This window comes from Lolium perenne, chromosome 5 (assembly GCF_019359855.2).
Source record: "Lolium perenne isolate Kyuss_39 chromosome 5, Kyuss_2.0, whole genome shotgun sequence".
NCBI classification, from domain to species: domain Eukaryota; kingdom Viridiplantae; phylum Streptophyta; class Magnoliopsida; order Poales; family Poaceae; genus Lolium; species Lolium perenne.
Genome location: NC_067248.2, coordinates 124,006,010 through 124,078,098, shown reverse-complemented (window position 1 = coordinate 124,078,098; position 72,089 = coordinate 124,006,010). Strand labels below are relative to the sequence as shown.

Here is a 72,089-nt window from a genome sequence, read left to right as displayed (position 1 = left end):
AGCTCACTCGGGCGCGGCGACGGTCGGCGCGGCGGCGAAGGGCGACGGGCGCGGCCGGCTGCGGGCGACGCTTGGTGGCCGTGCGGAATCTTGGCCGCGATGGGCGGCGCGGCGGCGTGGTGCTGGGCATGTGCGACGGCTGGGATGGCAGCATGGGCGGAGGAGCCAGCCGGAGGCCATGGCGGCGGTGCTGGTTCTGGTGGCTGCGGCGATGGGCGGGCCCCGATCTGGGCCTGTCGGGCCAGTTTGGCTGTGCGGTGTCGACTTCGGATGGTGCGGGGTGTTCACGTCTGCGGACTTCGGTGGTCATCCTCGAGCCCCGTGTCGGTGTTGTCGGCGTCCCCTCTATGTGGCGTTCCGGCGGCGCCCATGGTGATCTTCGGCGGTTCTCCGTTGGCTTCGGGTTGTGCTGCCCTCTGCGTGTCGGCGACTACGGGTTGGCCAGGAGGTTGCTCAGCGGTTGGAGATGGTGGTTTGTGCCGGTCCTTGTTGGAGGGCGCGAGGTCTTGGAACTCTTCGCTGGGTGAAAGCTCTGTCTTAGCGGCTGGCCAGGACCGATGACGGTGACACCTGTGGGCGCCGCATACTTCTTGAAGGCGTCGTCGAAGCGGGTGTTTCTTGTTCTCCGCTCGGGTTCTCCGGGGGAAACCCTAGACCCCTCGCGGGATCGGGCGTGGGCGGCACGCTTGCGTCGTTTTGCCTCTTGGGGCCTCGCTTTGGATGTCCACCAGACAAAGGGACTTGTGGAGTGTTTTGGTGGTTTTTCGGCGGAGGCGGGTTCATCTTCGGCCAGGCGGGGCGCGGCCTCGGGGCCGGTGTGGTAGTTGGAGCGGTGGCTCCGGTCTTTCGCCTCCGCCTGTTGCGTTGAGGTGTGGTGTCGACCTGGCTGGTCGTCGACCCGTGTGGAGCGCAACCTCAGGGCTGGCGTGTGGTGTCGTGTTGTAAGGGTTTTCGACCTGTTTTCCTCATAAACGGGCCAACTCTTTTCTCCTATATCAAAGCTTTTGCCTCGTTTAAAAAAAAAGACCTTGCTTGCTTGCTCCGTTGGATTAATGGTGAATCGCAGCGAGAAGCACGGGATGCATGGAGGCGACATGCTATTATCTCGCAGGCGCACAGAGTAGCTCACGTCGTTGGACTTAAGAAACGTAAAGTGTTTTAGGGTTTGCGTGGGGCAATGCCTCTCCACGTATCTTGATCAACTGTGTACATACAACGTACAATAATACATGACATGTATAATACATCTAGACCTACTTTAACATCCTCCCTCAATCTGAAGATTCAGATTGGTACTAAAATGGCCTAGCATCTGTCGAGTAACTGGTTTGGTGAACACATCAGCTAGCTGATCACTGTAAGAGATGAACCTGACCTGAAGAGCTCCAGACGCCACACGCTCACGCACAAAATGGAAATCGATCTCAATGTGCTTTGTTCTTGCATGAAAAACTGGATTAGCGGTCAGATAAGTTGCCCCTAAATTATTACACCACAATATGGGGATGCGCTGCCGAGATACTCCTAATTCCTTGAGGAGAGACTCTATCCAAATAGCTTCAGCAGCACCATTTGCCAATGCTTTGTATTCCGCCTCAGTACTTGATCTTGAGACAGTAGGTTGTTTCTTCGAACTTCAAGAGATGAGATTCGGACCAACAAAGATGGCATAGCCTCCTGTGGATCGACGATCATCCACACATCCTGCCCAATCCGCATCAGTGAAGACACTAATACCAGTCGAGGTCGACTTGCGAAACAGTAAACCTGTATTCAGCGTGCCCTTAACATAACGCAAAATGCGCTTGACTGATTCCCAATGAACATCAGTCGGCTGTGACAAGAACTGGCAGACTTTGTGTACCGCAAAAGATATATCTGGTCGGGTGAGGGTCAAATACTGAAGGCCTCCAAGAACACTCCGGTATCGGTGAGAAACCTCAATACCTAAAGGAGTGCCAGACTCACGTGAAAGATGTTCCGTCACATTCAGCGGCGTAGAAGTGGGTCTACAATTCTCCATACTCACACGGTGCAAAAGATCCAATGCATACTTCCGTTGAGTGACAGTCACCCCCCCTGAATTGTAGGACGCTTCAAGACCCAGAAAATATTCCAGTGCCCCAAGATCCTTAATGGGAAAACTGGTAGAAAGGGCACGCACAAGACCATCAACCGCCCCTGGAGTAGAACAAGCAATGACAATATCATCGACGTATACCAACATGTATACCTGGACACCATCCCGAGAGAAAGTGAACAACGAAGTGTCAGCCTTCGAAGGAACAAAACCCAGATCAGCCAAGAGGGCACTCAGGCGAGCATACCAAGCACGCGGAGATTGCTTCAGACCATAGAGAGCTCGCTGTAACTTGCGCACATGGGAGGGATAGCGCTCATCCTCAAAACCGGGCGGCTGGTGCATATACACGTCCTCTGACAGAAAACCATAAAGGAAAGCATTGCTGACATCAACCTGACGGAGACTCCATCCACGAGATACTGCAAGGGAGAGAACCAGCCGCACTGTGGCTAGCTTGACGACTGGACTGAACGTATCACCATAGTCGATGCCATGCCGCTGAGTAAAGCCCCGAGCGACAAGTCTGACCTTATGTTTATCAATAGAACCATCAGGCCGATGTTTGGTCTTGAAGATCCACTTGCATCCGACAATGTTAACGCCGGGCGGTCGAGGAACCAAGACCCATGTATTGGTATGATGAAGTGCAGCCACCTCATCAGCCATGGCAGCCCGCCATGCCGTCTCGCGAAGAGCATCACGATGAGACACGGGCGCAGCAAAGAAAGCACGCCGGCCAGGGTCATAACGGACAGTACCGTCAGTGTATGTCTTCTCACGACGAGTGTTGTCGCGGGCGCGGGTGACCATGGCGTGACCTAGAGCAGCCGCAGGCGTCGTGATCGAGGGGTCAGAGGAACCCTCGACAGGAGGCGACGCAGGATGATCAACACTAGGTGTCGCCCCAGGCGGAGAGGAGGCCGCATGCGAGGAACAGGCCGGCCCATCGCATGGCGCAGCGGACGCGGACGGGCCGGGCGCGGACGTGGGCGCTACATGCGGCATCGGATCACGCTCCTCCGCATGCACGTCGATCACCGGGACGTGCGCGTCGATCACGGTGGAGGAGGAGCGCTCCGATACGATTCCCTGCACACAAGGACTACCAGGCACATTAATCGGCAAATGAGATAAGTCATATTTACGCATACAGTCACTCGTAACCGGTTCATCGGAGAGAAACGAAATGGCTTGTTTCAAAGTGGAGACATCGATGGTAACACCGGGAGTGGAATACAGAAAAAACGGACTCATCAAAAGCGACATCACGGGAAATATAAATACGGCCCGTGGAGCGATCTAGACATTTGTACCCCTTGTGCATCAGGCTATACCCCAAAAAGACGCACATTGTGGATCGAAAAGACAACTTGCGAGTATTGTACTTCCGCAAGCTAGGCCAGCAAGCACGGCCGAAGACACGGAGAAAGGTGTAGTTGCGTTGGACTTTAAGGAGTCGAAAAAGAGGTGTATCTTGCTGGAGCACAGATGTAGGCATGCGATTAATGAGATAACAAGTGGTGAGAAAAGCTTCATCCCAATACCGAAGTGGAAGGGAGGAGTGCGCAAGCAACGCAAGGCCGGTTTCCATCGGATGGCGATGCTTGCGTTCATCAATACCATTTTGTTGCGATGTGTGAGGACACAAAACGCGATGGGAGATGCCGAGACGCTGGAAGTAGCGGTGCAACTTATGATACTCGCCACCCCAATCCGACTGAACGGCTTTGATTTTGGTGTTCAACAGACGCTCCACATGCGCCTGGAAGGTGTAAAAGACATGCTCAACATCAGACTTATGCTTGAGGAGATAAATCCAACAGAAACGGGAATAATCATCAACAAAGCTAACATAATATTTATACCCTCCCGAGGATGCAATAGCTGGACCCCATACATCTGAATGAATTAACTCAAGAGGTGCAATAGAAATACGATGAGAATTGTTATAAGACAATTGTCGACTTTTGGCACACTGACAAGCATCACAAACTAAAGTCTGAGTATTGGAAGAACACACTAAATCATTTTGCCTAACAATGGTTTGAACGACATTATTGGTGGGATGACCGAGGCGATGATGCCAGTGAGGCCAAGAGGTCTTCACGCCGGAGAGCGCCCGGCGCGACGATGGAGGAAGGACGCGACCAAACGGGACGGGGTACAGTCCGTCTTTGCTTCTACCGTGGAGCAGAATTTTCTTTGTGACCTTGTCCTTTACAAGGAAAAAGAACTTATGAAACTCAACAAAAAAATTATTGTCGGAAACAAGGCGATAAACTGAGAGGAGGTGATTATGAATATGTGGAACATGAAGGATATTTTTCAGTTTCAAAGATGAACCAGGTAAAGACGAATGACCGATATGCGAAATAGACAAACCTGCACCGTTGGCCACCTGAACTTGATCCATCCCGGGGTAGAGGTCATGAACGTGAAGACGCTCAAGATCACTCGTCAGGTGATCGGAGGCACCGGAGTCGAGGTGCCAGTACTGTTCGTTGGAGGATGTCGATGCAGAGTTGCCGGTGCGCTGCTTTGGATCATAGCTGAAAGAACATTTCCCGCCCTTTTGGGTTTTGTGTGTTTGATGTCAACACTAGGTATATTTTTATGTGTGTTGATGTAGACAGGTACAAGCTATCAAGAAATATGTTGGTTCGGTGAAATAGTATGGCTGTTCTGAAGTTCTGCAGGTCATTTTGTTTCTGGCGGAAGTTTCGGCCCTAGCAGGCGGAAGTTCCGCCCTGGTTTGTTCAGCAGAAGGCTCTCAGCGCAGTCCTGTGTTCAGCTGTTCTCTCCCTGACCGGAAGTTCCGGTGGAGTTGGCCGGAAGTTCCGGTCAGCGGAACTTCCGCCCAACTTCCAGACAAGTTCCGGAATTCTGGTTTTGAGGCTCTGTGTTGTCCAGTATAGTTTTCGCCAAATTCCGGAACTTGGCCGGAACTTCCGGTCCCCGGAAGTTCCGCCCAAGTTCCGCCCCAAAGTCTTTTGATCTGGACTTCTGACAAAGGCGGAAGTTCCGGCCCTCATGGCCGGTACTTCCGGTGGAAGCCGGAACTTCCGGTGTTAGTGAATTTCGTCCCAACGGCCAGATCTGAGAGCTCCAATCATATAAATAGCTTTCTTATCCAAAGGGACAAGTTGCTCAATCATTACAAGAAAAATCTGCCAAGCTTCACCACCATTAGAGCCACCTCAAGAACACAAGATTTGCAAGATCTCCTTTCTCACCCAACCAAAGCTCTTGATCTTTGGAGATTCGAAGGAGAAGACACCGATCTACATCCTCACCGAAGCGTTTTTCATTTCCCCCTCTCTTGTTTGAGGGATCTCATGCTAGTGTTCCTATTTGGTTCCCTAGTTGATTTGTGTTGATGTGTTGTTGTTGATTGTTGTATTGTTACAGATTTGGGAGCCTCCAATTCAGTTGTGGATGTGTGCCCCAAGAACCTTGTAAAGGCCCGGTTTCCGCCTCAAGGAAATCCCTTAGTGGAAGTGGGCTAGGCCTTCGTGGCGTTGCTCACCGGAGATTTGAGTGAAGCCTTCATGGCTGTTGGTTTGGCTTTCGTAGCAACCACACTCCTCCAAACGTAGACGTACCTTCTTGCAAAGGAAGGGAACTACGAGAATCATCTCCGTGTCATCGCGTGCTCCACTCTCGGTTACCTCTATCCTATTCTATCTCTTATATTGCTTAGCTATATCTTGCTTAGTTGATTGCCTTGTCATATAGGTAAATTCACTTAGTTGCATATCTAGAGAATTTACCTTTGTGTCAAGCCTAAATTGAAAAAGAACTAAAAATTAGTTAGCACCTATTCACCCCCCTCTAGGTGCGGCATACGATCCTTTCAATTGGTATCAAAGCCTCGGCTATTATTTCGGGCTTAACCGCCTAAGAGTATGCCGGACGATGGACCTACGGAAGGGGAGGCTAGGATGGTCACCATGGATGATATCAATTCATTGAGGTCAACCATGGATGCTCAAATGGAAAGCATGAGAAAAATGATTTCCGAGCTTTTGACTCCTCCCCGTCCCGTGGCTCCCACCATAGAGGTTAATGTCACGGATGCGGTTGTAGAGGGTGATACTTCGGTATTACCCTCCGCTACCACACCCATGGATGGTGATAACTTAAACACTATCAAACTCCCCATTGCATCTCCCAATGGAACTAGTGGAAGTGAGAGCTACAATCGAGTACCTCCACCTTTTCTATCTCCCGATATACCGGTTCCCCATCCACATATAAACATCCGGGGCGGCCCACCTAAGTTTTCCGTTAATGATTACGATACTTGGCAATTTGAGTTTAGCTCTCATGTTCGCAGTGCCTCCAATGAACTTTGGAGAATCATCGTGGAAGGCTTCAAACCTTACAACCCCGACAAGTTGACTAGAAGAGAAGCGGTTGATAGTCAACTCAACAACACCGCCTTGCACATGATTCAAACTGCTGTGGGGACAAAGGAGTTGTCTCATGTTCGGCATTTCACCACCGCCAAGGATGCTTGGGATGGTTTGGCCGCGAGTTGCATTGGAAGTGAGAGCACAAGAAGGAACAAGTATAATGCTCTTCGGAATAAAGCCGAAGGATTCATGAGGCTACCGGATGAAGATCATGAAGACATGTACGGAAGACTTCTCACCGTTGCCGGCTCCTTCCGGAACGTTGGTGCCACTCACATTAATGACTCTTGGATCAAGGAAAAGTACATTGAGTGCATGATGTTGTTTGAGCCTATTGATGTCAAGACTCTCGTCGGTAGAGAATGCTATGCCTCTCTCACCTCTCAACAAGCCGTGCACGAGATGCAAGCTCTCAAGGTGCTTGAGCAAAACTCTCATGATTCCCGCTATCGTGCCATTGGGATGACAAAAGGGTCCAACCTTGCCTTGGTGGTCAACTCCCGTGAAGAAGTGATTCCTCAAGAATCTTATAGGGCATCTTGGAGCATGACCTATCCCGAAGACTTGGAACACCACTACCATGACCACATGGCGTTCCATGCAAACACCTTTTGGATTGATCCTTCCAAGGCCAAGGAAGACAACATCAAGAGAAACAACTCAAGGGGTCCCTCAAGCTCGGGCCCAAGAACAAGATCTTGCTACAATTGCAATGACAAGCGCCATTTCATTGCCGAATGTCCCTATGAGAATAGGGAGACTCATGGTGGAAGGCTCATCCCCAAGGACAAGAGCAAAGACTCAAAGGGCAAATATTCAAAGCCCCCCAACAAGAAATTCTATAACAAGAAGGGCAAAAGGCCCTCAAAGATTGTGCTAGTGGCTAATGAAGAATACTCTTCCGATGAGATTGAAAGTGCTAGTGATGATGAAGAGGAAAGCTCAAGAGAAGTGGCCGCCATTGTCACCACCAACATTCCCTCTTCCTCTCTCTTTGATTCACCCAATGAGAACCCTCAACGCAAGAATGCACATTGCTTCATGGCAAGGTCCACCTTGGACACATCTACTGTGCTATCAACCCAAGAAGAGTATACCTCCGGAGATGAAGATGTTGATGTTGAAGAAGATGCAACCTCAAATGGATTGGTTGCCCTTGCCTCCCTCTCTACTAACTCTTCATCAACAAGTGAAACTCCCAATGAGGTCATTCATGTGGAGGAATGCCTCATGGCTAAATCTTCCGAGGTATCATCTCCTAACCCCTCTATGCCTAAGCTTTCTAGTGATCTAGGGGTTGACCCCGCTAGTCTAAAAGTGAAACAAGAAATGCTAGAGTTTGATGATTTCATTAGTAACCTACAAGGTAACACTAAGAAGCATGTTTCAAGTCTCATAGTACGTATAGCTCAACCAAATGATACTCTTGAGAAAATGTGCCAAATAGAGAGAGAAGACTCTCTAGAAATATATGCTCTTAAAAATGCTCTTGAGGAATGTCAAAAAACTATAGCATCTCTTGAAGAGAGGCTATAAAATCTTGAAGAACCTCAAGATAAACTTAACAAGCTCACTAAAGCTAGAGATCTTGCTAGAGCTAAGACTAAAGTGCTTATAAAGGAAAAGGCCAAATTTGGTGTTGATCATGAGAAACTTGTGAAGGATCTAGATGAACTAGACAAGGCTCACAAAGTCTTGAAGAGTGAATACTCTCTCCTCTCCGAGTCTTATGAGCAACTTCAAATTAGGCTTGCTTCATATGACATACCTAGTACCTCTACTCCTTCATGTGATCATGCAAATATTATTGAGGAAAATGCTAGGTTGAAGGATGAACTTGCTAAGGCCTCCTCTCCCCCAAAGTAAACTTTCCTTGGATGATCTTTTGAGTAAGCAAAGGTCAAACAATGGGAAGGAGGGACTTGGTTATAATACCAAGGCTAAAAAGGCAAACAAGAAAAAGACCAAGCCCGCACATGAGAAAGCTAATGGTGAAACCTGAAAGGGCAAAACCATTAATGATGATGGTGCGGGAATAGATAACCCTCACTATGTTCTTTTTAAAGATTATTATGGTGATGTTTATGCTAAATATGTTGGTCCATATGATGGTTATGTTGCTTGGTCTATTTGGGTCCCAAAGACCCTTGTTGCTAACAAAAGAGGATCCATTGAAAAATGGGTACCTAAATCCAAGAATTGATCTCATGTAGGACTATGCCGCCGGAGGTTCAAAATGGGTACTTGATAGTGGATGTACAAGTCATATGACCGGCGGCAAGAACCTCGTCAAGGAGTTGAGGCCCAACATAAATCATATCACCGTCTCCTTTGGCGATAATTCTACATCCGAGGTATTGGGTTTTGGCAAGGTTGTGGTTGCACACAACATTACTCTTGTGGATGTCATGCTTGTCAAAACCCTTGGTTACAATTTGCTTTCCGTTTCCGCCCTTGGCAAGATGGGTTTCGCCGTCTTTATTGATAATGATATTGTGGTCCTCTTGTGGAGCAAGACTCTAAAAGTCGCATTCGTTGGGTATCGCGAACACAACTTGTATGTGGTGGACTTTTCGGGGACCACCACGACAAGTGCGATGTGCCTATTCGGAAAGGCGGACGTGGGTTGGTTGTGGCATCGCCGCCTAGCCCATGTCAACATGAGAACTTTGCAAAGTCTTCACAAGGGGAACCATATTGTGGGACTAATGGAAAATGTGTCTTTTGCCAAAGATCGTGTTTGTAGGGCTTGTGTTGAAGGCAAAATGCATGACTCTCCGCATCCAAGCAAGACCATTATCTCTTCCAAGAGGATCTTGGAGCTCCTTCATGTGGATCTCTTTGGTCCCGTTACTCATGCAAGTCTTGGTGCGAAGAAACATTGCTTGGTGATTGTCGATGACTACTCAAGATACACTTGGGTCTACTTTCTCAAGACGAAAGATGAGACTCAAAAAATATTCATTGACTTTGCTACCGAGGTGCAACGCCAACACAACCTCCTCATTATGGCAATAAGAAGTGACAACGGCTCCGAGTTCAAGAACTACACACTCAATGATTTTCTTAGTGATGAGGGGATTCGCCATCAATATTCCGCTGCTTACACCCCTCAACAAAATGGTGTTGCGGAGAGGAAGAACCGGACTCTTATGGATATGGCAAGGTCTATGATGGCGGAGTATAAATCCCGCTATAACTTTTGGGCCGAAGCCAACTCCACCGCTTGTCACTCCTCCAACCGGCTCTATCTCCGCAAGGGCTTGAACAAGACTCCATATGAAATACTCACCGGGAACAAGCCTAATATCTCATACTTCAAGGTGTTCGGGTGTAAGTGTTTCTACAAATCAAAGGGGTTCATTTATCTAAATTTGCTCCTAAAGCTTTGGAGGGTATATTTGTTGGTTACGGTGCCGAGTCTTACACTTATAGAATCTTTGATATAGCCTCCGGGATTATCATTGAATCTTGTAGTGTGAGGTTCGAAGAAAATGATGGCTCCCAAGTGGGGCAAGTTGATGTATGTGCAGGTGATGAAATACCTCAAGATGCCATAGTAAGAATGGGTGTGGGATTTTTCCGCCCCATTGAGGGACACGGTATGGCGTCTCGGGAAGGACTATGCTCTACCACGGTGGAGCCCTCATCTTCTCAACATCAACAAACTCCATCAAGTGAAGCAAACGATGCACCAACCCAAGAACAAGAACAAAACTCTCCCTCTTGTGTGCAAGATCAAGGATAAGATCAAGGACAAGATCAAGGACAAGATCAAGGACAAGATCAAGGTCAAGATCAACCAAGAATTCATGATGGCTCCGACAAGTATCCATTGGATATTTGCTCCGCACCAAATGATGTCCAAGATCAAGTACATGAGGTTGAACACTCTCAAGAAATTGAAGTTGCTCAAGTTGAAGGTCAAGACGGGGACCCAAAAGATCAAGTTGATCAAGTGATACCTCCAAGGCCAAGAAGAACCAAGGAGGAGATTGAGGCCCGTCGTCTAGCAAGAAGAGAAAGGAACCTTGAGCTTCGTGATCACACTCATGATAAGGTTCTTGGTGATATAAGGGCAAAGGTTTCCACAAGAAGGCAATTGGCTAATTTTAGCAACCATCATGCTTATATCTCCTTAGTGGAACCCAAGAAAGTGTTTGAAGCCCTTGAAGATTCGGATTGGTTGGAAGCTATGCACGAAGAACTCAACAACTTCAAGCGCAACAAAGTGTGGACCTTAGTAGAGAAGCCAAAGGGGTGCCGCAATGTTATTGGCACTAAATGGATATTCAAGAACAAGCAAGATGAGTTTGGAAATGCTGTGAGGAACAAGGAAAGATTGGTGGCTCAAGGGTTCTCACAAGTTGAGGGAATTGACTTTGGAGAAACCTATGCTCCCGTGGCTCGCCTTGAGTCCATCCGTACCCTTCTTGCTTATGCATCACATCATAACTTTAAGTTACAACAAATGGATGTGAAAAGTGCATTTCTTAATGGTCCTTTGCATGAAGAGGTTTATGTTAAGCAACCCCCGGGGTTCGAGGATCTCAACTTCCATAACCATGTCTACAAGCTTGATAAAGCTCTTTATGGTCTCAAACAAGCTCCTAGGGCTTGGTATGAGCACCTTAAAGAATTATTGGTAGACCGTGGGTTTGATGCTGGGCTAATCGATCCCACTCTTTTTACTAAGTGGGTCAATGGGGAGCTTTTCGTTTGCCAATTATATGTTGATGATATTATCTTTGGCTCTACTAACAAAGCTTTCAATGATGAATTCTCAAAGCTTATGGCCGATAGGTTTGAGATGTCTATGATGGGAGAGATGAAGTTCTTCCTTGGTTTTGAGATCAAGCAATTGAGAGGAGGAACCTTCATCAACCAAGCAAAATATCTCCAAGACATGCTCAAGAGGTTCAAGATGACCGAGATGAAAGGTGTTGCCACTCCTATGGTTACCAAATGTCATCTTGCACTTGATCCCAATGGTAAAGAGGTGGATCAAAAGGTATATCGCTCCATGATTGGATCCTTGCTTTACCTTTGTGCATCTAGACCGGACATAGTGTTGAGTGTTGGTGTGTGTGCAAGGTATCAAGCTTCTCCTAAGGAGAGCCACATGATAGCTCTCAAGAGAATCTTTCGATATTTGGTTGATACCCCAAGATATGGTATTTGGTACCCCAAAGGCTCAAGCTTTATTCTCAATGGATACACCGATGCGGATTGGGCGGGAGACAAGGATGATAGGAAATCAACCTCCGGGGCTTGCCAATTTCTTGGTAGGTCCTTGGTGTGTTGGTCTTCTAAGAAGCAAATTTGTATATCTCTCTCCACCGCCGAAGCCGAATATGTTGCCGCCGCAAGTGGATGCACTCAATTGTTATGGATGAGGCAAACTTTAAAGGAATACGGTGTCATTTGTGACAAAGTGCCTCTATTATGTGACAATGAAAGTGCCATCAAGATTGCCTATAATCCGGTGCAACATTCAAGAACGAAGCATATTGAGATCCGGAATCATTTCATTAGGGATCATGTTGCCCGTGGTGATATTGAGCTTATCTATGTTCCTACCAAAGATCAACTTGCCGATATATTCACGAAGCCTCTTGATGAAGCAAGGTTCACTTATTTGAGGAATGAGCTAAATATCATTGATTCAAGGAGTATAGCTTGACCATCTTGCAAACACACCTTCGTCTCAAAACTTTATTTGGTTTAGATGTGGGCATGGAAATAGGGGGAGTGCGGTTTAAATTATTGAGCTATCCCTCCCCCCATAATGCCAACATTAAAGATTTCATTCTCGTTATATCATATGTTGATATGTGAGCTTAAATGATGAGTATTGGTTTGGACCCAAGATATATCTTCGCGGTGCCATACCATAACACTCATATATGGTGGCCTAGGCCACCACACTCTTCTTCGTGAAGAGTTGGAGTTATTTGGATCTTCATTGGATTTTATTGACATCTCCTTATTTATGGGAAATCACTCATTTTTGGCCTTCATTTGCATTATTTGCAAAAATGAGTGATCATGTACCATCTCACAGTTTGGCGTATCTGTCCTAAGCCTATCTCATCTAAGCCATTTTCCTCACCTTCTCCGAGTGCACCTTGTTCCTGTCAAAAACCTGTTCCTGGCACAGTTTTCATGTTTCACCAGAAGTTCCGGTCGTTCCGACCGGTACTTCCGGCTGGAGTGTATCCGCCAGTTCCTGCCGCTGTTCCTGACTAGTTAAGGTGGTTTCTGAGGGACCGGAAGTTCCGGCTCCAACGAGCGGAACTTCCGCCCTTAAGATTCCACTATATAACCGGTCCGGAACAGGGAGCAGTTCCTGCTGTAGGGATTCGTTGCATAGAAAACAAAAAAATTCCTACCGCGAACACGCAATCCAAGCCAAGATGCAATCTAGAAGACGGTAGCAACGAGGGGATTATCGAGTCTCACCCTTGAAGAGATTCCAAAGCCTACAAGATGAGGCTCTTGTTGCTGCGGTAGACGTTCACTTGCCACTTGCAAAAGCGCGTAGAAGATCTTGATCACGGCGCCACGAACGGGCAACACCTCCGTACTCGGTCACACGTTCGGTTGTTGATGAAGACGACGTCCACCTCCCCGTTCCAGCGGGCAGCGGAAGTAGTAGCTCCTCTTGAATCCGACAGCACGACGGCGTGGTGTCGGTGGTGGTGGAGAATCCCGGCGGAGCTTCGCTAAGCGTGCGGGGAAGAAGGAGTAGTGGGGTGGCTAGGGTTTGGGGAGAGGGGGGCGCCGGCCATCTAGGTGGTGTGATACGTCTCCGACGTATCGATAATTTCTTATGTTCCATGCCACATTATTGATGATATCTACATGTTTTATGCACACTTTATGTCATATTCGTGCATTTTCTGGAACTAACCTATTAACAAGATGCCGAAGTGCCAGTTCCTGTTTTCTGCTGTTTTTGGTTTCAGAAATCCTAGTAACGAAATATTCTCGGAATCGGAAGAAATCAACGCCCAAGTTCCTATTTTCACCGGAAGCATCCAGAACACACGAGAACCGCCAGAGAAGGGGGACAGGGCCACCAAACCACACCCCGGCGCGGCCAGGGGGGGGGGCCGCGCCCCCCCATAGTGTGGGCCCCCCAGAAGCCCTCCTGCGCCGCCTCTTCGCCTATTTAAAGCCCCTGGATCGAAAACCCTGATGCGTTCGACGAAAACCACAAAAACCTTCCAGAGCCGCCGCCATCGCGAGGCCAAGATCTGGGGGACAGGAGTCTCTGTTCCGGCACGCTGCCGGAGCGGGGAAGTGCCCCCGGAAGGCTTCTCCATCGACACCGCTGCCATCTCCACCGCCATCTTCATCACCGCTGCTGCTCCCATGAGGAGGGAGTAGTTCTCCATCGAGGCTCGGGGCTGTACCGATAGCTATGTGGTTCATCTCTCTCCCATGTACCTCAATACAATGATCTCATGAGCTGCTTTACATGATTGAGATTCATATGAGTTTGTATCACAATTTATCTATGTGCTACTCTAGCAAAGTTATTAAAGTAGTCTATTCCTCCTGCACGTGTGTAAAGGTGACAGTGTGTGCACCGTGTTAGTACTTGGTTTATGCTATGATTATGATCTCTTGTAGATTATGAAGTTAACTATTGCTATGATGGTATTGATGTGATCTATTCCTCCTACATATGCATGAAGGTGACAGTGTGCATGCTATGTTAATACTTGGTTTAGTCTTTTGATCTATCTTACACTAAAGGTTACTAAAATATGAGCATTATTGTGGAGCTTGTTAACTCCGGCATGAGGGTTCGTGTAATCCTACGCAATGTGTTCATCATCCAACAAGAGTGTAGAGTATGCATTTATCTATTCTGTTATGTGATCAATGTTGAGAGTGTCCACTAGTGAAAGTGTAATCCCTAGGCCTTGTTCCTAAATACTGCGTTACTACTGCTTGTTTACTGTTTTACTGTGTTACTACTGCTGCAATACTGATGTCTACGTTCCCCCTCCTTTCCTGTAGACAGTGTTGGGCCTCCAAGAGCAGAGGTTTGTAGAACAGCAGCAAGTTTTCCCTTAAGTGGATACCCAAGGTTTATCGAACTCAGGGAGGAAGAGGTCAAAGATATCCCTCTCATGCAACCCTGCAACCACAAAGCAAGAAGTCTCTTGTGTCCCCAACACACCAAATAGGTGCACTAGTTCGGCGAAGAGATAGTGAAATACAGGTGGTATGAATATATATGAGCAGTAGCAACGATGCCAGAAAATAGCTTGCTGGCGTGTAGTTGATGGTGGTAGTATTGCAGCAGTAATAACACAGTAAAACAGTAAACAAGTAGCGATAGCAGTATTTAGGAACAAGGCCTAGGGATTACACTTTCACTAGTGGACACTCTCAACATTGATCACATAACAGAATAGATAAATGCATACTCTACACTTTTGTTGGATGATGAACACATTGCGTAGGATTACACGAACCCTCAATGCCGGAGTTAACAAGCTCCACAATAATGCTCATATTTTAGTAACCTTTAGTGTAAGATAGATCAAAAGACTAAACCAAGTACTAGCATAGCATGCACACTGTCACCTTCATGCATATGTAGGAGGAATAGATCACATCAATATTATCATAGCAATAGTTAACTTCGCAATCTACAAGAGATCATGATCATAGCATAAACCAAGTACTAACACGGTGCACACACTGTCACCTTTACACACGTGCAGGAGGAATAGAACTACTTTAATAACTTTGCTAGAGTAGCACATAGATAAATTGTGATACAAACTCATATGAATCTCAATCATGTAAAGCAGCTCATGAGATCATTGTATTGAGGTACATGGGAGAGAGATGAACCACATAGCTACCGGTACAGCCCCGAGCCTCGATGGAGAACTACTCCCTCCTCATGGGAGCAGCAGCGGTGATGAAGATGGCGGTGGAGATGGCAGCGGTGTCGATGGAGAAGCCTTCCGGGGGCACTTCCCCGCTCCGGCAGCGTGCCGGAACAGAGACTCCTGTCCCCCAGATCTTGGCCTCGCGATGGCGGCGGCTCTGGAAGGTTTCTGTGGTTTTCGTCAATCGTATCAGGGTTTTCGATCCAGGGGCATTATATAGGCGAAGAGGCGGCGCCAGAGGGTCGAAGGGGTGCCCACACCATAGGGTGGCGCGGGCCCCCCCTGGCCGCGCCGGCCTAGGGTTTGGGTGGCCTGTGCCCCCTCCCTGGTGACTCTCGGGTGTTCTGGATGCTTCCGGGTAAAATAGGAACCTGGGCGTTGATTTCGTCCGATTCCGAGAATATTTCGTTACTAGGATTTCTGAAACCAAAAACAGCAGAAAACAGGAACTGGCACTTCGGCATCTTGTTAATAGGTTAGTTCCAGAAAATGCACGAATATGACATAAAGTGTGCATAAAACATGTAGATAACATCAATAATGTGGCATGGAACATAAGAAATTATCGATACGTCGGAGACGTATCAGCATCCCCAAGCTTAGTTCTGCTCGTCCCGAGCAGGTAAAACGATAACACAGATAATTTCTGGAGTGACATGCCATCATAACTTTGATCATACTATTTGTAAAGCATATGTAGTGAATGCAGCGATCAAAACAATGTATATGACATGAGTAAACAAGTGAATCATAAAGCAAAGACTTTTCATGAATAGCACTTCAAGACAAGCATAAATAAGTCTTGCATAAGAGTTAACTCATAAAGCAATAATTCAAAGTAAAGGTATTGAAGCAACACAAAAGAAGATTAAGTTTCAGCGGTTGCTTTCAACTTGTAACATGTATATCTCATGGATATTGTCAACATAGAGTAATATAATAAGTGCAATAAGCAAGTATGTAAGAATCAATGCACAGTTCACACAAATGTTTGCTTCTTGAGGTAGAGAGAGATAGGTGAACTGACTCAACAATAAAAGTAAAAGAATGGTCCTTCAAAGAGGAAAGCATCGATTGCTATATTTGTGCTAGAGCTTTTATTTTGAAAACATGAAACAATTTTGTCAACGGTAGTAATAAAGCATATGTATCATGTAAATTATATCTTACAAGTTGCAAGCCTCATGCATAGTATACTAATAGTGCCCGCACCTTGTCCTAATTAGCTTGGACTACCGGATCATCACAATGCACATGTTTTGACCAAGTGTCACAAAGGGGTACCTCTATGCCGCCTGTACAAAGGTCTAAGGAGAAAGCTCGCATTGGATTTCTCGCTATTGATTATTCTTCAACTTAGACATCCATACCGGGACAACATAGACAACAGATAATGGACTCCTCTTTTATGCATAAGCATGTAACAACAAGTAATAATTCTTCTCATATGAGATTGAGGATATATGTCCAAAACTGAAACTTCCACCATGGATCATGGCTTTAGTTAGCGGCCCAATGTTCTTCTCTAACAATATGCATGCTTAACCATAAGGTGGTAGATCGCTCTTACTTCAGACAAGACGAACATGCATAGCAGCTCACATGAAATTCAACAAAGAATAGTTGATGGCGTCCCCAGTGAACATGGTTATCGCACAACAAGCAACTTAATAAGAGATAAAGTGCATAAGTACATATTCAATACCACAATAGTTTTTAAGCTATTTGTCCCATGAGCTATATATTGCAAAGGTGAATGATGGAATTTTAAAGGTAGCACTCAAGCAATTTACTTTGGAATGGCGGAGAAATACCATGTAGTAGGTAGGTATGGTGGACACAAATGGCATAGTGGTTGGCTCAAGGATTTTGGATGCATGAGAAGTATTCCCTCTCGATACAAGGTTTAGGCTAGCAAGGCTCATTTGAAACAAACACAAGGATGAACCGGTGCAGCAAAACTCACATAAAAGACATATTGTAAACATTATAAGACTCTACACCGTCTTCCGTGTTGTTCAAACTCAATACTAGAAATTATCTAGACCTTAGAGAGACCAAATATGCAAACCAAATTATAGCATGCTCTATGTATTTCTTCATTAATGGGTGCAAAGCATATGATGCAAGAGCTTAAACATGAGCACAACAATTGCCAAGTATCACATTACCCAAGACATTTATAGCAATTACTACATGTATCATTTTCCAATTCCAACCATATAACAATTTAACGAAGAAGAAACTTCGCCATGAATACTATGAGTAGAACCTAAGGACATACTTGTCCATATGCAACAACGGAGCGTGTCTCTCTCCCATACAATGAATGCTAGGATCCATTTTATTCAAACAAAACAAAAAAACAAAAACAAACCGACGCTCCAAGCAAAGCACATAAGATGTGACCGAATAAAAATATAGTTTCAAGAGAGGAACCTGATAATGTTGTCGATGAAGAAGGGGATGCCTTGGGCATCCCCAAGCTTAGACGCTTGAGTCTTCTTGATATATGCAGGGGTGAACCACCGGGGCATCCCCAAGCTTAGAGCTTTCACTCTCCTTGATCATGTTGCATCATACTCCTCTCTTGATCCTTGAAAACTTCCTCCACACCAAACTCGAAACAACTCATTAGAGGGTTAGTGCACAATAAAAATTAACATATTCAGAGGTGACACAATCATTCTTAACACTTCTGGACATTGCATAATGCTACTGGACATTAGTGGATCAAAGAAATTCATCCAACATAGCAAAAGAGGCAATGCGAAATAAAAGGCATAATCTGTCAAAACAGAACAGTTCGTATTGATGAATTTTAAAATGGCACCAGACTTGCTCAAATGAAAATGCTCAAATTGAATGAAAGTTGCGTACATATCTGAGGATCATGCACGTAAATTGGCTTAATTGTCTGAGCTACCTACAGGGAGGTGGACCCAGATTCGTGACAGCAAAGAAATCTGGAACTGCGCAGTAATCCAAATCTAGTACTTACTTTTCTATCAACGGCTTAACTTGGCACAATAAAACACAAAACTAAGATAAGGAGAGGTTGCTACAGTAGTAAACAACTTCCAAGACACAAAATAAAAACAAAGTACTGTAGCAAAATAACACATGGGTTATCTCCCAAGAAGTTCTTTTCTTTATAGCCATTAAGATGGGCTCAGCAGTTTTGATGATGCACTCGCAAGAAATAGTATTTGAAGCAAAAGAGGGCATCAAGAGGCAAATACAAAACACATTTAAGTCTAACATGCTTCCTATGCATAGGAATCTTGTAAATAAACAAGTTCATGAAGAGCAAAGTAACAAGCATAGGAAGATAAAACAAGTATAGCTTGAAAAATTTCAGCACATAGAGAGGTGTTTTAGTAACATGAAAATTTCTACAACCATATTTTCCTCTCTCATAATAACTTTCAGTAGCAACATGAGCAAACTCAACAATATAACCATCACATAAAGCATTCTTATCATGAGTCTCATGCATAAAATTATTACTCTCCACATAGGCATAATCAATTTTATTAGTAATAGTGGGAGCAAATTCAACAAAGTAGCTATCATTATTATTCTCATCAAGTGTTGGAGGCATAGTATAATCACAACAAAATTTACTCTCCATAGTAGGTGGTACCAAAAGACCAATATCATTATAATCATCATAAATAGGAGGCAAAGTATCATCAAAGAAAATTTTCTCCTCAATGCTTGGGGGACTAAAAAGATCATGCTCATCAAAACCAGCTTCCCCAAGCTTAGAACTTTCCATATCATTAGCAACAATGGTATTCAAAATGTTCATACTAACATGTTCCATGGGTTTTTTAATTTTCGGATTAAACCATTCATGTCTTGACTCAGGAAATAGAATAAAAAGCTCACAGATGTTTTCCATTATGCCTTACTAGTGTAAACAAGAAACAAAAAGTTGCAATTGCAGGATCTAAAGGAAATAGCTTCGAGTACTTACAATGGCGGAAAATAGCTTGGTAGCCGAGGTCCGGAGTGTGAGTACCTTTTACCTTTCCTCCCCGGCAACGGCGCCAGAAAAGTGCTTGATGTCTACGTTCCCCCTCCTTTCCTGTAGACAGTGTTGGGCCTCCAAGAGCAGAGGTTTGTAGAACAGCAGCAAGTTTTCCCTTAAGTGGATACCCAAGGTTTATCGAACTCAGGGAGGAAGAGGTCAAAGATATCCCTCTCATGCAACCCTGCAACCACAAAGCAAGAAGTCTCTTGTGTCCCCAACACACCAAATAGGTGCACTAGTTCGGCGAAGAGATAGTGAAATACAGGTGGTATGAATATATATGAGCAGTAGCAACGATGCCAGAAAATAGCTTGCTGGCGTGTAGTTGATGGTGGTAGTATTGCAGCAGTAATAACACAGTAAAACAGTAAACAAGTAGCGATAGCAGTATTTAGGAACAAGGCCTAGGGATTACACTTTCACTAGTGGACACTCTCAACATTGATCACATAACATAATAGATAAATGCATACTCTACACTTTTGTTGGATGATGAACACATTGCGTAGGATTACACGAACCCTCAATGCCGGAGTTAACAAGCTCCACAATAATGCTCATATTTTAGTAACCTTTAGTGTAAGATAGATCAAAAGACTAAACCAAGTACTAGCATAGCATGCACACTGTCACCTTCATGCATATGTAGGAGGAATAGATCACATCAATATTATCATAGCAATAGTTAACTTCGCAATCTACAAGAGATCATGATCATAGCATAAACCAAGTACTAACACGGTGCACACACTGTCACCTTTACACACGTGCAGGAGGAATAGAACTACTTTAATAACTTTGCTAGAGTAGCACATAGATAAATTGTGATACAAACTCATATGAATCTCAATCATGTAAAGCAGCTCATGAGATCATTGTATTGAGGTACATGGGAGAGAGATGAACCACATAGCTACCGGTACAGCCCCGAGCCTCGATGGAGAACTACTCCCTCCTCATGGGAGCAGCAGCGGTGATGAAGATGGCGGTGGAGATGGCAGCGGTGTCGATGGAGAAGCCTTCCGGGGGCACTTCCCCGCTCCGGCAGCGTGCCGGAACAGAGACTCCTGTCCCCCAGATCTTGGCCTCGCGATGGCGGCGGCTCTGGAAGGTTTCTGTGGTTTTCGTCAATCGTATCAGGGTTTTCGATCCAGGGGCATTATATAGGCGAAGAGGCGGCGCCAGAGGGTCGAAGGGGTGCCCACACCATAGGGTGGCGCGGCCCCCCCTGGCCGCGCCGGCCTAGGGTTTGGGTGGCCTGTGCCCCCTCCCTGGTGACTCTCGGGTGTTCTGGATGCTTCCGGGTAAAATAGGAACCTGGGCGTTGATTTCGTCCAATTCCGAGAATATTTCGTTACTAGGATTTCTGAAACCAAAAACAGCAGAAAACAGGAACTGGCACTTCGGCATCTTGTTAATAGGTTAGTTCCAGAAAATGCACGAATATGACATAAAGTGTGCATAAAACATGTAGATAACATCAATAATGTGGCATGGAACATAAGAAATTATCGATACGTCGGAGACGTATCAAATACCACCACCATCAACTACACGCCCGCAAGCTATTTTCTGGCACCGTTGCTACTGCTCATATATATTCATACCACCTGTATTTCACTATCTCTTCGCCGAACTAGTGCACCTATTAGGTGTGTTGGGGACACAAGAGACTTCTTGCTTTGTGGTTGCAGGGTTGCATGAGAGGGATATCTTTGACCTCTTCCTCCCTGAGTTCGATAAACCTTGGGTATCCACTTAAGGGAAAACTTGCTGCTTTTCTACAAACCTCTGCTCTTGGAGGCCCAACACTGTCTACAGGAAAAGGAGGGGGAAGTAGACATCAAGCTATTTTCTGGCACCGTTGCCGGGGAGGAAAGGTAAAAGGTACTCACACTCCGGACCTCGGCTACCAAGCTATTTTCCGTTGTCGTAAGTACTCAAAGCTATTTCCTTTAGATCCTGCAATTGCATCTTTTTGTTTCTTGTTTACACTAGTTTGGCATAATGGACAACAATGAGCTTTTTATTCTATTTCCTGAGTTAAGACATGGATGGTTTGATCCGAAAATTAAAAAACCCATGGAACATGTTAGTATGAACACTTTGAATACCATTGTTGCTAATGATATGGAAAATTCTAAGCTTGGGGAAGCTGGTTTTGATGAGCATGATCTTTTTAGTCCCCCAAGCATTGAGGAGAAAATTTTCTTTGATGATACTTTGCCTCCTATTTATGATGATTATAATGATAGTGGTCTTTTGGTACCACCTGTTATGGAGGATAAATTTGATTATGATTACAATATGCCTCCTATATTTGATGATGAGAATGATAATGATAGCTACTTTGTTGAATTTGCTCCCGCTAGTACTAATAAAATTGATTATGCCTATGTGGAGAGTAATAATTTTATGCATGAGACTCATGATAAGAATGTTTTATGTGATGGTTATATTGTTGAGTTTGCTCATGATGCTACTGGACATTATTATGAGAGAGGAAAATATGGTTGTAGAAATTTTCATGTTACTAAAATGCCTCTCTATGTGCTGAAATTTTTGAAGCTATACTTGTTTTATCTTCCTATGCTTGTTAGTTTGCTCTTCATGAACTTGTTTATTTACAAGATTCCTTTGCATAGGAAGCATGTTAGACTTAAATGTGTTTTGAATTTGCCTCTTGATGCTCTCTTTTGCTTCAAATACTATTTCTTGCGAGTGCATCATTAAAACTGCTGAGCCCATCTTAATGGCTATAAAGAAAAGAACTTCTTGGGAGATAACCCATGTGTTATTTTGCTACAGTACTTTGTTTTATATTTGTGTCTTGGAAGTTGTTTACTACTGTAGCAACCTCTCCTTATCTTAGTTTTGTGTTTTGTTGTGCCAAGTGAAGCCTCTAATCGAAGGTTGATACTAGATTTGGATTTCTGCGCAGAAACAGATTTCTATCTGTCACGAATCTGGGATTTTCTCTCTGTAGAAAAATCATAAAAATATGCCAATTTACGTGCGTGTTCCTCAGATATGTACGCAACTTTCATTAGTTTTGAGTTTTCTGATCTGAGCAACGGAAGTATTTATTAGAAATTCGTCTTTACGGACTGTTCTGTTTTGACAGATTCTGCCTTTTATTTCGCATTGCCTCTTTCGCTGTGTTGGGTGGATTTCTTTGTTCCATTACCTTCCAGTAGCTTTGAGCAATGTCCATAAGTGTTAAGAATGATTGTGTCACCTCTGAACATGTGAGTTTTTGATTATGTACTAACCCCTCTAATGAAGTTTCTGAGAATTTTGGTGTGAAGGAAGTTTTCAAGGGTCAAGAGAGGAGGATGATATACTATGATCAAGAAGAGTGAAAGCTCTAAGCTTGGGGATGCCCCGGTGGTTCACCCCTGCATATATCAAGAAGACTCAAGCGTCTAAGCTTGGGGATGCCCAAGGCATCCCCTTCTTCATCGACAACATTATCAGGTTCCTCCCCTGAAACTATATTTTTATTCGGTCACATCTTATGTGCTTTACTTGGAGCGTCTGTATGCTTTTATTTTTGTTTGTGTTTGAATAAATTGGATTACATCATGCTTGTGTGGGAGAGAGACACGCTCCGCTGTTGCATATGAACACATGTGTTCTTAGCTTTTAGTATTCATGGCGAAGTTTCTCCTTCGTTAAATTGTTATATGGTTGGAATTGGAAAATGATACATGTAGTAATTGCTATTAATGTCTTGGGTAATGTGATACTTGGCAATTGTTGTGCTCATGATTAAGCTCTTGCATCATATGCTTTGCACCCATTAATGAAGAAATACATAGAGCATGCTAAAATTTGGTTTGCATATTTGGTTTCTCTAAGGTCTAGATAATTTCTAGTATTGAGTTTGAACAACAAGGAAGACGGCGTAGAGTCTTATAATGTTTTCAATATGTCTTTTATGTGAGTTTTGCTGCACCGGTTCATCCTTGTGTTTGTTTCAAATAAGCCTTGCTAGCCTAAACCTTGTATCGAGAGGGAATACTTCTCATGCATCCAAACACTTGAGCCAACCACTATGCCATTTGTGTCCACCATACCTACCTACTACATGGTATTTTCCGCCATTCCAAAGTAAATTGCTTGAGTGCTACCTTTAAAATTCCATCATTCACCTTTGCAATATATAGCTCATGGGACAAATAGCTTAAAAACTATTGTGGTATTGAATATGTAATTATGCACTTTATCTCTTATTAAGTTGCTTGTTGTGCGATAACCATGTTCACTGGGGACGCCATCAACTATTCATTGTTGAATTTCATGTGAGTTGCTATGCATGTCCGTCTTGTCTGAAGTAAGAGAGATCTACCACCTTATGGTTAAGCATGCATATTGTTAGAGAAGAACATTGGGCCGCTAACTAAAGCCATGATCCATGGTGGAAGTTTCAGTTTTGGACATATATCCTCAATCTCAAATGAGAAAATTATTAATTGTTGTTACATGCTTATGCATAAAAGAGGAGTCCATTATCTGTTGTCTATGTTGTCCCGGTATGGATGTCTAAGTTGAAGAATAATCAATAGCGAGAAATCCAATGCGAGCTTTCTCCTTAGACCTTTGTACAGGCGGCATAGAGGTACCCCTTTGTGACACTTGGTAAAAACATGTGCATTGTGATGATCCGGTAGTCCAAGCTAATTAGGACAAGGTGCGGGCACTATTAGTATACTATGCATGAGGCTTGCAACTTGTAAGATATAATTTACATGATACATATGCTTTATTACTACCGTTGACAAAATTGTTTCATGTTTTCCAAATCAAAGCTCTAGCACAAATATAGCAATCGATGCTTTTCCTCTATGGAGGACCATTCTTTTACCTTTATGTTGAGTCAGTTCACCTATTTCTCTCCACCTCAAGAAGCAAACACTTGTGTGAACTGTGCATTGATTCCTACATATTTGCATATTGCACTTGTTATATTACTCTATGTTGACAAGTTGAAAGCAACCGCTGAAACATAATCTTCCTTTGTGTTGCTTCAATGTCTTTACTATGAATTTATTGCTTTATGAGTTAACTCTTATGCAAGACTTATTGATGCTTGTCTTGAAGTGCTATTCATGAAAAGTCTTTGCTTTATGGTTCACTTGTTTATTCATGTCATATACATTGTTTTGATCGCTGCATTCACTACATATGCTTTACAAATAGTATGATCAAGGTTATGATGGCATGTCACTCCAGAAATTATCTGTGTTATCGTTTTACCTGCTCGGGACGAGCAGAACTAAGCTTGGGGATGCTGATACGTCTCCGACGTATCGATAATTTCTTATGTTCCATGCCACATTATTGATGATATCTACATGTTTTATGCACACTTTATGTCATATTCGTGCATTTTCTGGAACTAACCTATTAACAAGATGCCGAAGTGCCGCCTCTGTTTTCTGCTGTTTTTGGTTTCAGAAATCCTAGTAACGAAATATTCTCGGAATCGGACGAAATCAACGCCCAAGTTCCTATTTTCACCGGAAGCATCCAGAACACACGAGAACCGCCAGAGAAGGGGGACAGGGCCACCAAACCACACCCCGGCGCGGCCAGGGGGGGGGCGCCCCCCCATAGTGTGGGCCCCCCAGAAGCCCTCCTGCGCCGCCTCTTCGCCTATTTAAAGCCCCTGGATTGAAAACCCTGATGCGTTCGATGAAAACCACAAAAACCTTCCAGAGCCGCCACCATCGCGAGGCCAAGATCTGGGGGACAGGAGTCTCTGTTCCGGCACGCTGCCGGAGCGGGGAAGTGCCCCCGGAAGGCTTCTCCATCGACACCGCTGCCATCTCCACCGCCATCTTCATCACCGCTGCTGCTCCCATGAGGAGGGAGTAGTTCTCCATCGAGGCTCGGGGCTGTACCGATAGCTATGTGGTTCATCTCTCTCCCATGTACCTCAATACAATGATCTCATGAGCTGCTTTACATGATTGAGATTCATATGAGTTTGTATCACAATTTATCTATGTGCTACTCTAGCAAAGTTATTAAAGTAGTCTATTCCTCCTGCACGTGTGTAAAGGTGACAGTGTGTGCACCGTGTTAGTACTTGGTTTATGCTATGATTATGATCTCTTGTAGATTATGAAGTTAACTATTGCTATGATGGTATTGATGTGATCTATTCCTCCTACATATGCATGAAGGTGACAGTGTGCATGCTATGTTAGTACTTGGTTTAGTCTTTTGATCTATCTTACACTAAAGGTTACTAAAATATGAGCATTATTGTGGAGCTTGTTAACTCCGGCATTGAGGGTTCGTGTAATCCTACGCAATGTGTTCATCATCCAACAAGAGTGTAGAGTATGCATTTATCTATTATGTTATGTGATCAATGTTGAGAGTGTCCACTAGTGAAAGTGTAATCCCTAGGCCTTGTTCCTAAATACTGCGTTACTACTGCTTGTTTAATCGTTTCTACCGTGTTACTACTGCTGCAATACCACCACCATCAACTACACGCCCGCAAGCTATTTTCTGGCACCGTTGCTACTGCTCATATATATTCATACCACCTGTATTTCACTATCTCTTCGCCGAACTAGTGCACCTATTAGGTGTGTTGGGGACACAAGAGACTTCTTGCTTTGTGGTTGCAGGGTTGCATGAGAGGGATATCTTTGACCTCTTCCTCCCTGAGTTCGATAAACCTTTGGTATCCACTTAAGGGAAAACTTGCTGCTGTTCTACAAACCTCTGCTCTTGGAGGCCCAACACTGTCTACAGGAAAAGGAGGGGGAAGTAGACATCATGGTGCGGCCACCTTGTGTTGTTGGGGTGGCCGGCCCCCTCCCCTTGGCCCTCATTATATAGGTGGAACACCCAAGAGTTGGTCTACAAGTCTTCGAATAAGACCCCAAACCAAAACCTTCCATATCACATGAAACCTACCCAAGCTAGGACTCCCACTAGAGGTGAGATTCCCACCCTTCCTTGGGAGGGGGTGGCCGGCCCCCTTAGGGGAGTCCACTTGGGACTCCTCCCCCTTTAGGGTTGGCCGGCCATGGGACTCCGCCTTCCAAAGTGGTTTCTTCCAGACTTTTCTAGAACCTTCTAGAACCTTCCATAGAACCTTCCGGATCATTTTAAATCTTATAAAATGACTTCCTATATATGGATCCTATTCTCCGGACCATTCCGGAACTCCTCGTGATGTCCGGGATCTCATCCGGGACTCCGAACAAATATTCGAACTCCATTCCATATTCAAGTTCTACCATTTCAACATCCAACCTTAAGTGTGTCACCCTACGGTTCGTGAACTATGCGGACATGGTTGAGTACTCTCTCCGACCAATAACCAATAGCGGGATCTGGAGATCCATAATGGCTCCCACATATTCAACGATGACTTTAGTGATCGAATGAACCATTCACATACGATACCAATTCCCTTTGTCACGCGATATTTTACTTGTCCGAGGTTTGATCATCGGTATCACTCTATACCTTGTTCAACCTCGTCTCCTGACAAGTACTCTTTACTCGTACCGTGGTATGTGGTCTCTTATGAACTCATTCATATGCTTGCAAGACATTAGACGACATTCCACCGAGAGGGCCCAGAGTATATCTATCCGTCATCAGGATGGACAAATCCCACTGTTGATCCATATGCCTCAACTCATACTTTCCGGATACTTAATCCCACCTTTATAACCACCCATTTACGCAGTGGAGTTTGATGTAATCAAAGTACCTTTCCGGTATAAGTGATTTACATGATCTCATGGTCATAAGGACTAGGTAACTATATATCGAAAGATTATAGCAAATAACTTAATGACGTGATCTTATGCTACGCTTAATTGGGTGTGTCCATTACATCATTCATACAATGATATAACCTTGTTATTAATAACATCCAATGTTCATGATTATGAAACTAATCATCCATTAATCAACAAGCTAGTTAAGAGGCATACTAGGGACTCTTTGTTGTTTACATATCACACATGTATTAATGTTTCGGTTAATACAATTATAGCATGGTATATAAACATTTATCATAAACATAAAGATATATAATAACCACTTTATTATTGCCTCTAGGGCATATCTCCCTCAGTCTCCCACTTGCACTAGAGTCAATAATCTGGATTACATTGTAATATACCTAACACCCATGGCATTCTGGTGTTGGTCATGCTTTGCCCTAGGGAGAGCTTTAGTCAACGGATCTGCTACATTCAGATCAGTGTGTACTTTGCAAATCTTTACTTCTCCATCTTCGATGTACTCGCGAATTGAATGGTAACGCAGCTTGATATGCTTCAGCCTCTTGTGTGACCTTGGTTCTTGTGCATTGGCGATGGCACCCATATTGTCACAGTATATGACTAGTGGGTCCAATGCACTAGGAACCACACCGAGCTCTACAATGAACCTCTTCATCCATACCGCTTCTAATGAAGCCTCTGAAGCCGCTATGTACTCTGATTCTGTTGAAGACTTCGCCACCGTGCACTGCTTCGAGCTTGCCCACCATCGCAAAGACACCATTCAATATAAACACGTACCCAGATTGTGACTTAGAGTCATCAGGATCAGTGTTCCAACTTGCATCGGTGTAACCGCTTACAACGAGCTCTTGGTCACCTCCATAACAAAGAAACATATCCTTAGTTCTTTTCAAGTACTTCAGGATATTCTTGACCGGTGTCCAGTGTTCCATTCCTGGATCACTTTGATATCTGCTAGTCAAACTAACAACATGTGCTATATCCGGTCTAGTACATAGCATGGCATACATGATAGATCCTACTGCCGAGGCATAGGGGATATTACTCATCCTTTCTCTTTCTTCTGCCGTAGCCGGTCCTTGAGTCTTACTCAAGACCTTGCCTGGTAACATAGGTAAGAAACCTTTCTTACTTTCGTCCATTCTAAACTTCTTTAGAATCTTGTCCAGGTATGTACTTTGTGATAGCCCTATTAGGCGTCTTGATCTATCTCTATAAATCTTGATGCCTAATATATATGATGCTTCACCAAGGTCTTTCATTGAAAAACTATTATTCAAATAACCTTTTACACTGCTTAATAGTTCTATATCATTCCCAATCAATAATATGTCATCTACATATAATATCAGGAATGCTACAGAGCTCCCACTCACTTTCTAGTAAATACAAGCCTCTCCATGACACTGTATAAACCCGAAGTCTTTGATCACCTTATCAAAGTGTCGGTTCCAACTTCTTGATGCTTGCTTCAGTCCATAGATTGAACGCTGAAGTTTGCATACTTTGTCAGCATTTTTAGGATCGACAAAATCTTTGGGTTGTACTATATACAACTCTTCCTCAATGTCTCCATTAAGGAACGCCGTTTTGACATCCATCTGCCAAATCTCATAATCGAAAAATGCAGCTATTGCTAACAAAATCCTCACAGATTTTAGCTTCGCTACAGGTGAGAAAGTCTCATCGTAGTCAACTCCTTGAATTTGTCGGAAACCCTTTGCGACAAGTCGAGCTTTATAGACAGTAATATTACCATCAGCATCTATTTTTCTCTTGAAGATCCATTTATTCTCGACAGCCTTGCGGCTATCAGGTAAGTCTACCAAAGTCCATACTTTGTTATCATACATGGATCCCATCTCAGATTTCATGGCTTCTTGCCATTTGTTGGAATCTGGGCTCATCATCGCTTCTTCATACGTCGCAGGGTCCTCATCATTGTTATCCACAATCATGACATTTAGACAAGGATCATACCAATCAGGAGTGGCACGTTCCCTTGTCGATCTGCGAGGTTCAGTAGCTTCCTCGTTCGAAGTTTCATGATCATTATCATTAGCTTCCTCTGTTGCCGGTGTAGGCGGTACAGGTACAACTTCCGGTACTGCGCTACTCTGATCAACGAGTATAGATTCATCAATCTCATCCAGTTCTACTTTTCTTCCAGTCACTTCTTTAGTGAGAAATTCTTTCTCAAGAAAGGTTCCGTTCTTAGCAACAAAGATTTTGCCTTCGGATCTGTGATAGAAAGTGTACCCTATAGTTTCCTTAGGGTATCCTATGAAGACGCATTTCTCCGCTTTGGGTTCTAGCTTGTCCGGTTGTAACTTCTTTACATAGGCTTCGCAACCCCAAACTTTAAGGAACGACAGCTTAGGTTTCTTATTAAACCATAATTCATACGGTGTCGTTTCTACGGATTTTGATGGTGCTCTATTTAAAGTGAATGCGGCTGTCTCTAATGCATAACTCCAAAATGATAACGGCAAATCAGTAAGAGACATCATAGAACGAACCATATCTAAGAGAGTTCGATTACGACGTTCGGACACACCGTTTCGTTGTGGTGTTCCCGGCAGTGTCAATTGTGAAAATATTCCGCATTTCTTTAAATGCATGCCAAACTCATAACTCAGATATTCACCTCCACGATCAGATCGTAGAAATTAAATCTTCTTGTTACGTTGATTTTTTACTTCACTTTGGAATTCCTTAAACTTCTCGAAAGTTTCGGATTTATGTTTCATGAAATAGATATACCCATATCTACTCAGATCATCTGTGAGGGTTAGAACATAACGATAACCACCGCGCGATGCTACACTCATTGGTCCGCACACATCGGTATGTATGATTTCCAATAAGTCAGTAGCTCGCTCCATCATACCAGAAAATGGAGTCTTAGTCATTTTTCCCATTAGACATGCTTCGCATCTATCAAGTGACTCAAAGTCAAGTGATTCAAGTAATCCATCGGTATGGAGTTTCTTCATGCGTTTCACTCCAATATGACCAAGATGACAATGCCACATATAAGTAGAATTATCATTCAATTTAATTCGCTTAGCATCAATGTTATGTATATGCGTATCACTACTATCGAGATCTAACAGAAATAAGCCATTCTTTTCAGGTGCTCGACCATAAAATATATTATTCATAAAAATAGAACAACCATTATTCTCAGACTTGAATGAATAACCGTCTTGCATTAAACAAGATCCAGATATAATGTTCATGCTCAACGCGGGTACAAAATAACAATTATTTAGGTTTAAAACTAATCCCGAAGGTAGATGTAGAGGAAGTGTGCCGACAGCGATCACATCGACTTTGGATCCGTTTCCAACGCGCATCGTCACTTCATCTTTCAGTAGTCTTCGTTTATTCTTTAGTTCCTGTTTCGAGTTACACATATGAGCAACCGAACCAGTATCAAATACCCAGGTACTAGAACGAGAACCAGTGAGATAAACATCTATAACATGTATATCAGATATACCTTCTTTCTTCTTCTTGACAAGGCCGCTCTTCAGATCAGCCAGATACTTGGAGCAATTACGCTTCCAATGTCCCTTCTCCTTGCAGTAATATCACTCAGCATCAGGCTTAGGGCCGTTCTTAGGTTTCATAGGAGGCGTGGCAGCTTTCTTGCCACCCTTCTTGAATTTTCCCTTAGACTTGCCCTGTTTCTTGAAACTAGTGGTCTTGTTGACCATCAACACTTGGTGCTCTTTCTTGATCTCAATCTCAGCAGCTTTTAGCATGCCAAAGAGTTCAGGTAACTCCTTGTTCATGTTCTGCATATTGTAGTTCATCACAAAGTTCTTGTAACTTGGTGGCAGTGATTGAAGGACACGATTAATCCCCAGTCTATTAGGAATCACTATTTCCAAGTCACTGAGTTTCTTCGCATGCCCGGTCATAACGAGCATGTGCTCACTAACGGAGATGCCTTCTTCCATCATACAGCTGAAGAAGTGTTTCGATGCTTCATAGCATTCCATGGCCGCATGAGTCTCAAATATAGCTTTCAGCTCATTGACCAACTCATGAGGATCGTGGTGCTCAAAACGTTTTTGAAGATCGGCTTCCAGACTGCACAGGAGGGCACACTGAACTTGAGAGTACCGAGTTTTCCGAGTTGCATAAACATTCTTTACTTCCTCGGTTTCAGTTTCTGCAGGAGGGTCACCTAGCGGTGCATCAAGCACAAATTGCAGATTTCCGCCAGCGAGGAAGATCCTCACATGACGGAACCAGTCGGTGAAGTTGCTACCGTTGCTCTTAAGTTTTTCTTTCTCTAGGAACTGGTTAAAATTGATTGGGGACGCCATCTCTACAACATATATTTGTAAAAGTTTAGACTAAGTTTATGACAAAATGAGTTCAAATTTTAATTCAACATAATTAAAAATCTAGGTGAACTCCCACTCAAAACAATATCCCTCGCATTGTCTTAGTGATCACACGAACCAAATCCACCACACCTAAGTCCGATCATCACGAGACAAGGTGTAATTTCAATGGCGAACACTCAAAGTGTTCATCATATCAACCATATGATTCATGCTCTACCTTTCGATATCACGTGTTCCGAGACCATGTCTGTACATGCTAGGCTCGTCAAGGCCACCTTAGTATCCGCATGTGCAAAACTGTCTTGCACCCGTTGTATGCACTTGTTGATTCTATCACACCCGATCATCACGAGATGCTTCGAAACGACAAGTCTTGGCAACGGTGCTACTAAGGATGAACACTTTATTATCTTGAGATTTTATTGAGGGATCATCTTATAATGCTACCGTCGCGATCTAAGCAAAATAAGATGCATAAAGGGATTAACATCACATGCAGTTCATATGTGATATGATATGGCCCTTTTGTCTTTGCGCCTTTGATCTTCATCTCCAAAGCACGGACATGATCTCCATCATCTTCGGGCATGATCTCCATCATCGTCGGCATAGCGTCAAGGTCAATGGCGCCGTCTTCATGATTGTCCTCCATGTAGCAACTATTACAACTACTTTGAAATACTACTCAACATGAAATTTAAAGACAACCATAAGGCTCCTGCCGGTTGCCACAATACAATAATGATCATCTCATACATATTCATCATCACATTATGGCCATATCACATCACCAAACCCTGCAAAAACAAGTTAGACGTCTCTAATTTGGTTTGCATATTTTACGTGGTTTAGGGTTTTTGAGAGAGATCTAATCTACCTACGAACATGAACCACAACGTTGATACTAATGTTGTCAATAGAAGAGTAAATTGAATCTTCACTATAGTAGGAGAGACAGACACCCGCAAAGCCTCTTATGCAATACAAGTTGCATGTCGAACGAGGAACAAGTCTCATGAACGCGGTCATGTAAAGTTAGTCCGAGCCGCTTCATCCCACTATGCCACAAAGATGCAAAGTACTCAAACTAAAGACAACGAGAGCATCAACGCCCACAAAAACATTGTGTTCTACTCGTGCAACCATCTATGCATAGACACGGCTCTGATACCACTATAGGGATTCGTTGCATAGAAAACAAAAAATTTCCTACCGCGAACACGCAATCCAAGCCAAGATGCAATCTAGAAGACGGTAGCAACGAGGGGATTATCGAGTCTCACCCTTGAAGAGATTCCAAAGCCTACAAGATGAGGCTCTTGTTGCTGCGGTAGACGTTCACTTGCCGCTTGCAAAAGCGCGTAGAAGATCTTGATCACGGCGCCACGAACGGGCAACACCTCCGTACTCGGTCACACGTTCGGTTGTTGATGAAGACGACGTCCACCTCCCCGTTCCAGTGGGCAGCGGAAGTAGTAGCTCCTCTTGAATCCGACAGCACGACGGCGTGGTGTCGGTGGTGGTGGAGAATCCCGGTGGAGCTTCGCTAAGCGTGCGGGGAAGAAGGAGTAGTGGGGTGGCTAGGGTTTGGGGAGAGGGGGGCGCCGGCCATCTAGGTGGTGCGGCCACCTTGTGTTGTTGGGGTGGCCGGCCCCCTCCCCTTGGCCCTCATTATATAGGTGGAACACCCAAGAGTTGGTCTACAAGTCTTCGAATAAGACCCCAAACCAAAACCTTCCATATCACATGAAACCTACCCAAGCTAGGACTCCCACTAGAGGTGAGATTCCCACCCTTCCTTGGGAGGGGGTGGCCGGCCCCCTTAGGGGAGTCCACTTGGGACTCCTCCCCCTTTAGGGTTGGCCGGCCATGGTGGTGGAGTCCCTTTGGGACTCCGCCTTCCAAAGTGGTTTCTTCCGGACTTTTCTAGAACCTTCTAGAACCTTCCATAGAACCTTCCGGATCATTTTAAATCTTATAAAATGACTTCCTATATATGAATCTTATTCTCCGGACCATTCCAGAACTCCTCGTGATGTCCGGGATCTCATCCGGGACTCCGAACAAATATTCGAATTCCATTCCATATTCAAGTTCTACCATTTCAACATCCAACCTTAAGTGTGTCACCCTACGGTTCGTGAACTATGCGGACATGGTTGAGTACTCTCTCTGACCAATAACCAATAGCGGGATCTGGAGATCCATAATGGCTCCCACATATTCAACGATGACTTTAGTGATCGAATGAACCATTCACATACGATACCAATTCCCTTTGTCACGCGATATTTTACTTGTCCGAGGTTTGATCATCGGTATCACTCTATACCTTGTTCAACCTCGTCTCCTGACAAGTACTCTTTACTCGTACCGTGGTATGTGGTCTCTTATGAACTCATTCATATGCTTGCAAGACATTAGATGACATTCCACCGAGAGGGCCCAGAGTATATCTATCCGTCATCGGGATGGACAAATCCCACTGTTGATCCATATGCCTCAACTCATACTTTCCGGATACTTAATCCCACCTTTATAACCACCCATTTACGCAGTGGAGTTTGATGTAATCAAAGTACCTTTCCGGTATAAGTGATTTACATGATCTCATGGTCATAAGGACTAGGTAACTATGTATCGAAAGCTTATAGCAAATAACTTAATGACGTGATCTTATGCTACGCTTAATTGGGTGTGTCCATTACATCATTCATACAATGATATAACCTTGTTATTAATAACATCCAATGTTCATGATTATGAAACTAATCATCCATTAATCAACAAGCTAGTTAAGAGGCACACTAGGGACTCTTTGTTGTTTACATATCACACATGTATTAATGTTTCGGTTAATACAATTATAGCATGGTATATAAACATTTATCATAAACATAAAGATATATAATAACCACTTTATTATTGCCTCTAGGGCATATCTCCTTCACCTGCCTCCTTCACTTTTCCCCTTCCAAGATCTATTTCGAGTTCTTCTCTCCCTGTGGCGGCTGCTCCTCCCTCAGGACGGATCTCCCTCCTCCGGCGACCCCCGCCGGATCGACTCCGTGGATCGGCATCTCCTCCCTCTTCTCCTCCATGGCTCCTCCCGGTTTGTGCCCTCTCCCTCTCTATGTGTGGGTAGACCTCACTAGATGAACTATAGGGTATACTCTAGGCAATGCTATGGTAGAACATCTCTAGATGCCTTTCCCCTACTAGATCGTGCATAGGATGTCGTGGTAATGTGGTTCACCAAGCCATTGCCACAGATCTGGTGAGAAACTGCCGCTGTTTTCGAACAGCCGGAAGTTCCGGCCCTTCACGCCGGAACTTCCGCCCCGGGGCGGAACTTCCGCCGGTTCTCACCGGAACTTCCGGCCTGGCGAATTTTTCTGCTGTTACCCAATATCTTGTGCAGGCTCTGGTTTTGGACTCCTTGCTTGTGTGCACTCATTCATCATTCCTATCATATTGATTCCTTTCCAGGTGGTTCCAAGAAGAGAGGCAAGGATCATGTGGATGAGATTGAGGAAGAACTTGAGCAAACTAGACCATCCAAGCTCACCGCTCGTCAGCAAGCAGCTCAGAGGCACAAGTCACCCGCTGTTCGAGGCAAAGAACATCCATGTATCCGTGAAGAACATGCAATATCTTGAGTACAAGGAGCTCCGTGACATGAACCCTTACCTCACCCCTCGGAGCAATAGGGTTTCGGATAAGCGGTTCCACAACAAGACCCAAGAGGAGATATTCTATGAGGTCTATGTTCCATTCAAGAAGGGGGTAGCCCCTCAACATGCCATTGACACCGGAAAGATGGCCGCATCCAAGTACTTTGATGAAGCCTATGCTATGTGTGGAGAGTTTGGGCTCTATCCCATTATGGAGCTCAACAAGGATTATGATATCGGGTTGATTCAACAATTTTATGCCACCGTCCACTTTGAGCAAGATGAAGCTAGAACATTTCGGTGGATGACTCATGAGAGGCTCCTTGAGTCGAACTTGGCAAAGTTTGGAGCCGCCCTTGGATACCCTCGCTACCCGGGCGTAGATGCAAATGGTTGGAGGTGCCATGATAGTTCATGGGCTCAAACAAGGGAAGTCTTGGAGAACCTCTACATCCCAGGTTGGGGTGTACCGGGCAAGAGTGCAGATCTTCTCCCTATTTGGGACATTATGCTTAGAGTCTACCGGGAAACCATTGGACCAAAGGGTGGCAACCTTGATGAGCTACATCTATATGAAGTGGATCTAATGGCAAACTCATTTGCTAAGAAGGGCACCGGTGAGAAGCTTGATGTGATGGACTACATCTACCATGAGATGTGGTCATGTGTGATGGAGAAGAAGCTTCCCTCCTATGCTCCGTACATTATGAAGCTCATTGAGGACACTTGGGTTGATACTTGTGAGACTACACTCCTTCACTCCATTCCTCTCAATATCACATCCCATGAAGTGAAGTCATTGAGGACCAAGCGCCACAACTCTCCTCTTGAAGATGTTACCCCCATGGATGAGAAGCCACCTAGCTGGGCTTCTAAGCTTGCATGCCGCATGAGACAGATTTTTTGCCTCACCTCTGCAGTCAACCACCGTCAGTATCAGCAGCATGCAGAAGCCAAGAAGTCTAGGGTTCGTCAGAAGAGCATCATGAGGGCCCTTGAGGTGGAAGTGTCTCCTCCCGGATCCGAGGAGAATATCACTCCGGAGGCTGAGTGGGTTTCTCGGCATGGTGTTCCTCTTCCTCCGGATGGCCTTGAGATCGAGTCTCCTCATCACACTCCTCCCTACCCCGGCGCTTCATCGAACCTCCCTCCCGGCTGGGCTAACGCCGACCCTTGGGACGTGTAGTTTCTCCTATCCCTTTTTGGTGCTTTGGTGCCAAAGGGGGAGAGTGAGACCTTATTAGGTTGCTCTCCGTTGGGTATTTGCATGGGGGAGTCACAAGCTCGTGTTGGCTTTGATTTTTATTGCTTGTGATTCTATTTATCCTTGTGGTATCGAACTATGTTCTTAGCTATTTGGTTTGTAAACTCTATCTATGTGTTTGGAACATTATCTTTGTGTATGGTAAACTCCGTATGTGAGTCTTCCATGGTTATCTATGTGTGCATGATCTTATTATCCATATGCTTATCACTATGTTGTTTTGCTTACCCATAGAAGACGGATGCAAGATATAGGGAGAGCTTCTTATGTACCATTGCTCATATCTAGGGGGAGCTCCTCTATATCTCTCACATTGTTGGTTTACATTATTCATTCCTTGCAAATACTTGTGTTGTCATCAAACACCAAAAAGGGGGAGATTGAAAGAACATTTCCCGCCCTTTTGGGTTTTGTGTGTTTGATGTCAACACTAGGTATATTTTTATGTGTGTTGATGTAGACAGGTACAAGCTATCAAGAAATATGTTGGTTCAGTGAAATAGTATGGCTGTTCGGAAGTTCTGCAGGTCATTTTGTTTCTGGCGGAAGTTCCGGCCCTAGCAGGCGGAAGTTCCGCCCTGGTTTGTTCAGCAGAAGGCTCTCAGCGCAGTCCTGTGTTCAGCTATTCTCTCCCTGACCGGAAGTTCCGGTGGAGTTGGCCGGAAGTTCCGGTCAGCGGAACTTCCGCCCAACTTCCGGACAAGTTCCGGAATTCTGGTCTTGAGGCTCTGTGTTGTCCAGTATGGTTTTCGCCAAATTCCGGAACTTGGCCGGAACTTGGCCGGAACTTCCGGTCCCCGGAAGTTCCGCCCAAGTTCTGCCCCAAAGTCTTTTGATCTGGACTTCTGACAAAGGCGGAAGTTCCGGCCCTCATGGCCGGTACTTCCGGTGGAAGCCGGAACTTCCGGCCATCCTGGCCGAAACTTCCGGTGTTAGTGAATTTCGTCCCAACGGCCAGATCTGAGAGCTCCAATCATATAAATAGCTTTCTTCTCCAAAGGGACAAGTTGCTCAATCATTACAAGAAAAATCTGCCAAGCTTCACCACCATTAGAGCCACCTCAAGAACACAAGATTTGCAAGATCTCCTTCCTCCCCCAACCAAAGCTCTTGATCTTTGGAGATTCAAAGGAGAAGACACCGATCTACATCCTCACCGAAGCATTTTTCATTTCCCCCTCTCTTGTTTGAGGGATCTCATGCTAGTGTTCCTATTTGGTTCCCTAGTTGATTTGTGTTGATGTGTTGTTGTTGATTGTTGTATTGTTACAGATTTGGGAGCCTCCAATTCAGTTGTGGATGTGTGCCCCAAGAACCTTGTAAAGGCCCGGTTTCCGCCTCGAGGAAATCCCTTAGTGGAAGTGGGCTAGGCCTTCGTGGCGTTGCTCAAGCCTTCGTGGCTGTTGGTTTGGCTTTCGTAGCAACCACACTCCTCCAAACGTAGACGTACCTTCTTGCAAAGGAAGGGAACTACGGGAATCATCTCCGTGTCATCGCGTGCTCCACTCTCGGTTACCTCTATCCTATTCTATCTCTTATATTGCTTAGCTATATCTTGCTTAGTTGATTGCCTTGTCATATAGGTAAATTCACTTAGTTGCATATCTAGAGAATTTACCTTTGTGTCAAGCCTAAATTGAAAAAGAACTAAAAATTGGTTAGCACCTATTCACCCCCCCTCTAGGTGCGGCATACAATCCTTTCAATAGAGCCGACGACATTCACTCATGTCATGCCCCCAGATTTCACAAATCTGGCACTGGGGGCACCACCTGCGACGTCCTCCTCCATTGTGGCCATTGTTGCCGCCATTGCCGTCGTTGCGTCGACGGTCTTGGCCACCTCCACCGTGACCTCCAGACCCTTGTCCGTGGCTTCCTTGGACAGGGCCATGCTGTCCCTGCGAGCCACCACCCGCGGGATGACCACCGCTAGGGCGAGACGAGTCGCCCGCACGCCCGGAGTTGTTGAAGTAGGGGCGAGACGCGACGTTAGCCGAGGAGGTCCAGTCCTCGGGATCTGCCTGCTGCTGCTTCTGAAGGCCCTCATAGTTGAGTACGATCTTGTAGAACATGGCCAGCGTGACATGCGTGGCCGCGAAGTCCATAGACGCCGCTATCGGGTTGAACGCAGTTCCCAACCCGGTAAGCATGTAGTCGATGATCTCGTCATCGCAGAGAGGGGAACCAGCGGCAGCCATGGCGTCGGCGAGGGCCTTCACCTTCTGCATGTACTCGCTGGCGGACTTATCTCCCTTCTTCATGAAGGAGATATGCCCTAGAGGCAATAATAAAGTGGTTATTATTTATATCTTTATGTTTATGATAAATGTTTATATATCATGCTAGAATTGTATTAACCGAAACATTAGTACATGTGTGATATGTAGACAAACAAGAAGTCCCTAGTATGCCTCTTAAACTAGCTTGTTGATTAATGGATGATTAGTTTCATAATCATGAACATTGGATGTTATTAATAACAAGGTTATGTCATTGTGTGAATGATATAATGGACACACCCAATTAAGCGTAGCATAAGATCTCGTCATTAAGTTATTTGCTATAAGCTTTCGATACATAGTTACCTAGTCCTTATGACCATGAGATCATGTAAATCACTTATACCGGAAAGGTACTTTGATTACACCAAACACCACTGCGTAAATGGGTGGCTATAAAGGTGGGATTAAGTATCCGGAAAGTATGAGTTGAGGCATATGGATCAACAGTGGGATTTGTCCATCCCGATGACGGATAGATATACTCTGGGCCCTCTCGGTGGAATGTCGTCTAATGTCTTGCAAGCATATGAATGAGTTCATAAGAGACCACATACCACGGCATTTGAGTAAAGAGTACTTGTCAGAGACGAGGTTGAACAAGGTATAGAGTGATACCGAAGATCAAACCTCGGACAAGTAAAATATCGCGAGACAAAGGGAATTGGTAATATATGTGTATGGTTCATTCGATCACTAAAGTCATCGTTGAATATGTGGGAGCCATTATGGATCTCCAGATCCCGCTATTGGTTATTGGTCGGAGTGAGTACTCAACCATGTCCGCATAGTTCTCGAACCGTAGGGTGACACACTTAAAGTTGGATGTTGAAATGGTAGCACTTGAATTATGGAATGGAGTTCGAATATTTGTTCGGAGTCCCGGATGAGATCCCGGACATCACGAGGAGTTCCGGAATGGTCCGGAGAATAAGATTCATATATAGGATGTCATTTTATGTGAAATAAAATGTCGCGGAAGGTTCTATGGAAGGTTCTAGAAGGTTCTAGAAAAGTCCGGAAGAAACCACCAAGGAAGGTGGAGTCCACAAGGGACTCCACCTCCATGGCCGGCCAGCCCTAGATGGGGTGGAGTCCCAAGTGGACTCCACCATAGGGGGCCGGCCACCCCCCACATGGGAGGTGGGAATCCCACCTTTGGGTGGGAGTCCTAGTTGGGCTAGGTTTCCCCCTCCTATGGAAGGTTTTGGTTTCGGGTCTTATTCGAAGACTTGGACACCAACACTTGGGATCCACCTATATAATGAGGGGCCAAGGGAGGGGGCCGGCCACCCCAAGACCATAAGCTGGCCGCCCCCCATAGAGTGGCCGGCCACCCCCTCCCAAACCCTAGCCAAGCTCCTCCACTCCATATTGCCCGCATTGCTTAGCGAAGCTCCGCCGGACTTCTACACCGCCACCGACACCACGCCGTCGTGCTGTCGGATTCAAGAGGAGCTACTACTTCCGCTGCCCGCTGGAACGGGGAGGTGGACGTCGTCTTCATCAACAACCGAACGTGTGACCGAGTACGGAGGTGCTGCCCGTTCGTGGCGCCGGAACCGATCGTGATCAAGATCTTCTACGCGCTTTTGCAAGCGGCAAGTGATCGTCTACCGCAGCAACAAGAGCCTCATCTTGTAGGCTTTGGAATCTCTTCAAGGGTGAGACTCGATACCCCCTCGTTGCTACCGTCTTCTAGATTGCATCTTGGCTTGGATTGCGTGTTCGCCGTAGGAAAATTTTTGTTTTCTATGCAACGTTATCCTACACTTCAGTCCTTGGATCTCGCGCCGAAGAGCACGGATGCCGGCGCGGTTTTTGGCGGAGAACATTGCGTGGACGGCGGTCCAATCCGCAGCAGAAGTTGCGCAGCCGATGAGCTGGGCCTAGACTTCCTCTTGCATCGACCCGAGGAGGTGGCCGAGGACACGTTGGTCCAAGGTCCACCACTGCGAGTACGCTGGATTGTCGACGTCGCGCGCGGCATCGCTGGTGCCTTCCCGGATGGTGCGCGGCGGTGCTGGAGCCGAGCCGTCGAGGAAGCGGAAGCCGTGGAGACGTGCACCGGCGAGGTTGGGAAGAGCGAGCGCCTTCCACAACATGAAGTTGCTGCCATTCAGACGAACGACGATGGCCGGAAGAACCGGGACTGCCGCCGTATCGGACGGTGGCGCGATGACAGGGCCCGCCACGGTGGTGGACAAGCTAGCGCTGGAGGCGGTCGTCAGCGCAAGGCTAGAGGAAACCTGCTGAGCCATCGCAGCGGTGGCGGCGAGGGAGATTGCAGCGACGGCGACGGACTGGGCGCGGCGGCTAGCTAGGGTTTTCCTAGCGGCGGCGGCGAAGGAGCCAGATGGCTCTGATACCAACTTAAGAAACGTAAAGTGTTTTAGGGTGTGCGTGGGGCAATGCCTCTCCACATATCTCTTTATATAGATCAGCTGTGTACACTAGCGGATCTTGGCAAAAAATATTGGGCGGGCCAGCCCAAAGAAAACCCCATTTTTTCTCCTTTAATGGCCTACTTTAGCACTCATCCTTCATTGTTTTGGGCTGGGCAGGGCGGGCCATGGCCCGGTTTTGCTTCAACATAGGTCCGCCCCTGGCTGTGTACATACAACGTACAATAATACATGACAGGTATAATACATCTAGACCTACTTTAACGGTTGGATCGTCGGCACTTGGACGAAGGCGTCGAGAAGAAGTGCTTGCGTCCTCGACGTACTTATTCTTGCAAATCCTATTGTTCCGCTCCATCAAAGTTGACCTAAGCACCAAGACCAAGAGGGAACCCAAGTTTCAAGTACCGGATACCGGTTTTACTGGTGACCACCGAAACATTTTTCATCTAGACAAAATTTGCCGAAATTAATTTGCTTGAAAAATCTCTGACGGTATTTTGACTGGAATTTCTGGTATTTCTGAAAACCGGAAATATCGGTGCCTCGAATAGGCCTTCGCCCCGCTATATTAATATAGAAACCATACGATACAACGAGCATGCTGGGTGTCGCAGCACAACCAAGACCAAAAGAAAAGATAGAGGAAGAAAAAAAACTAATGCCGACACTAGCAGATCGATGAAAACGATGACAACCCGCAACCGATGCACCCTCCGGAGAAGTCCCACCATGCTCCGAGCACACATAAGCGCCACATATATACGAAACAACACCTTCAACAAGCAAGCGAAGATGACGCCGCTGCTGCCCGTACTAGTCCTAGGGTTTCCCCCGGTACATGGAGGAAGTGGGTAAGTGGTACACCCGACGCCCTTCTAGAAGGAATGTGAACACTCGTAGGCGTCAACGCGTTGGCGTTGGATGAACCGACAAGGATTTCTCTTGACCCCCAAGACAACCACACCGGACGATTCATAGTGCTCCACCCAACCTGTTGCACACTAACACGTGCAACCATGGTCTTGGAGCCATCCTTGCCATCTCACTGTTGTCACCGTCGCAAGTCCTAGAAGGAGAGAAAGGGGACAACAAGGTCAGGGTAGCAGCATCACACCCGCATGGGAGGGAACAACCTCCACCGCCTTCGCGGTAGCCGACCGAACGTGTCAGCAAAGATACACCAGAACCTATTGGCCCGGATAGGCCCACACTGGCCCGCAAAGTTCCCGCCACCACGTTACAGTAGGCCGATTGCCAATGTCGCCACCACCCATCCCCGCCGGCACACCGCTACCACCTCCAGGGAGCACGACCATCGTGCCTGAGGTGGCCCGCCTAGACCCAAATTGGACCCAAAGGGCCCAGATCTAGGCCAGGAAGGTGCCGCTAGCTGCGCACAAGCGATCAGTTAGCCGCCCCAAGCAACCACGGCACCCCACTGCCAAGAAGTCACGCCGTCACCTCAAAGACCATCTGGCTACGTCAGACTGTCACCTAGCCGAAGGACACTGTTGCGGGCCACCATGCGCTGCGCCACTGCTCCACTGCTCCACGTACGTTGGGAAGGTCCGGCCACCGCTGCCGGCACCACACGGGAAGATAAAACACGTATTAGGGTTTTGTGGGGTCGTAGCCTCCACCTCTTATCTTTATATATACTTGGCATGTACAATACATATTACATACGTATAGGGTACAAACTACAGTTGGGCATGGGCAGGCCCGGCCCGAAAATCCCAGGCCGGGTCAGGCTTGCACTTCGGGCCGGGCTCGGGCCTAATATTTGAGCCCAAACATCAGTCTAGGCCGGGTTTAGGCTAGAATTACAGGCCCGACAGTCAGGCCGGGCCGGGCTGACTTTTTACCACCGGGGCCCAGCCTGAACTTTGCATAGGTGTAGTACAAACACCGTACCCTAACCGACCACCACTAAAGGAGACCGTCCACATTGGTAGGGGCAAAAGAGGTGCGATCCAAACCACTCAATACTTTGAATCAAATGCTCCTTTTTGTTTTGTCTATTGTCTTATTTTTTGTCACTCTTGAATGTTGTAAAACTACTTTGCAACGATGAAATATCATGTAGACTTGAAACGCTTGGTGCCACGCTACAGCACGGCCACCAAGGCGATCTGAAATCTCTGCTGGATGGGGATGCAAGGAAGGCGTTCGACAGAATGCCTACGAGCAATGTGACTTGCATGCGGGCGCGTTTTGGGAGGCTGCGGCTGCTTCCAAGGTATTACTAGCACATGGCCCAGATTTATCATCCAGAACGTGACATGCTATGTTTTTTTTTTTTCGAAAAGAATCATGTAGTGTGCCATGTATGTGAGGGAGTTCCGATGACTGCTCTCTTGTTTATTGCGCTTATCAGCTTGTTAACATCAATAGCATCAGGTTCTTTCGCTCTTTTATTTGCAAAATGAAGGACGATGCATTTATTTATGCCATGATGTTCTCATGCACCTTGTTTGTGTAACTCACCTTCTCTTCCATGAAGAAACGGAATTGCTTCACACACGACGTTCTACGTCCGATAACTGTACGACATTTCCTTGCAGCCCTTGCCTTCCCCCGAGCGCGCCATCACCCTGCTGCTTCCGTGCGTTCCCGAGCATGGCCATCGCGTCAGGACGTCGCCGGATTCCAAACACCAGTGGGTCGATATGGGTTCAAGGCGACATCTACGCCATGGAGATGCAGCCCGTAGATGAGAAGGCGCTCATGCGCCACATCTTCTCCTGGTCTGGCCGCCGCAACTAGCAACCATGGCTCGTCTCACCGTCCGGCCATCGCATTGGTCTTCCTCACGGAGCAGTCGCTGCCATAGCCGCCGTCGAACCAGCGCATCTTCTCCATCATCCCGCAGTGCTCCTCCCCGCTAGATTCTTCATCTCTTCCTTGTCCTTCCTTTAGCCCTTAGGCGCCATGGCGGGCCGTGATTTGAGGATTACGATAATGGTTGCAGTCGCTAGAAAATAGGAGATGAATCGGGAAGTTGGGAAAGAATCGTGCACAAAATTAGTTTTTTCCCGACTTGTGGACCCTAGCTTGGTGCTAAAAGGGTGAGTCCCCACCTCAACGCTGCACACGCTCTGACTACCGACGTCGTACCAAAATCGTACGGAAATAGTCGTACGCATAGCAGCTCTCATGAAGAAATTGGCGTGCTCTATTGATTATAATCTTCTAAGTTTGTTTCTTATATCTTCAAGCGGATCGATACAGTGGATATATGTACTATATGATGTAGCGGGCAGGGAGTTTGCGAATACAAACACAACAATTGGACAAGAACAATGGCGCAGAGCTTGATTTAATTCTGGTTCTAATTTGTTAGTGGGACCCAAAGTGACAACAACATGATCTACATAATCAGTTGTTGGTTGACTCTTAGCTTGTGTGAAGTCTGTTAGAATAGCAACTAGTATTCACAGTGGGCCAAAGGCCAGTACATGTACAAGGGTACAATATGCAGGGAAACCCCTCACACTATGGGAATATACAGTATAGGGGACTATACACCACTAACACCCCCCGCAAACTCATGGTGGATCAACAACACTGAGTTTGGAGAGAAAGAAACCATGCTGTGCTCTGGTCTGGGCCTTCGTGAAGAAATCAGCAAGTTGTAGCTCAGAAGGCACATAATGAGGGGCCACAACATGTTCGTGCACAGCATGGCGCACGTAGAAGGCATCAACACCTATGTGTTTGGTGAGCTCGTGCTTCACCGGGTCACGCGCAATGCTGATGGCACCTGTACTGTCCGATAAGAGAGGAGTCGGGGCATCAGCAGAGACACCAAAGTCTACAAGTAACCGGCGTAACCAAGTCACCTCAGCCGTCAAGAGAGCCATCGCTCGCAACTTAGCCTCAACACTCGAACGAGAGACTGCAACCTGCTTCTTGGTCTTCCAAGCAAGGAGAGAGCCACCAAGAAAGACACAGTAGGCAGAAAGAGACTTGCGATCCTCTGGATCACTAGCCCAGGTAGCATCTGAGTAGGTCTGGAGCTGTAAGGAGCTGGAGCGAGGAAAGAAAAGGCGACGGGAGACAGTGCCACGAAGATAGCGAAGGACACGAAGAAAATGACTATAGTGGACACTAGTGGGAGCAGCCATGAACTGACTCAGAATGTGGACTGAGTAGGAGATGTCAGGACGTGTGACAGCAAGGTAGACAAGACTCCCAACCAAGTGACGATAGCGAGTCGGGTCCGGAAGAGGATCACCATCAGTGGAACGGAGGCGGACATTGAGCTCCATAGGAGTCTCGACAATGCGCTCATCACCAAGAGCGGCACGAGTGAGAAGGTCCTGAATATACTTCTCCCGGGAGATATAGAAGCCATCTGAGGTAGAGGAAACCTTAAGCCCAAGAAAGTAGCGGAGAGGACCAAGATCAGTCATGAGAAACTGATCGCGAAGACGGGCCTTGACAAAGGCAATGTACTCAGGGTCGTCGCCTGTGATGATCATGGCATCAACATAAAGAATAAGGAGAGTCCGACCACGAGAGGATGTGTGGACAAAGAGCGCAGGGTCATGTGCGCTAGGGACGAAACCAGCAGCGGTGACCACACAGGCAAAACGCTGAAACCAGGTGCGAGGGGCTTGCTTAAGGCCATAGAGAGAGCGCCGGAGGCGACAGACCATGCCATCGGGAACAGAGTAGCCAGGATGTGGCTGCATGTATACCTCCTCAGTCAACTCACCATTAAGAAAAGCATTCTGCACATCAAGCCGATGACGGACTGACGGTGGCGAAGCAACAGCAAGAAGAGTACGAACAGTGGTCATGTGAGCCACTGGAGCAAAGGTCTCGTCATAGTCACGGCCATGCTCCTGCTGAAAGCCGCGAGTGACAAGTCGAGCCTTGTAGCGCTCAAGAGAACCATCGGAGCGAGTCTTGATTTTGTAGACCCACTTGCAGGTGATGGGACGAACAGAGGAAGGAGGAGTGACAACATCCCAAGTGCCAGTACGCCCAAGAGCAGAAATCTCCTGAGTCATCGCTAGCTGCCATTCGGGATGAGCAAGGGCATCCCGATAAGAGGTCGGCTCAAGGGCAGCAGAAAGACCGTAGTGAGTGGGAGAATAGCTATCAGGAGGAGGACGAGGACGAGCACGAAGATGATGAGTCGGCTCGGACGGAGAGGGCATCGCATCAGATGTAGAGGGCATGTCAGGAGAAGCAGCATCATCCTCACGGGGACGACGGGAGTAGTGAAAAGGATAGGGAGGGACGACCGTAGTCGAGGAAGGTGACATGGGAGAGGAAGGTGTGGAGGGTGGGGACGGTGGTGAGGGAGGAGAGGGAGGTCTGGTGGGTGGAGGAGGAGAAGGTGGTGAGATACTCTGCGGAGCAGGGACCGGAGGCACATGAGGAGGGTGAGTCAGGGAACATGAGAAAAGAGATATCATCCACCGAGAAGGAAGAGGAGGAGGGACGCGGGTAGAAAGGACGGGACTCATCAAAAGTGACATCCCGAGATATGCGCATCCGACGACCAATAGGATCCCAACACTTATATCCTTTGTGCTTAGGGCTGTAGCTAAGGAAGACACACTCAACAGATTGAGCACTCAGCTTGGTGCGTTCGCGTGGAGCAAGAAGAACATAGCACACGCAACCAAAAAGACGAAGGGTCGAGTAATCAGGAGTGTGACCAGTGAGACGCTCAAGAGGAATACCACCCTGTGAAGGGCTGAAGGTTGATGAGATAGGTGGAAATAGTCACAGCCTCGGCCCAGAAGTGAGGAGGAAGAGAGGCAGCGATCATCATCGCACGAGCCATCTCAAGCAGGTGGCGATGCTTGCGCTCAGCCACGCCATTTTGGCCATGGGCGCCAGGGCAGGAGAACTGGGCAAGAGTGCCCTGCTCAGCAAGAAAACCACGCAACAGCTGGGAGATATACTCACTAGCAGAATCAGCCCGAAAGACACATATAGGCGTGGAAAACTGAGTGTGGACCATGACAGCAAAACGCTTGTATATCGAGAGAACCTCGCTGCGAGAAGTCATGAAATAAATCCAAGTGTGGCGAGAGAAGTCATCGATAAAAAGAACATAGTAGCGGTGGCCTCCCTTGGAAGCAAAAGGAGCCGGACCCCATACGTCAGAATGGACCAAATCAAACGGACGCTGAGATACAGACGCACTAGTAGGATAAGGTAACTGATTCTGTTTACCAAGCCTACAACCCTGACAACCCTGAAGCGAGACATCTCCTGAGACAGGCTCCAGAAGGCCTCGACGAAGTAAAGATGACAAGCGAGAACCACAAAGATGACCAAGACGATGGTGCCACTGCTGAAAAGAGGAGGTGGTGGAAGCAGCAAGCACACATGGAGCGGTCGATGAAGTGGTGGAAGAAGGAACATGAAGCCAGTCAAGCTCCCAAAGTCCCTGGGAGTCACGGCACCGAGGGCCAGCCCCAACCAGGGCCCGAGTGTGAGTGTCCTGAACAGAACAAGAATCAACATCAAGAATGACCCGACAACCAGAATCAGTGAGTTGAGCAGCGGAAAACAAATTCATCGTAAGACGGGAAACATGAGAAACATCAGGAACGGAAAAGGAGGAAGTAGAAAGAGTGCCACGACTAGCAACATGGAGGGAAGTACCATCGGCAGTAAGAACACTGACAGGGAGAGGAAGAGGTCGAAGAGAAGAAAGAGAGGAAGAATCAGGAGACATGTGAAAAGAAGCTCCTGAATCCAGAACCCACGAAGATGTACCTGACGGTGGAGAGGAAACAGCCGCGGAGGCAGCAGTACCCATCGAAGCAGAGCCGGAGGAGGCAAGGAGACGCTGTAGTCTCACTATATCCTGCTCAGTGAAGCCGGTGGTGACAGGCGCTGAAGGTGGAGCACGAGGAGGCACACCCCGCTGCTTCTGGTAGCAGTCAGACTCAAGGTGACCAGACCTCCGACAGTGAGTGCAGAAACGAGGAGGGCGAGAGCGACCCCCACCGCGAGAAGAGCGAGCTCCTCCAGAAGCAGCATGCACTGGTATAGGAAGAAGTGGCGGTGCAGGAGCAGTGAGAACTCGAGCAGCAAGAACAGAGGGTGTCCCAAGCAGTCCAACACCGCGCAGACGAGTCTCCTCAGCATGAAGCTCAGTCAACACCTCTGAGATAGGAACACGGCCTCGAGCAAACAACTGAGCACGACGGGGCTCAAACTCTGGACGAAGTCGAGACAGGAACTCATGGATCCTCTGAAAGTCCATATCTGAGCGTACTGTCCGGCAACACTGGCAAATACCACAGACAGCACTGCGAAGGGAGTCAAGCTGGCGCCAGATCGCCGCACTCTGGGTGTAGAACTCATCAACAGTAGAGTCACCCTGCTGAAGATCATGCTCCTGACGCAACACAGACAAGTACAGAGAATCCCCAAAAGGCTGATAGCGCTGACGAAGGTGAGACCACATCTCGGCAACAGTGGCGAGGCCCATAAACTCAGAAGCAAACTGTGGCTGAACACTCTAGGAAAGAACAGCAGCCCTGGCATCCTCATCACACCACTGGGTAAAGGTAGCCAGACTGTCACGGTAAGTGCCAAGAGCCTCCGAATAAGCAAGTACCTGCTCCTCATATGCCTCATCAGCACTAGCCTCGGCAGACTTGGCTGCATCCCTATCATCCTGAGTGGCATCCTCAGCAAGAGCCGGCGGCACGGACGGCGGAGTAGGAGGCACAGGAGCAGCGGGGTGCGGCGGACAAGAGACCTCGCCAGTAAGAACACCCCACAGCCGAAGACCACGCATATGAATGCGCATAAAGGCTGCAAATTCTCCATAGTTGGTACCATAAAAAATCACCAGGCACCGAGGAATACTGACATACCCAGCCGAAGACGAAGCCATTTTTTTTCTTGAGATCTAGATCTCAGCCAGCAGAAACTGCCGTGGCAGAGCCGGCCAGCCGCAGGGCCGACTGAGGAGGGCCGGCCAGGGGTTGTGGCGGCCGGGGCGACGCCGGCCGGCGGCGGAGATGGCCGGGGCGAGGCCGGCCAAACTCAGACGGGGGCGAGGCCGGCCAAACTCAGACGGGGGCGGGCCGGGCGGGGCCAGCCGGGGCAAGAACGGCCGGCGGCGGAGGCAGCCGGGGTGAGAGCGGCCTGCAGCGGGAGCGGCCGGGGAGGAAGCGGCCGGCGGCGGGGGCGGTTGGGGCGGAGCTGGCCGGCGGCAAGAGATGGCCGGCGGGCGGCGGAGATGGCCAGAAATCCCGCAGTTTTAGCTCGATTTGGAGCTCTAAAATCGACGAAAAAGACCAAATTTCTGGGAAGAAAGCTCAATCCCGACGAGAACGGGAGAGAAAAGAGAGAGTGGAGTTGCACCGGCCGGAAGGATCATCGGCGGCGGCACGGATCGAGCACGAAGTTGCAGCGTGCAAGGAGCTAAACCTAGAGCTCTGATACCATGTTAGAATAGCAACTAGTATTCACAGTGGGCCAAAGGCCAGTACATGTACAAGGGTACAATATGCAGGGAAACCCCTCACACTATGGGAATATACAGGGAATATAGGGGACTATACACCACTAACAAAGTCTTTATTCTTCATGCAAAATGATCAGTAATATAGAAATAAGAGCAACCTGTGTGTTATTTGCCTAAATACAAAGCATGGCCAGTCGCCATCGACATGATGATAGCAGTAGCACTCTTGACATGGCTAAAACACAAACTACAAGAAAGGGTCCACCCTTCACAATACATGGTTTGCGGTGCTATGTATTATTTTGACAACTGGGATTTTATTAGGTCATCAAGATGGTACAAAAACACACCCTGCGACAAGGACGATCGATCTATGCACAGTCTGACTTATTGCAAAAAATCTATCGCAAAGAAAACTATTTACGAAATTGTACACTGTTGGATTCCTATTCCAAAGATGTTCCAAATGGGATAACTTTTATGGTGCATATCTCATAGTGTCGACCAAACTGATGGTCAAAATTAGAGTGAAATAGCAAACAAAGAAAGTATTATTAGCAAACATGGAATAATGGATGTGGCATATGATGGTCATGTGCATCGCTACCCTGCTGTTTACCTGTTCTTCATGAGTTAACTTACCCAGCATCTGGCAACGTTTTGTAAAGCTTATCGGTTCAAAGAAGACTTGACCATCTGAGTAGGCGCCAAGTCGACATATGGCTGCGTCAGGTTTGTTGTTTATAGCTACTAGCCTATTACTTATCTCATTGAGAATTTAGTTTATTATGATGATGTAAACCAACAATAAAAATCCTATCCTATAAGTAAATAACTATTGGGGATTGTTATTGATAAGATTGTGAGATGGCATCAGCTAGGAATTTAGTCTTAAGCCGATAAGTTAGACAAAATACTACTTATATGCTATCCCTATCAACTGTTTCTTGCTTAGTAGTATTGAAAATGGTCACCCATTAGTAAATTGTTTACTTCGTAGTCTCTCCTCTGATTTAATTCTCACATTCTCTCTCTCGTTTCTCTGGCAGGAGACGATTTAAGATCTCACCTATATGAAGGTACCAGTTCTGAATTTTGAATCCTCAAGTCTCCTATCTGCTTTTTCCCCTCATTTGAAAAAACCTTGAGAAATTATCTGTCACATTTGTGCGGAAATCATCTCAACCGTGCCTCCACTACATAGCAGTGCTTCTTCAGGTAAATACCAAAAAATCCTTGATATAATTCTCTCTAGATCTTATTTCGGTGGATCTTGATATTTTTGCCTACCTACCATGTGGTCTTCAAACCACCTTCTTCTGGGACCTTGTTATTATTTGTTTGTGTTTCCTACTAATCGAAAATGCAACCAGACGGAGGAGGCCAAAGATCTGGCAACATGTTCAGAGATTGCAGCACCTACCATATACATGGGATAAAATTAAGCTATTATGCTTGATATATCTAATAGCACTTTCACTATTTTAGTATTATTACTGACGACTGTTTTTTTGCAGCATTTACCTATTCGGTTCTTGTTTGGATCCCATTTTGTTCATCTTGGTTTAATGACATTTAAGTTGAAATTCCCTGCTCATCCCAATGAACTGAATCAGTTGCAGTGTTACTCTGAATATTTTTCTATTGTCTTTCATGATTGTCCAAAAGAAAACTTGGGCCTTGTGCGTCACAAATGATGCGCTGTTTCAGGGCACCACGGCATCAAACTGCAAATGGATTGTCGATCTAGTAGTATTACACCAAGGGACCTGGAGTGCATGCTATGTGATAAAACGATAGAGCCTAAGGCGTTGCCGCTGTCACTTTTGGAAGAAATCACAGATGGTTTCTCTGATGAGCAGAGAATTGGCAGTGGTGGGTTTGCGGTGGTTTATAAGGTATAGTAACTCCGAGCTGCCCTTATCTTTATTACACTTCATCTAACAACTGAAACTATTCCTGACAAGGCATCTGCTCACTGTAGGGAAAGCTTGAAAATAGGATGGTGGCTGTGAAGAGGATGTCCAATACGTATATGCATGAGAAGGAGTTCCATCGAGAAGTGGAATGTCTCATGATGGTGAAACACAAAAATATCGTACAGTTTCTTGGATATTGTGCTGACACACAAGGGACTATGGCAAGGCATGAAGGAAAATTCGTCATGGCGGATGTACAACAAAGGTTGCTCTGCTTCGAGTATCTTTCTAAAGGGAGTCTTGATGAGTATATCACTGGTAGGATCACGTGGCACATAACTTTCCACTTAAACCCCCCATTTCAAAAAAAAAATCCACTTGTCTCAAAGTACATGGAAAGTACTAAATTACATTTATCGTTTCCCCTGCGTAGATACATCCAGCGGACTTCAGTGGAGAGACCGCTACCATATTATTAAAGGAATTTGTCAAGGATTACACTATCTTCATCAGAAAAATATTATCCACTTAGATCTAAAGCCAGCAAATATATTGTTGGATGATAATTTGGTGGCAAAAATTGCTGATTTTGGTCTATCTAGGTACTTTGATGAAAGGCAAACCCGGGTTCTTACGGATAAAATAGCTGGAACTTTGTAAGTTTGCTAATCCTCTTAGAAGCTGAATCTTTTTTTCCACTATGATTTATCTTAAACGTTAACCACACATGGATATTTATTTATGTAGGGGATATTTGGCACCAGAATTTTGTAACAAAGAAATCACATACAAGTTTGATATCTACAGTCTTGGTGTAATAATCATAGAGATACTCACCGGAAAGAAGGGGTATCATGATATTGACAAGGTAAGAACTATTCAGGTATTATTTTGAAATAAAAGGTTGCTTTTTTTGAGCCATACTTACTTCTCTTTGTAGATGTATCATAATAATCACTTCATAACCCACCACGGACTATATATTTTGACTGAAATACTTAGACATACTACGACATTATAAATATGAAAAATTGGTCGGAGGCTTAAACCCACAACTATAAACACATTTTAACAAGAGGGGATTCAACCATATATATGGAAAAAAAACGTACATGTGGAACTACATTCGAAGTATTGTCATCGCCAATAGTTAGCATCTCAAAATCCTACAGATTAGCACGTTAAACATATAAATCATGATTGTAGCTGCAAGTTTATTTCAATGTGGCTCATATTTGAAAAACATTGTTCAGTATGTCATTTTTATAAAACTATGGTGCATGAACAAATCTACCATTATTTTTTCATGTTGCAAAAAGATAATTATTGACAACACAACGAACGGCAGAAAGAAAAAACTGCCTACACAAGGATAAAACAATATTTCTTTTCGACTTTCCAAGTGTTAAGATAAGACCTAGATTTGCAAACATTAAAAAGGGTGAGCATGCCCGTTACAGAGACACTACTACCAGCACCAAAAAAAATAAAATGGAAATAGAAGTCATCAAATGCAAGGATGAGTAATGTTTTTTTAAAAAAAGCTTCTATACATATTTATTTTGATGAATGAGAAAATGCGAATTTAAATGTCCCTATATGTGAAGCTTATTTGGGTAGGAGAGTAGTTTAATCTCATTACCCATGTCCTAGTTATCTCCTTTCTGAGTTTGGATGCATATTTCTTCTTAATTGTATCGATACCGAGTTCCTGCTGATATCAGCTACGAAACTAGGCATGCACGCTCATTAAATTGTTGTGTATTTTTTATTATTAGTTCTAAGACTTAATTGATGTGGTTTTACAGAAGCTTTAACACCATGTTTAGGCCTAGTATATAGTACTACATACTTTAGTTTAAAATTTTAATATATAGTGCTTTTTATAATTCACAAATTCAATTTGTAGGTAGTTGAAAGTTGGAGTAACATGTTGGAGAAATCGCATAGCAAGGTACAACATGAACAAGTAAGAGTATGTGCTGAGATAGGAATAGAATGCACCAATTTCAACCCAGCGAAGAGACCGGATACAGAGCACATAATCAGTAGACTCGATGAAGCAGAAAATTTTGACAAATATGTTGAAACTGGCAAGATTACTTCACACGAGGTAAGATCACTCCCGCCAAATTCTCCCAAAAAACTTAATTTTGAGAGCTCGTGTGCATCTCCATTTGAACTTCTATTGCTTCTAGCAAGCAGGTGTGCTTTTTTCATACACAATATTTTGTTTGTTTATGTGGTTAATTCAAAGTTGCATATGGGAGCACTCATTCAAAAGGTGAAAAAAGTTTCAATTTTTGAAATGTGGAATAATAGAAGAAGAGTCACACACACGCACACTAGCGCACACACGCATGCTCACGCGCAAGCACCCTCACGTGCACGCACACACACATCACAAACATGCACATATGTAAAAAAAACTATTATTGGAATCACTGTTAGTCCAGAAGCATGTGCTCTCGGGAGCTATAGTATATGTCGTGGGGACTGTGAACAAAGAAATCATATTATATATATGAATGCACATTACAAATGGCACTGCATCATTCCTCTTTTCTAATTAAATACTTTGGATAATTATCAACAGATTAATCCGGACACATTGAGTGGCACCATGCATGTCCTTTGGTTGATCTATCAACGACTTAATCCAGACATCAGGCCATGCATCCAATATTGTAGTATTTTCCCCAGAGGATCCAAGTTGAAAACAATCGAGTTGGTTAGCTTGTGGATAGCTCAAGGGTTTGTAAAGGCTAGTGTAACAGAGGACATGGAAGATGTAGCTGAGAGGTATATTCGAGAGTTAGTGTCATGCTCATTCCTACAACCACAGAAAACTTGGGATGGTTCTTATTACTTTACAATTCACGATGTGCTGCATGATTTATTAACCAAGGTCGCCCGAAATTGCTTCAGAATTGAGAATGCAAAGAGCCATATAGTGAAAGGTTGGGAAGGAGATGTGCCTCTAGATGTCAATCATCTTTTTGTTCAGAATTATGATGGAGAATTGATTACTGAGAAGATCCTTGGATTGAAAAATTTACTCACTCTCATTGTTAATGTTGTTGAAGAGGATACACGAGTTGAGGAAGAAGTCATTGAGAGTATATTCAAGGAACTACCGGAGTTGAGGGTATTGGCCATTGCTTTCAGCAAGGAGCATCGTGGAATCGAGAAACTTTACGAGTTCTCGATCCCAGAATCTATTTGTCAGCTAAAGCACCTACGCTATTTTGCTTTCAGGACATCAGCGTCATGCATGTTAATTTTACCAAGAGAATTAAACACACTTCACCATATCCAGCTTCTAGATTTTGGCGATGGCGAAGTTCTGGAATTTTCCTTTCCTGACCTTATCAACTTGCGTCACATATTCTGCTGGTGCGTGAAATTTACTAACATAGATAGCCTGATATTACTCCGAACAATTCCAGCCTTCAAAATAAATGAAGGTTGTGACATAGAGCAGTTGAGAGACCTAAACAAGCTCCGCGGTAGTCTGGAAATCCTTGGCCTTCCAATTGTTAAAAGAGAGGAAGCTCTTGGAGCCAATCTATCTGCCAAGGAATGGCTAACAGAACTAGTACTGTCTTGGGATTATTATTTTCATGTTCATACATCGTGGAGTTCAGAAGCTGAAGCCCAGGTACTTGAGGGGCTGCGCCCTCCCGTGGGGCTTCAGAGACTAGATATATGTGACTACAGTGGTTCGAGGTACCCAGATTGGATGGCGGGTAACAAGGACGGTGGCCCAAAGGACCTAAAGACACTTTCGTTTGTGACATCCAGTCAACCGGGACCCGACCTTGCTGCGGCTTTCCCTCGTCTTCGTGAGCTCAGCTTTGTTAAATGCATGTGGGACGCCTTACCAGGCAATATGGAGCACCTCACATCCCTCGAGAAACTGGATATAGATTCATGCAAGAATATCCGTTTTCTCCCAACACTGCCGAAATCTCTTGGGATGTTTACACTCATTCGCTGCAATGATGAGTTAGAAGAGTCTTGTAAAACAGTAGGACATCCAAACTGGCAAAAGATTGAGCACATCCCCACAAAATATATTGGTGATCCATTACGTAAGATTGCATTCCCCGTTGCTACCTTGTCTTTTCCATTCTGTACGTGTAAACATCTCCCTCCTTGATTGATGTTTGCTACTACCTCTGCTTATGTGTGTTAATCCATTTGCTACTAATTCATTCACGTTTCAGGAAGGCGGTGAAGGATGTATCGCCTCGGTCACTTGAGGCATCGCAAGAGAGCTGCTTCAAATTCTTGGCTGCTGCTTTCTGCCAGTTTGGTAGACATGCATCAAACTTCCTACCATCTGATGCAAGGGGAAGCAAACGGGCATACAAGTACTGCCATTCAGGCATAACAAATAGGGGATGCTACCATTCAGCACAACACAGTGCATAATGGCATAACAAATAGTATGTGTTCTCTCTTAAATTAAATCCAAAAAATTGGGTGTACTAGTAAAGAAGATACATGAGTACTTAGATGAGGACAGAAAAATCAAGCACATGTAAAGGTGAGGGCATCTAATTTGGCAAAGCTCTACCCAGAGTACGGAGAACACTAAAAGAGTACTCGTGCTAATCGATTTTGTTTACTCCCTCCGTCCATAAAAGAATGTCAGAGGGATTTATCTATATACTAAAAAATGGCTAGATATATCTAAATTTAGAAAAACTTCCGGCATCCTTTAATGGACAGAGGTAGTACTATTTTCTCACACGTGGTGCAGCTGTAGCTTGGGCAGTTTCACCTTCGAAATATCTTTGCCAAACTAGCCTCTTTCCATTTCTATAGAAGCTCTCTCAAACCAAAAATATAAGATTGAAATGCGTCCGAGTGTTACCACAGAGCGGTGGCGCCTAAGCCGATCTGCTTCCTAGTCAAAATCTGTTAGTTATACTCCTCGAGCACTTTGCCATGGCTAGCTCAGTTAGTTGTTGGGCAACCAACCAAATGTAAAATCTTTGCTTGGCTAGCTCTGCAATTTCGGCTGTGGACTTCGGATCACAAATGGAGGCATGGTCTGCAAGATGCAGCGTAAACTTGTTACACTGCTTGCAAGATCAGGACACAACTAGTCATGTATTGCTGGGCTGTGTTTATGCACGTCACACTACAGGAATCGACGTAGACGCCGACGGCCGGCTGCCCTCGGCGTAGCCACGCCTGGCCCTCGGCGTAGGCTACGCCGACGGCAGCCCTCGGCATATCGCCTCGGCGTTCAGGTCCCTCGGCACCTGGCACACTGCCGTCGGCGTAGGCCCGGCCGTCGGCGTACGCTTCCTATGCCGACGGTGCGGCTTCACCCTCGGCGCCGCTTCCCTCGGCGTCTCGCCACGGTGCGCCGTCGCCGTTAACTGAGCACCCCAGACGCCGACGGCATTGCCCTCGGCATAGGGCAGCCATCTGCGCGTCGTGGAGCGACGTGGCGCGTCGCGCGGCTGCCACCTGCGCCGTCTACGCCGACGGCCAACCCTCGGCGTCTGCATGGGCCATGCAGGGACACGCGGCACGCTGTGAGCGGCTGCCAGGCGGACATACAGATCCTGGATTTTACCAAGTGCTAGCCCATATATGCGGAAATCGTCAACGCCGGGTACATGCAAGGTTAGCCAAACCTTACATCACACTTGTAAATATATGTTAGGGACAGATGCAAGTTTTCCAACAATTCTGACGCTCCGATGATCTGTATCTTGGGAAACCCTAGGGCGGGGACCCCGCAGATCTACCCCTAGGGTTAGGGTTAGGGTTAGAGTTAGGGTTAGCAATGTATGTGGAAACCCTAGGGTTAGGGTTAGGGTTAGAGTTAGGGTTAGGGTTAGGGTTAGAGCTAGGGTTAGAGTTAGGGTTAGGGAAACCGTAGGGCGGGGACCCCGCACATCTACCCATATGTACATCGATAGCAAATGTTGGGCCTAGTGGCTCCGGTTGACCCATATGTACATCTACCAATTCTTAAAAAATAGAACCATTTTTTGCATAATTCATACTAGTAAATAAATAATACAAACATAATATAAAGTAATATAAGAGAGGAAAAAATAAAAAATAAATCATATGCCGAGGGTGGCCGTCGGCATAAGAGGGGCATGCCCTATGCCGAGGGTGGCCCTCGGCGTATGGACTGACGCCGTAACAGCGCCCTGACGACTCCTGCTCGAGGGGTGGCGACGCCGACGCTACGCCGAGGGCTAGGTAGACGCTGAGGGCAGCCCTCGGCGTAGCCACATTTACGCCGACGGCATGGGTACGCCGACGGTCCACGTTCGGCGGTGCCCTGGCGAGGTCGTACGCCGACGGCCCCGACATTTGGCCGTCGGCGTACACTTTGGCCCTCGGCGTCTACTGCCATTCCTGCAGTGTCAAGTGTGGCTTGGTTTTTTCAGAGGCTTTATATCACTGTTCCTATTTCGACAAATGACGACACCTTGCAAAGCTGGTGGTTGACGGTGAGGAAGTTGTTCAGAACAAAGGATCGTCGAGGGTTTGATGGCCTCATGGTTCTACTTTGTTGGCTGTTTGGAAGCAGAGGAATGCCCAAGTTTTTCAGAGAATCAGTGAACAGTTCTCAGTTCCTGGGTTGATTGAGCAAATTGTCGCTGATTGGAAACAGTGGGAGATAGGAAATAACAGTATCACAAACGTAGTCCACTAGTATTGTTTAGGGTGTGAGTGTGGGTGTTCTCTATAGGTTGTTGTTAGGGCATCTCCAACGGGGCGACGCATTTTTATGTCCGTTTGCGTTGCATATGGGCACAAAAAGTGGTCACATGTCCGCATAAGTCAGCCCCTTCTCCAACGGTAGAGACGCATTTTTTGACCACAAGGACCTGTCATACAGTAATTAGTGAGAAAAGAGAGGAAAAGATTCCATTTGTGTGGCTAGAAATGGTCAGCATATAGGTCTTCCCTGCATTAAAGAAGGAGAGAGAAGAGGTCATGCAGCCCGAACGGACGCAAACGAACGCACGGACGCACAGACGCATTTGCGTGACGCTGCGGACGTGTTTCCCCGTTGGAGATGCCCTTAGCAACTCTCTGTCATGCTTGTACCAAAAATTATATCCCTTTTATTCCATCTTATGAAAGTTGTCTTAAATCAACATTTGGATGTATCTAGTATATAGATACATCCAAATTTAGACAAATCTCATACTCTCAAAAGAAAAAAGTTATACTTCCTCTGACCCATCATAATAAATCTCAGGATTTTGTATGAAGTTGTGCTAACTTTGTACTAAATGGAATAGGACTTTATGTAGCGAATTAGTCTAGTTACCTCCAAACTATTCCATGCTTTCCCAAGTAAATCCAGACGCTCGCTTGCAACCAAATGTTTCAAAACAATCTAGTAGAAAAAAAATGGTACATGTAGCCAATGATGTATTTAACAAACGGTGTATTTGGAGTTCTTTTGTGCATAAACGAACTCTCAAATAGAGGTAGACGAGGGCACGAAGCCTCTGCTATCATGGGAGCCATTGGTGACGGCCACCAGAGCCTGGCCAACTAGAACGGACAGAGAAGGGGACTCCGCCAACTAGAAAATGCAGGTGCAGGTTTACATGTGCACGCTATAAGACGCATAACGAGTGAAAAAAACAGAAAGCTAGCAAGCTACCATACACAACTGGAGATGTTGCGATGCCACTTTATAATATACAGAATCTTACATTGTCTCATTCACAAGAAGGAAGCAAACCTATCATTTGCAAGATTTTGCGTTATATACACAGGTTTGTGCACCGACCAAAGAAGTGCACATGCTCCAGGTCAGCTGGCAATAATGCCTACAAAATGGAGATCCCAATCTGCATAACTGCAGAAGCTCTGGACAAACATCACTTTCCCACTTCAGCATAAGGCCCAGATACTGAAAATAATTTGAGGTGACTAGGAACACCTGTTTACTGGTCAACATTCCATTATGAACTTGAAGGAATAAAGCATATAAGAGTCTTCACGAGAAAACGATGGGTGGTAACTAGATCTTCATACACAAAAAGTACTGCCATGGTCTGATGAATGATAGTATATCAGGCAGTGTACGTGGCACACAAAATGGTTGCTTTGCTTCCATCAGTCCCGTGACTTGTGAGAACGAGGTCGGTTTGTGAACACCCGGCCATTGCTTCTGACAAAGTGTGTGATGCCAATACAAAGACCAGCCCACAGAAGTGACAGCAATAAATGACGAGAATCATTTCGAGCTGCAAAGAGGTACAAGTAGAGTTATTACTTATATGTATGCATTTTCCATGAATAAAAGTGGAATTTTTTTTAAGGCAAAAGCTTTGCATTATCCATTAATTAAGAAGAAGGTGCCCAGTTAATTAGTGGAAAACCGGGCGAAAACCATACAACAACTCCGATGAGGCCACGCCCACTCTCGCCACAACCCGTGAACCACAAGGATCAATCTCAAAACCGGGCGTAAGACCAAAAAGCCTCCCACCAATGCCGGAGAGAAGACGATTTTTGTTACAATCAACTAGGAGTACATAAGATAGCTAATATAATGAATGTGATAGGGACATGGTGTTTTGGCTCATAGGTGCAAATGCACCTATTATGAATAATGCATTTAAATTTCTTTTGAAATGTCAAGAAATTATGGAAAAAATTATAGGTGTATATCTTGATATGCTATGTTTACACACAAGATTTTGTGAGAAAAGAACAATTTTTATGGGCTGTGCAAAAAAGACAAAACAACATCCCGTAAAAGGCTATTTTGCAGGACCGAAAATTGTCTTTTTTACACAAGTCACAAAAAATGTCATTTTTTCGCGAAATTTTGTGATTTTTTTTCATATTTTTTCGAAATTTTGAAATATGTTTTTTAAACAATGGGTGCATACCTATGAGCCAAAAGTGATATCCGATGTGATAGCATCTACTGGAGCTGTCGATATTTTGATACACAGTTGGCACATGCATCAGTCTAGGTTTTATGTATTATGAGTCTGTATTCTATTCACCAGTCATAATCAAGGATAGGTATAATAATCAAATGTCTAAAAGCTTCAAAATCCTCTAGAAAAAATAGGCTTCTATTAATCCTCTGAAACATGAAAATAACTGAAAGAAACTTTTCCAAACTGGATTTAGGCAGATTGCAAACGAAATCTAAACATGCCCATGTTTATAAAGTGCAAACAAAATAGTACCAAGGTAGCAAATCGAGACGTCACATTTTGAACGAACAAGCCTAAAGGGACCAAGACTAGTGCTAAGCTTTGGTTTTTGATACTTCCTGTTCTCCACTGTGAAATTTTACAGTCAAACCTTGTGCCCCCAGCATTGCACCCCAGATGAGTTTTCTTAAGTAAACATTGATGAGTTGATACAAAAACAACATTAAAAGTTGCTGGTTGACAGATTGCAAGTAAATCTTCGAGAGTGCTAATTGACATAATTTGACAAAAACACCCAACATTTGTTTGTTTCAGGCTTTCAATGGATTCAGAAATCTTACCTTGTCTTAGTGACATCATCATGAACAGAAGAGCTCCAGAAACCAGCGCAAAAGCAATACGGACGGACTGTAAAAGGGGAATCACACAAGTGAGAGATTTATTCTATTGTGAAAAGATCCTAAACCCATTTCTGTAACCAGCCTAGCTGTCTCCCATGTATAAAAAAGTGAGCACCAAGTGTCTTCATTCAAGCATGCCTAGTAAACAACACACCCACAAAGCCCATGTGCATATCAGGTAAATGCATGGATATTCCAGAACTGACCAATACTAGAAGACTATAAATAGGAATTTACACTTCTCCAGTGAACAAGTTCAGAATTGTAGCAGCAAGCTATAGCAAAATTGTACCCACCGCATAACTCTCTACGAATCCTGCTTTGGTCGGAGCTGCCATGTCCCGACTAACAGATGTGATGTAACGTCCTTGAAGAAGATCCATGGCATCCTATACAAGACAACAAATAAATAGATATATAAATAACAATGAGGTACCAGCAGGCACAGCACCCTAGTTAGTTTTTTTTTGTTGGAATAAGAATGTTCAAATGTTGCCTGGATAATGTATGTTAGATTTTGGAAACTTCAGCAACACCATTTTTTTATTGAGGATGCTCCTTCTGGTCAACAAGCCCCTCATAAAACATATCAGTTTATTTTAAAAACATTTCCTATGTTGTCTGGCAAATTGTATGACATGTCATCAGTTCATCCAGCATGAACGCAAAATCTTCACCACTTGAATCAACTATACTCAGTAACAAATAACAACTAACACCATGTAAGTTGCCACTTCACATAAAATAATTTCAGCACTTTCTGGTTTTGCCCCTACATCAAGATTTGCAATCCTACTATTCAAGCATATAAAATGGTAATCAAATGTTACCAAGGTGCTATTGAGATTTGATGTTTGGGGCACCATCAAGATGATGAATCAAAAGAGTTTCAATTGTGAAGTTACTTGGGCACTGAAAAAGCCACATACTCATGAGTATCACATGCATGCAGAGTCAGCTGTATACCTGCTTTGTCCCATCAGCAAAGTTGTTCAAGTAGTATCTAGCAAGTGAATACTGGAGATCATTTAAAATTCCCTGGGCACTTCGCTTCCCGTACCTTATAGACAAAAAAGAAAATGTCAAATATGGAGAACATGAATATACTATCACCACTGTGTTTCAGCACAAGTATCCAAATATGCAATAAAAATGAGCATAAATTAAGCAGCCGCAATTTAGGATAGTTTGAAAACGGAAGCATATCTCTTAACCAGTTTCATGCAAATCTGCTAATGTTTTATCCAAGGCCCTTTTTCACTAATAGGTATTGACGTTAACAAAGAGACACTACCCAAATGGTATTCTATTGCCACAACGATGGAGGGTTTGTACCATGGACGAGTATAGAGTTTTCTCAAACAAGACCTGTATGGTGTTTTGCTGCAAGGGTGGTTCAGCCGTGAACATAATCAAGGTGGTGAAATTACTAATATTCCTTTTAAATGCAAAACGGAAAGTACTAAGATTAGCAATAGGTGTAAATGTAATGCACTTAACAATAAGAAAATGTAAATTTCCTTCTATAGGGGATTACCGAACAAAATCTCCCTTCAATGCGGGAGTTCCGGAGTACTGAATGCTTATGGCATCTCCATGATTGGCCCACACTGGAACAAGATCAACAACATTGTTGATACACCGAAACACATACAAATGACTAGACGAGAAGTGCCCAGGTTAGTAAATATAAACATAATACTCACAAACTTTGTAGCTTGCATCAAAATCTGGATACTTGGTTATTGTATCATTATCACTGAAAATCCCAATTCGTTGAAGTTGGCTTTCCAGAATTCTTCTCCCAATCATGCTCTGTTTTGTCATAGCACAAATTATCAGAACAGTTCAGATATACAGGTGAAGAACTGAAAGTTAGACATAGGGAAGAGAAATAGAACTTATGTGAAAGCACTAGTAATGGGCAAAGTCCATCACAGAAGGATCGATCAAGATAAAAGTAAATATAATGGCTAGTTATCCCTGAGCCGGCCAGTAGTGACTCTGCCCTTTAGTTAGCTGCACCAAAGGATAAGGGAGTGATTGTCTAACAACTATGTAGCCTTGGAGATGAGAACTATTAATGATAGGAATGGCCTCCTTATATAGAATGGCTCTCAATAATAAATCTCAATACAACCTACCTAGCTAATAGATAATACTCTATATCAAACATTTAATTTGTATCCTGCATTACTAATTAAACTACTTAGGAGAATAGATAACTTCACTGGAAAGAACCATCCTAGGGAAGACTAGCAAGAATACAATCACCATAAGAAACATATTATTGTCTCCTTGTTAGGTTTACCTATTGTTTTAGTTTGTGCTTTTACATTTCAAGAATTTCATTGTTTGAGAGTGAGCCTAGGAAGGATTTTCTGACAAGTAAAAAACTAGGATTGTATCTACCTAGATAAAGGGTGTTGGTGCACCATGCACTTAGCTAACGCTAGACTACTAGGAATTGAATTGTCCAAAATCAAATTTTGTCAGTTCTTCGCAACGCCTGGTTTTGGCTAGAAGGTTTTAAAAGGTCTCCTATCAACATGGTCACACCCCACCCCCTCCTGTCATCATCACACTGGAAACAAGTTGTTCGATGAACTAAAGCCCATGTGACTAATGCAGGAGTCATGACAAATAGTGAATACAAATATTATTGGATATCAAAAAAATATTGTTAAAATTGAGATCCATATGATATAGACCTAAAACTGTATTTGGAAGTTTGACCCATGTACCTGAGTTACATTGGTACGATCTAAACAGTCAATACAATTTGATCTGACAGTGCCATCCTGCTCCTGAATTTTGTCGCCTTTCTCATTCAATAGGAGGTACCTTTACCAAAAAAATTATCATCAACACCATCCATAGATATAACAATCTCTAAAAATAAAGCATGAGTGAATATAGTACATAAAAGTACATAAATGATCATAGTACGTAAATGTACATAAAGCATAAGTGATTCCGTAAGACAGAGAAATCTCAAACAGCTATACAAGGCAGTTACCAAGAGTATTTTGTTCAAGAAAACGCAAAGGGAATCTTTGCGTTTCATTTCATTGAAAAGGTAGAGTTTGGTTTACACGCCTCCTAGGAGGTACACATTATTACAGCAAGGAGGAACCAATGAAGCATATGCACTGATGCTTCCAAATCTCCAACCAATACTCTAACCTTAGAAGTGCAGTAAAAAAATATTATTGTTTGCTAAGAAGAGCACATGATTGTGGGTATATGATGGTAGAGCTTTTTATATTGTAAAACCAAGAATCAAGCAGCACAAACATGTAAAGTCACTTTTATAGCAAGCGGTGTGAACTGATTAACAGCTACACTAGGCTAGAAAGTACAAAGTGCACACAGCGAAATTAGTAGTGCGTCAATGATCCCTGCCTTGAATATAAGTTGTGCAATCTTGGAAATCCTCAAAGAGCAAGCAGATCATATCAACCCTATATATTTATGTTATAATATTTTTGCGATTTTCATGGGATGGGGATCGATGCATCTCTCAATGGCAGGGCCGTCAGTCTCCAAATCCCACCGAAAATCCAGACCATAGTCCCAGACTACGGCCTGCATCTGACCACAATTAAGGTCTCATGAGGTTGTCCCAGAAATAAGTGTATGTGAGACCATGTGTCAGTCCACACCGAAGGAAACACAAGGTTTTCCATTCATGCCTAAGTCTATCTACTAAAGAAGGATCGAGTTGCACTGTACAAAGTAACGATTGATTGACTAAAAAATGTGTTTTGCTATTCCTCAGTTTTGTGTTCCTCTTTCTCCATTTGATTGCCTCAATGGCCGATGACTGGAGGCCCCCACCTCGACGACCTGATCCCCGAAGGTCAAAGCCATGATGCCAGTCGCCAATTCGACATCAGAAACGAAATCATGTCATGACCCTTATCATCAATTCTCCACTATTCCTAGGTGGATACTTGATAGAGAATTCTTACTAAATCCATACTCGATCTGCCTATTCATTAATTAATGAGTTCATTGATGAATATTTCGTTCTCTCATTGGCTAATTGCATCCATGTTCTATCAGCCATTGTGGAGACTGTAGTAATCCCTTCGTCCATAAAAGGATGTCTCAACTTTGTCAAAATTTGGACCTATCTATATACTAAAAGGATGTCTCAACTTTGTCAAAATTTGGATGTATCTATATACTAAACCGGGTATAGATACATCCAAATTTAGACAAAGTTGAGACATCATTTTATGGACAGAAGGAGTAGCATAATTTCTGATGATAATTATTGGTTAATAATTTTCTCCATGCTCATTGCTTTGCAGTCAAATTGTTGGAGAAGATAGTTGGCTAGTTGCTCAAATTACCACACATGTTAGTACATTTCTAAATATGTTTGAAATATAGCACATATTGCAGTTATATAATCAAGTGAAAATATGCATTAGTCTGCTCAATGGTTAAGAGATTGCATGGTTGCAGAAAAGGAAGTGAAAGATATGCAGCCGAAGAAAGTAAAATCAAACTTAAATGTACAAACATGATAGTAGTACGTCATGGAAAACTCAATATTTTATATTCTGGCAACATACCCGTGTTTCTTCAGATAATCCTTAATTTGCTCATAGAGCTGAGAAAGGCGCTCGAAGTGAATATGACCACAAATACGATGGAAGTCAAAATGCACATATCTGCAGGAGACAATTTAGATACACACTTAGCTACTAAACGGTATATAATAACTCCACAGTGGGTACAAACAGCAAAAGAAAGCATTACCTTAAATCATCGTTGAGAATAGGTTCAATGGATTTCGCATATCTTTCACGGAGTCGCCCTTCACCACCACCCTAAATATGCCATATAAGAATTAAGAAAGGTATAGGATGAACATTACATGGAAAACAAAATAAAGTTAACAAGCCAGTATGGCAGTATCATTAGGGAAGAATATGGAAGTGCTCTGTCCTAAAGAGAAATCCGTCACTAAAGAAAACTAGCAAAGCTCTACATAGCATAAGCTAAAGGAACAATTTAATTCCATGTCACCAAATAAAAATAATACAATATGCCAAAGAAATAAATTGCATGGAAGTATACAAATGATTATGGGAAATCGTCAATCCTTAAAATGAATAATTTAAATCTGATTTTTTTTCAATAAGACAGCTTAAACGGGAGCAGAACACACATGTGATGCTACTTTCTGAAGCGAATACCTCTTAGTTTGGACACAGCACTAAATTGAGTTAGAAGTCCAAGAACACAGTACTTACTGTGTTGACAAGATCAACAGCCAAGACAGCTCCATATTTCTTTTTTAAGTCATTAAAGTGCCTCTCAAGTACATGTGGCTGGAAAACAGATAAAGAAGACCAAGAAAGATTAAGAAGAAAGAAAAAGATAGCATCACAGAAAAACAAGTTTATGGAAAGACATATTGGTGTACATCCTCAAGGTCATCAAAATTTCAAAACGAAAGAACAAGTTGAGAGAGTTTACCGCTTCCTCTTGTCTAACAACATCAAAGCTAGGTTTGTATGTCAAATCAACAATCTGCTCCCACAAGAATGGCATAGAACCTCGTACCTACAAAACATATAGTTTTGTCAAGATATTTGAAGGTGCTCAAAGAATTTATTTTAACAACGCAAAACCAGCTAACTAAGACTATTAGCACATATATTTAAATAAAGGAAATGATGAAATCATTTGTATGTCTGAAGAAGCTTACTTGTACATAGGATGCTGTATACCCTTTTGATTGCAATATCTGCTCTGACTCGACGAAGTTTGCGGCATAACCCTCTGGATCAGCTCCTCGTCTCCACATACGAGTACCTTCAGTTCAAAAATTAATCTCATGAATTATTATTCGATCATGGGGATTGAGTTTCTGAAGAACAATAAATCAAGATATAAAGTTATAGAAAAAAATTATTTACATATATTAAGATGTGTATCAGTAGTATTGATTGAAGGAAACTTGTGAACAATCTTATTTTGATGCCTCGTAAACCTCACCTATCCTACCCGTGCACCTACGTGCAATCAGGGTCACATCTACCTTCTCTGACCCAACTTCTGCATGGATATTCTGAAAACCTGATATTTAGTTAAGTTGCAGCAGCTCACATTATCAAGAAGGATTCACCGAGTTTCAAAAAAAAATCATCTTATATATCTAGTATGGACAAGGTGTATATGCCATGATAAGACAAGGATACTGCCTTGAATGACTGGCAACAAGTACTGGTCCAGCTGTTAATAGAAAAAAAAGCAGGAATTAAACACTTCGCAGATATTGGTTCTAACTCCTTTAAACTGGAAAATCAAGTTAATGGTAAAATTGTTCGTACTTTGTTCTCAATTAGAGGTTCCAACAAGTAGCTATTCCATAGAAATCTCGGTTCTGCCTGAAAAGAATAATGTTCATTCATCTGAGCTACAATAGTTTTATACTGATAACTGAAGGTGCAACAGGAAAAAGTTAGCAAAGATGAGCCCATGCTGGTACTACATACATAATTAAAGGAATAGCAACAAAAGCCTCACATATTACAAGAAACAACGGAAAAATGACCAGGCCTTCCATATGTAAGCAATCTCTAGAACCAGAAATGAGAAAGAATCTCTAACCTGTCTCCAAAGAGGACGTGATTTGAACTCGTCATCTATGTCACATAGCCTCTGTGAACTGGAATATCCGGGGCAGAGATATGAAGCCAATTACAGTGAGAACATGAGAACACAAAGTAAATAAAGCATGTAAGATGTCTGTACTGGCTGCATTCAAAATTTTAATGACTCGGCTGTAAGATAGAGTGTAGCTGGCAATGTTTTGTAAGCAAGATACTCACTTAAGTGTTAAGTTGATATCATAGGAGAAGTAGAGGCCCATGGTCCTCTCTGCAGCATCCAGCAGTTCCGATATATCAGATTCCATTTTTTTCTGCTCACAGTTCACCAGGGTGTTTAAATGGATTATAGGTGAAAAGATATAACTAGGAGCAAACAAGCATTTTTATACCTGCTCCGAAGAAGTGTTTGGCGAGTTATTGCAGGCAAGAACTTTCAATCCTGTCACTTTAAAAATTGCATGTCCCAAGTAGGATCCCACACAATCACGGTCGGTGATCACCAGAAAGTACGACCCAACTGCAAGTTTGAGCACTCCTATCACACCATACACCGTTCGGACCTTAGGATTCGTGGAGGGGCTACGTGGTGGCAACTCTTCAACTAAATTCATTGATCCATTAGCCCGGCTAACGGACAAATAAAAGTCAGCAAGACCATCAATTGGTTCAAATATATAACGATCTGCAAACTCCCAGAGTCTCAGTCTTGTGTGGAGTTTACAGGACGGGTTCGCGTCATTTGCCCCAGCCATGATGGGATGCCCTGAAATAGAGAATAAATACCAGCAGTGGTAAGCCTAGTGAACAACCATATGGGATACAGCGAGGGATACAAGTAAAAGTTTAATACATGCCAACAGTCTACATTGTGATACACACCACCCACAATTATTCATTTGTCTCAATTAAGATACTCCTGATGTTTAGTCTGTTAGTCGTTTCACTAAAATTGAACTAAAAGCAAAATATGTTTTCTAATGCAGGATTGATATATTAGGATAAGACGCTGATGATTATTTACTTCCTTGGGTTTTTATTCTACGCTCTTCCCTTTCCTTCACCTTTTTCTCTGCAGTTACATCTCCATCTAAATCTCTTCCCAGTTTTTTTTAATGAACATGACTACCAACATAGCCAGAGGCTTTATATGTTATTAACTGAAATTTCCACACCTTGTAACATGTTCAGTTTAAATTTGATGGTGAAACGGGAATCTGGGAATCTAATGATACCATTTCTACCTAACCAAGCTGAACAATTTCTTTACTAACTAGCTATCAAAGTAGAGAAGTTTGATTGTGTACTTTCTAAGCACCATGCCAGGACTATAGTGCTAATCATCATAACAAGCCTGTTGGAACCATGAAACACAGACAGGAGCAGCAAGCTTCCAACTAAAATTGATATGCTGAACCTTGAGCATGGACAGCTGTAAGATGGCTGAACAAGCGGCATGCCAGATGCCGGGGCAGCAGAGCTTTGGAGGTGATGGGGAAACCACAATTCTGCTGCAGAGGAAGAGATCTACTGCCCTGCACCCGGCTACATAAACGACGATCCGCACAGGGCAGAAGGCAGGAAAGAACGCAGCATGTAGTCATTGGTATACTAGACACGCATGCAGCTAGTAATGGAGATCTCGGGCCATGAGGAATCTGGCTGTCTGCGTGGCCCTATAGGTAAATTTTGGATTTTGGATCAGGATCAGGGTAAGCTGGCAATCAGAAGGTAGCTAGCAAACGATAGCATCAATAGTGCTGTAACAGAACTTGCATAACAAATATACTGTGGAATGAGAAAATTAATCTCTGTTCTGCATCCTGAGCTGCTCGTCTGAAAAAAACCTTGCTTATCCTACATCCACTGAAACCATAAATACACGCGGCTCGTGACTGATCGCGACTCCTAGCCCAGACGCGCGCACGCAGAAACTATTCAGAGCTTCTGATGGAATTAAAGCAGTGCGGCATCCGCGCCGCCCGGTCCAGTTCCAGCTCGTCGGACCCCAAATTGATCCGAGCAAGCTGAGCTAAGGTTTGGTGGGATCCAGCCGGCGTACCTCGGGATCGATTGGTCGGGCGGCTCTGCCCCCTGGATGGCGCGGCGAAGGGTAGGCCGGCGCAGACGATCGGCCGAGCGCGGTCGCCTGAGCTGAGCTGGGGCGGAGCTAGGCAGCCGACGTCGACGGAGTCCTCGAGTTCTGACCTGTGAGGGAGGCAAAGAGGAGATTTGGAGTTGGAGAGGGGCAGCCTGGCACGCACGATCTGTCTCTCGGTGCTAATTTGGTGGTATTTCCTGTTTTTTGGGTTTTTTTCAAGACCAATAACATCATTAATAATCTGCGAAATTCTTTTGTCAAAAATAAAACTACTGCTAATTTCTTTTTAGTGAAAAGCTATTTACAGCTGCTCCCTGTTGAAAATTTAAACATAAGGTCTAAGCCCAACTTTAAATTAATAAAGTCACAGCCACAAATTACATAGATGTAGAGAACAGTTTACAAGCCAAAGAAGATACAAGCAAAACAAAAGAGAAGATGAAGAATAGCTTGCAACACCAAGGTCCTCTTCAGCGATCAATAGCCCGATGCTGGTGGAGCTCGAGAGGAAGACATCAAGTATGGCATGACATGGAAAGCCCCGGGGAATCGAGCATCAGCCTCAGTCATTCCATCGCTAAAGAAGGCTCCCTGTCTCCTCGCCCTAGTTCGAAGGGCGCGGTACCGTCGGCCGATGGAAGCGTTGCCCTAAGCTTGACTGCACACTAACAGCGAGGACCAAGGGAGACGAGTCCAAGCACGCCGACACCATGCCACACACACTGAGAAACACAACAACAAACCGGAGATCGAATGCGTCAAAGACGAAGCAGCTGGGCAAGCTGGAGAAGAGAACTGACACACAACCTAGCACACAACATGCGCCCAGAACTTCAGCAAGGTGAGCGGCGCCACTGCTACCCAATCCAGGGTAAGGTTTTCACCGAGGAGCAAGGAGGGGGAGGGACATTACCTCGGCGCCATCAGCAGGGAAGGCGCCCAGGCCGCCGCCTGACATAGGCATCCCCAATGGGCCTGCCGAAGATGGTACCCAGGGTTTACTGAAGGCCCACGACCCGAAGGATAAGAAGAATCGGAAGCCCAAGTTGATAGTTAAGGAAAGATAGAGTTGTATTAGGAGATAGCACTTGTAATATTGCGGGATGAGTTGGAAACCTTCCCGGACTCTGTAACTTGTGTATTACGAATCCCTCGGCTCCACCTCCTATATAAGGGGGAGCCGAGGGACAAACAAAGCATCGATTCATTGTCTCACAAACCCTAGTTTTCATATCGTCGAGTACTTTTCGGCTGAAACCTTCGAGATCTACTTGCCCTCTACTTCTAGCTAAAACCCTAGTCTACAACCTATAGGCATTGACAAGTTAATCCCTTGTCAATTGGCCCCGTCTGTGGGAATTAGAGGCGTCAAGGATCTGATCTCGATGGCACGTTCAAGATCGTCGACTTTGTCAACAGCAAGCAACACGATGGATCGAGGTAAACAGATCGAAACTGGTCCTGTCGATTTTGTTCCTCACCCGCCCTCCCGTTTGGATGCATATGCGTATCTGGAGGAGCCTATGGAAATGACGTTCGGAAGGTTCCACTTTCGCGTCGAGAAAGAGGGAGCGTATCGTCTCGAAATTCCGATCTCGTCGGGATTATCGGCGGTCGATTCCGATTTTTCGAACTCAACATCGTCAATCGAGTCAGGTGAAGAGGTGACTTCATCGCCACGCTTCATCAGCACCAGGGCAAGCGAAAAGCTCGCCAAGATCTTCAGCGACATGTCCTTCGAGTCATCTGCGGACTCAGATATAAGCGATGACTCGAATAGCTTCGACAGCTTCAACTTCATCGACAGATCCACTACCATTGGCAAGGTCTTCACCAATCTCTATGATGCTGTCACCAAACCCAACATGGTTCAGTATCCAAAATATCATCAGATCTATGCAATCGGAGATCCGAGTCGCCCACAAGAGGAGACATCAGAGAATTTCGACGAGGCGGGAAATCCATATGTCGATCCTGTAGATCTCACGAGAGGTCTAGGAACAAAATATATTGGACCAGGAACACGAGAGATGGTGCGATTTCCACAGGAAGTATGGGATCGAGTCGCAAGAGCTATTAATGGTACAGAGCCAATGACTATAACGGCGACACCCGAGGAGTTACAAGCATATCAATATAGGCTTGCACGAACCAGGCGGGAGCTCG

At 44.8% G+C, this 72,089-nt stretch overlaps 3 protein-coding genes across 3 annotated transcripts; 1 reads left to right on the top strand and 2 right to left on the bottom strand.

The window, feature by feature from the left end:
• Window positions 1-38,249: 38,249 nt before the first annotated feature.
• LOC127303548 (uncharacterized) lies at window positions 38,250-38,810 on the bottom strand. Its single transcript, XM_051334268.1, has one exon. It carries the CDS (start codon window positions 38,808-38,810, stop codon window positions 38,250-38,252), a length of 561 nt encoding a protein of 186 aa, XP_051190228.1.
• A 10,667-nt stretch (window positions 38,811-49,477) lies between these two features.
• On the top strand, window positions 49,478-56,243 carry LOC127299801 (uncharacterized). The gene is made up of 9 exons (XM_051329847.2): window positions 49,478-50,423; window positions 50,741-50,909; window positions 51,402-51,589; window positions 51,676-51,928; window positions 52,044-52,266; window positions 52,358-52,478; window positions 53,520-53,723; window positions 54,207-55,704; window positions 55,840-56,243. The coding sequence occupies exons 3-9, from the start codon at window positions 51,425-51,427 to the stop codon at window positions 55,848-55,850; spliced, it is 2,475 nt and encodes an 824-aa protein (XP_051185807.1). The 5' UTR covers window positions 49,478-50,423; window positions 50,741-50,909; window positions 51,402-51,424; the 3' UTR covers window positions 55,851-56,243.
• Window positions 56,244-59,289: 3,046 nt separating this feature from the next.
• On the bottom strand, window positions 59,290-70,090 carry LOC127299799 (phosphoinositide phosphatase SAC7). Its single transcript, XM_051329846.1, has 19 exons — window positions 69,885-70,090; window positions 68,215-68,588; window positions 68,045-68,136; window positions 67,824-67,881; window positions 67,544-67,600; window positions 67,412-67,445; window positions 67,209-67,289; window positions 66,919-67,025; window positions 66,687-66,773; window positions 66,461-66,538; window positions 65,964-66,034; window positions 65,777-65,875; window positions 63,935-64,034; window positions 62,897-63,005; window positions 62,728-62,800; window positions 62,157-62,250; window positions 61,487-61,579; window positions 61,131-61,197; window positions 59,290-59,862 (listed from the first exon to the last, which is right to left on the bottom strand). The coding sequence occupies exons 2-19, from the start codon at window positions 68,575-68,577 to the stop codon at window positions 59,732-59,734; spliced, it is 1,794 nt and encodes a 597-aa protein (XP_051185806.1). The 5' UTR covers window positions 68,578-68,588; window positions 69,885-70,090; the 3' UTR covers window positions 59,290-59,731.
• Window positions 70,091-72,089: the final 1,999 nt, after the last annotated feature.

Bases quoted from the DNA above. Each gene is read 5' to 3' on its own strand.
- LOC127299801 (XM_051329847.2), top strand. From the start codon at position 51,425: ATGGATTGTCGATCTAGTAGTATTACACCAAGGGACCTGGAGTGCATG. The intron at 51,929-52,043 runs GTAGGATCACGT...TCCCCTGCGTAG, and splicing joins TCTTGATGAGTATATCACTG to ATACATCCAGCGGACTTCAG. The intron at 53,724-54,206 runs GTAAGATCACTC...AATTATCAACAG, and splicing joins GCAAGATTACTTCACACGAG to ATTAATCCGGACACATTGAG.
- LOC127303548 (XM_051334268.1), bottom strand. From the start codon at position 38,810: ATGAAGAAGGGAGATAAGTCCGCCAGCGAGTACATGCAGAAGGTGAAG.
- LOC127299799 (XM_051329846.1), bottom strand. From the start codon at position 68,577: ATGGCTGGGGCAAATGACGCGAACCCGTCCTGTAAACTCCACACAAGA. The intron at 68,137-68,214 runs GTATAAAAATGC...AACTGTGAGCAG, and splicing joins CAAACACTTCTTCGGAGCAG to AAAAAAATGGAATCTGATAT. The intron at 67,882-68,044 runs GTGAGTATCTTG...CGGATATTCCAG, and splicing joins GATATCAACTTAACACTTAA to TTCACAGAGGCTATGTGACA.